Here is a 72,089-nt window from a genome sequence, read left to right on the forward strand (position 1 = left end):
TCTCTAAATGTTCAAACGAAAGAAAGAATTGCATGTCTCTCAGTTTAGATCAAAAGTTAGAAATTATTAGGCTTAGTGGGGAAGATATGTTGAAACCCAAGATAAGCTAAAAGCTAGGCCTCTGGGGCCAAACAGCCAAATTGTGAGTGCAAAGAATTTTTTGAAGGAAATTAAAAGTTCTGCTCCAGTGAACACATGGATGATAGGGAAATGAAACAGCCTTGTTGCTGATACGGTAAAACCTTAGCAGTCTGGATAGAAGATCAAACCAGCCACAACATTCCCTTAAGCCAAAGCCTAATCCACTCTCTTCAATTCTATGAAGGCTGAGAGAGGTGAGGAAGCTATAGAAGAAAACTTGGAAGCTACCAGAGGTTGGTTCATGAGGTTTAAGAAAATAAGCCACCTTCATAACATAAAAGTGCAAGATGAAGGAACAAGGGCTGATGTAGAAGCTACAGCAAGATACTTAAAAGGTCTTGTTAAAATAATTAATGAAGGTGGCTACATAAACAACATATCTTCGGTATAGATGAAATAGCCTTTTAAGGGAAGAAGATGCCATCTAGGACTTTCACGGCTAGAAAAGATAAATCAATGCCTGGCTTCAAAGCTTCAAAGGGCAAGCTGACTCTTGCTAGAGTCTAGCATAGCTGTTGACTTTAAGTTGAAGCCAACACTCATTTACCATTTTGAAAATCCTGAGGCCTTTAGAAATTATGCTAAATCTACTTGGCCTATACTCTGTCAATAGAGCAGCAAAGCCTGGATGACAGCACATCTGTTTACAATGTGGTTTACAGAATATTTAAAGCCCACTGTTGAGACTTACTACTCAGACCTCAACTCAAGGATTCAAAATATGACTGCTCATGGACAGTGCACCTGGTCACCCTAGAGCTATGATGGAGAGGGATGAGATTCATGTTTTCATGACTGCTAACACAACATCCATTGTGTAGCCCATGAGTCAAGGAGTAATTTTGAATTTCAAATTTTATTATTCAAAAAATACATTTCATAAGGCTATAGCTGCCTCTGCTGGATCTGGGCAAGCCAACTGAAAACCTTCTGGAATAATTAACCATTCAAAATGCCATTAAGAACATTTGTGATTCATGGAAAGAGGTCAAAATATCATGAACAGGGATTTGGAAGAATTTGATTCCAACTCTCATGGATGACTTTGAGGGGTTCAAGATCTCAGCGGAGGAAGTAACTGCAGATGTGGTGGAAATGGCAAGAGAACTAGAATTAGAGGTAGAACCTGATGGTGTGACTGAATTGCTGCAATCTCATGATAGAACTTAAGCAGGGGAGGAATTACTTCTTTTGGATGAGCAAAGAAAGTTGTTTCTTGAGGTGGAATTCACTCCTGGTTAAGATGTTGTGAAGATTTTTGAAATGAAAACAAAGGATTTAGAGTATTACATAAACTGAGTTGATAAAGCCACAACTAAGTTTGAAAGAATGGACTCCAAGTTTTTAAAAAATTCCACTGTGAGTATAATGCTATTGAACAGCATAGCATGCTCTCGGGGAATCGTTCATGAAATAAAGCGTCAATAGATGCAGCAAACTTCACTGTTGTCTTATTTTAAGGAAGTGCCACAGCCACCCAACCTCCAGTAACCCTGATCAGTAAGCAGCCAACAAGATCCAGCAAGACTCTATACCAGCAAAAAGATTAGGACTCACTGAAACCTCAGATGATGGTTAGCATTTTTTAGCAATAAAGCATTTGTTAAGTTAAAGTATGTACATTTTTTAGTCATAATGCTATTACACTTAATAGACTATAGAATAGTATAAACGTAACTTTTGTATGTGCACCAGGAAACCGAAAAAATTCATTTGATTAACTTTTGCAATATTTGTTTTATTGTGATGGTCTGGAACTAAACCCACAATATCTCCAAGGAACATCTGATGTTTTCATTAATCTCAAACAAGGAGTACTGCATTTTTGAAATGGTTATTAATTTTGAGAGAGAGACAGAGCACGAGCAGGGGATGGGCAGAAAGACAGGGAGACACAGAACCCAAAGCCGGTTCCAGGCTCCAAGCTGTCAGCACAGAGCCCGTTGCGGGGTTCAAACCCATGAGCCATGACATCATGACCTGATCAGAACTCAGATGCTTAACTGACTGAGCCACCCAGGCAGCCCAGTACTGCATTTTTATTTTGCACTGGGCCCCACAGATACAGAAGACGGTTTCCTGGCGTACTATAAATTGACAATCAAAATTAAAATTACATATATACATATAACACATACCTTAAGGTGTTAAGTTCTTATTACACTTCTTACTTTAGAAATTTGAATTTTCACTTGAACTTGGAAGACAGAAGTATTCTGCCCCCATCCCACCTTCCCACACCCACCTTTCAGGCTTAATTTGTGATTACAAAAATAAGCTAGGTTCTCAGGTTTTGCTTGATTAAAAAAAAAAAAATCTTGTCAGAAACAATCATTTGGTGAAAAAACACAACTTAGAAAACAAAGTGGAGAATATGCTTAGGTACATAACAGAATAAGTGTTCTTTTGGCTTTAATTTACCAAGGCCTTACTGATTTCAAACTTGAAGGACATTTTTAATTTGGTTGGTGGGGCCTAGTGAATGCCATTCTCATTTGGGTCAATTTAATTTTATGTCCTCCCAATGTTCCCTAAGACAAAAGTGAACCAAGGAATAGTATAGAGAACATGCGAAAAATTCCTAAAACCAATAACGAATGGCAAATAATTTGGCAGGAAAACAGACAAATACTATGGACAGACAATTCAGAGAATAGCTAATAAACATGAAAGAATACTCAACTCCACTAGTAATCAGAGTCATGCAAATCAAAACCAAAATGAAAGGACATTTTAATTCCATCAAAAACAAAAATTTAAAGTGTCTGAGAATGCAATTTCTCCAGCAAATTCTCCTACTGTTCGGTAGGACTACAAGCTGGCAAAATTACTTTGGAGAGCAATTTCACACTCCAGTAAATTTGAAGAAGCAGTAACCTATAATAGGACAATTCTATCTCCAGTTAGATGCCCTAGAGAAACTCTCACACACATGTAAAAGCAAGCATGTGCAAACTTCATCACAACATTATTTATAATAGAAAAAGAAATCTTAATGCTCATTAAGAAAATAGATAATTATATTATATTCATATGGTGAGATATGTAGCAATTAAAATAAATGAATTAGAGCAACAGTATTAAATGAGGATAATTTTTTTTATTTTCTTAAATATTTATTTTTAAGAGAGAAAGAGAGAGAGAGAGAGAGAGAGAGAATGGGGGAGGGGCAGAGAAAGAGGGAGACACAGAATCCCCAGCAGGCTCCAGGCTCCGAGCTGTCAGCACAGAGCCCGACTTTGGGGCTCAAACCCATGAACAGTGAGATCATGACCTGAGCTGAAGTCAGACACTTATCCGACTGAGCCACCCAGGCGCTGCTCAATGAGGATAATTAAAAACGAATCAAAAATGTTAAAAGAAAAAGGCAAATTGTAAAAATTTATGAAAACTGTGATAAAATTTATGAAATGCTTAAAAACATAAAACGTGATGTTATTTATACATTATGAGTGCCTGGTATATATAATAAATATATAAACATATGAATGGAAATGATTTCAACTGGAGAGCAATGATTACATCTGGAGAGGGAGGCTGGACCAATGAAGGATACAAAGAAGGATTCAACTGTTATCTGTAGCATTTAAAAACAAAAAAACAGATCTCAGCAAGATATGGTAAAATGGCAAAATATTTCTTTGTTAGATCAAGAGAGCAAGAGTAAATAAACACTCATTACTTTATTATTTTCAGTATGTTTGACATCTTTTGTTTAAAATAAGGGGGAAAGAAAGAATCAAGAGGGTAGAGCTTGGGAAATGAACGACTTTTGCATACACAACATCCATAAGCACCTCCTGACAATTGGTAATTTGAATGGAGCAAAATGAGGCAGCTGTTTGGAAGCAGAATCTGTTATACAGTGCAAATTATCTGGGGCTCCTACTTGAGTTTTGCCTCATTAGCAATCATCTCTATCACCGATTATAAAGACTAAATCTCCACACAAAATTATCTGGCTCTGCAATGAAAACAAAAGCATAGATGCCAGAGGTAAGGCCATTCCTTAGAAACCAAAGCTTTGTGTGTGTTTGTGGCTCAGAAAAGGGAGGGGGAGGCTGAATTAAGTGGAGCATGGTGTTCGCAGACACCTCATAAGCTTGCCAGACACTCTTCCCTCATTGCTCATCTCTGAAACTCAATTGCCCAGGCATGCCTTTAAAGGAAGAAAAAATCATCTGTCATTCTTTATGACAGTTTTGCTTCAGCTATGCAATGAGATGCTGTGGTGGGTTGGGGGCAAGTGGGAAAACAAGAAGAGTGGGGGTGCTCAAAATCCCTTGGATGTGCTTCCACTCTCCCTAAAGCTCCATGTGCATGCCTTCTCAGGTGAACGGCTTGCTGTATTGCGAGTGCTTGGAATGAATCTGCTCAGTGACATGCACTGGGGGCTGCTGGGTCTGGGTGCGTGTTTCATGGCAGATAATGATATGCATTTCCACATAAAGGGAGACAGAAAGAAATCTTTGAGATTAATCCCCACTGTCAGCAGTTTTAGAGAGTAAATCTATCCCACTACATCTGCTTCTGTTCTAATTTAAGACAATCTTGGAGATAATTTTTATTGATTAGGAGAAGAGTATTTTTAAATCTAGGAATGTGATTTCAGAATAGTTAAAAAGAGCCCCATGTTGCTACAGCATTACACACATACCCACATAAGCACACACTGATAATTTTTCACTTAGAGATATATTTCCTTCCATATTTAAATTTCTCCTTCACTTAGTTATAGGCATCATAGACAAAACATTGTGCTGATAGAGGCTGTGATGCAGTATTTTACTGTAATAGATTATAGCCTGCTATTTAAACATGTGGTGATGATGTGTTAATGGTAAAAATAGGGCCATTTGAGGGTGGGGTATGGATCTTCTGGTATTCAACTATCATTTCATTGAACGATTATTTTCACAGTAAGTGCTTCATGAGTCCATTAGGTATTACTGGTAGACTACCGTAATCTATAATGGCAGATTGCTTTCTTTTGAAAGAAAAACAGATACCCAGTGATCATGAAGTAGGTGAGAGATGTAATTATGGCCCTAACCCTAATTTTGATTTATAATTTTATGGCCCAAGTTAATTTGATCCGATCTCACATAAGCTAACCAGTGTTAGCGCCTTAAAAAGAAAACATGACTTTCCGAATATAATCCATATATCTGCTGAGGCACTCTTCCCTTTGAGATCTACATGCAACTGATATGAACATCATCCTGGGGAGGAGGAGCCTCATTTCCCCCAAATTCTTTTCTGGGTTTCTGAAAGATTAGGAGTCAGGCAGATAGTACATAGTTATCAATGGGGGCTCAGCTCCCGTGTCCTTAGATTTCCATAGAAGAATTCTGAGAGGGCAACGTCTAGTCCTCCTCTACCTCTTGTTCCCTCCCTCCTGCCCAATAAAGAAGGAGCTCCCATAATTAGATCTGAAAGCCTTGGGAAGGCTTCGCTTCTTCTGTTTCTACTTCTCGAAAGACCTATCATTAGAACACTCACCCTCCTTATTCTTCCATCTGTAAGCTTAGAGGGACGGCTTTGCACCACCAGGAGGCCGGCCTACAGCTGTAGGCTGATAAATTTCCTCTAAGGAGGAATGTGTTAGGAAAACTGAGAGTAGCCCCGGATCGAGTGGATTTCTCTCTAATTCAGCTTCATCAGCCACGAAGCAGATGGGTTGCTCTTCATCTCATTGACTTCAGTATTTGCTTTCTTTTGGCTCAGAAGTTAGGAAGGACGAAGATATGGGTTGTAATGATTCCTCCGCATTAGTGCAAAAACCAGGAAGTTTTGAGAAATACGAGAGTGCCATTTGGAGACAGTAATAACAAACTAAGAGATTACATTTTTCAGGTGGAAACAAGAGAGAATGTTAGGGGTGCTTTAGTGAGAGCGGGTCTTTGACATCTTTGACCCCTCTGGTTCACAGAAGCTTGCATTGTGACTGGGAATACAGTCCTGGGACTGAACAATAACAGGACTGCCTAAGGAGGCAGGACTCAGCTTCCTCCCCCAGCAGTCGACCTAGACAGGTAGATGTGGGGATTAGTGTATGGGGAAAAGCTGTATTTGGCTGTGAAGCTTGAACTTTATCTATTATCCCTCTGCAGATTCTTCACCTGTGTCATACTGCCTTTTCAGTACCTTGGTCAACCAAATATATTCCTGCCTCAGGATCTTTGCACTTGCTGCTCCTTTTACATGAATTATGTTTTCAAAGATATTTGGGTGCCTGTTTTCCTCACTTCATTCAGGTATCTTTTCAAATACCATGTTCCCAGAAGTATCTTTTTTTATATGTATACATCATCTTGTGCTCCTTTCTCCTCTTCTTGCTTTATTTTTCCTTATAAAGTGTATCAGTCTCAGATATTGTATTATATACACATTTAAACTTACTTTAAATTGTATACATTACCTGTCTTTTTCAGTAGAATATTAGGCATCTGAGGACAGAAATTGTCTCATTGGCCATGGTCAGTCCAGAGCCTAGCATAGTATATTTTCAGTAAAGAAAACATATAATGTGTGCCTGAATACATAGAATAAATATTTTTTAATTGCAATAATTATTTTTTTCTTTCTCTTATTCTGAAAATAAACCAAAGCATGTTGTTCCAAACCGATTAAAATCTTCTCTGAACAAGCAGACTCCTACAGCTTCAATCTTTTTAAAGTTACAGTATTGCCCCCTTATCCACAGGAGATACGTTCCAAGACCACCAGTGGATGTCTGAAACCATGGATAGTACTGAACCTTATAAATAACATGTTTTTTCCTATACATATATAACTATGATAAAGCTTAATTTCTAAATTAAGCACAGTAACAGATTAACAACAATAATAAAAACAAAACAATTATAATAACCTACTATAATACAAGTTATGTACAAGTTATGTGAATATGGTCTCTCTCTTTCTCTCAAAATAATCTTATTGTACTGTACTCACCCTTTTTGTGATTGTGTGAAATGATAAAATGCCTACGTGAGGACATGAAGTGAGGTGAATGACAGAGGCACTGTGATGTAGCATTGGGCCACCACTGATCTTCTAACAAAATGTCAGAAGGAAGATCATCTGCTTCTGGATCACGGTTGGTCATGGGTAACTGAAATCAGAAAATAAAATTGAAGGTAAGAGGGACTACTGTACTTTTTGTCCTTGGTTTCATGATATATATTCATGGTACTCTCAGCCCAAGAAAAAGGAATATTTTCTTTTTAGTAAGTTTCTATTCTCTCTAATTTGTTCTTTCACTGTTGTGAGTGAGGCCACAACCAGAATCTCCGAAATCCCAAACTGTGGTCATAGACTATATTGCTAATAAATGAGAGTAAACGTGAGACCATAGGTTGGGTGAGAGCGGAGGGGTAGGGACAGGTAGCCTGAGGATGGGTCACTTAAAAAAAGGGACCAAGAATCCTTGTCCTTTATCTTTAGGAAATTCCAAGGAGGACTGAGAAATCTGTGTCAGCTAATCTTCTGTCATCTTCTAATGACTATCACTTAGAAAATCAGGACAATTCCTAATAATATTCAGTATTCTAATAATATTCAGTATTCTTACTGCAGACTGCCGTGTGTGTGTATGTGTGTGTGTGGGGGGTGTGTGTATGTGTGTGTGAAGACTGCCTTTTAATCTGTAGAGATCTGGACAGCTGAAGAACTGAGATGTATCCCACAGAGAGGGAAGAAAGTGTATCATGCTTACCAGTCCCCAAACACTGTGTATAATGAAGCATTGCCTGTTTTGAGTTGAGATTTTACTGTGATCTAAACCTTCCTTTGGCCAAATACATCTCTATGTAGTTCAAGGTTAACCACAGCAGTCTCATACTAAGACCAGGTGTTTTACTGAAGATCATTCCAGTTAAAAAAAAAAAAAAAAAAATATATATATATATATATATATATATATATATATATACAGCAGTACAAGCTCAATATAAGCTGTTGCAATCTGCCAAAGGAGAGAAATAGCCAAGACCACATTAACTAGAAGACTGAATCTTACTTACTGGGAAGTAAAAGCCTCTATGCTGGTCACAGCAGAGACTTCACACCCCACACACTCTTTTGTGCCTCAAATGCCAAGATTTCTCCATTTTTCTAGGACACTGGCCATGCACAATACATTGAAGTTTTATAGGGACACATAAATAACACACCTCTCTTCTTCTTTTGAGCTCTGAATGAACTCTGAAATTAGACACTGGCATAAGAGAAATAGAGATCTAGTATCAACTTTGGTATGACTGATTGAATTAGAGAATGAATGTTAAAATTAGAGCCAAAAATCATCCTTCAAATATTTCTTTTAATTAAACCTACCTCTCTCCCCAAAGTCTCTGCTTTAAGTAGCACCCATGGTCTCCTCAGGAGAGTAAAGTCGGTAAAGAAACTTTTTAGAGACATGTGTCATAAGAATGACAAAAAAAACATGTACTGATCACCGCAGAACTATTTCTAGCTCTAGGCACAAAGCAGTTGTGAAACTCAGAAGAAGAGAATCATGCAGAGAAGGTCACCTTGGGAGGAGATGAGCAACCCTACAGGCAGGCAGCCAGAGCAAAAACAACTTGAACCCAACTTTTTGCTTCTATTCAGTCTTCTGCCAGGACTCTCCATTGGCCATATCCACCCAGAAGCCAGAGAAAAAAGGACCCCTTGATGCATTCCTCCCAGGTCAAGCTCTGGGGTGGACACCAGGCTGAAAGGAAGTGGAGAGTGGAACTACAGGGGTGAACAGAAGGTATCTTGTCCACTTGGAAATACGTTACATGAATGAGCAGAGAATGGCTGCTTTCTGAGCACAAGTTTCTCTGAAAGAGAAAGGTTAAACCACTTATAGCCAGTTTCCTCCCCAATCTATTCCTACTTCCCTAGGAAAGACAGTCCACAAATTTTCCTACTCTGTTACTCCTGCATAGTGGAAATTTCCTCCCCATTATAAATATGCAAAAAATGGCAAACAGGCATTTTCCTTAACACTAACAGGTGGACCCAAGAGAAAACACAAAGTAGAAGGGTTTGAAAATGACAGGGAAGACAGTAGGAAGCAGGATTAAGGCCATCAGACAAGGTAAATTCTCTGGTTCAGCTAATCCAGCTATAAATGTATAAATTGGTACCAGTATTTCAATTTCCTTTTGGCTGACACCTGTATCTATTTCTTCACTAAATGAGAATTTGGAGGAGAGAGGATCAGAGTTATTCTTCACCCATCTCACTACCAGCAAAGGTTTCTTTGCCTCTCCTGGTGCTGAGTTTCATCTTCCAATGATTTTTTGTTGTTGTTAACTGATTTTTTTTTTGCCTATCTGTAGGATTATCCTTTTCCAATATCATTGCACCCAATCATCTGCTTTTCTTGATTTCTATGGTTAGGAGCAGTGGCAAGGACACTTACATGAAGTCATTGTTTATGTTTGTATGGAAGCTTTTACTGAAGTTTATGGAGGAGGAAGGAGTTATAGCTCAAAAATATAAATTAGAATTGAATATTACATTTAATGTATAAAATACATTAGTTGAATATTAAAATCACTATGCTTAAAAAAACCCTTCAGCCATTATTAGCCATAAATACCTACAATTTCATCAATTTGATATTAATATTGTTATGTGCCTATGTACTGCCATTTAATAAAAATTCCTTTTTATTTTTTCTTAAACCAAATTCTTTGCATTTTGCTTTATACAGCAACTCAGCAATTGCTTTATTCAGTCCTTTTCTTTTGTATTTTGCCTTTGGACTTGTTTTTCAACATCCAGCTGGATCATCAAAATATTTCCTTCAGGAAGACTTTGCTTTCATAAAGAGAATTCTGGTTCCAGTTATTAACTATGCCTAAAAAAAGCTGTATCAGCTATAAAGTCTTTAAAATCCTACCAGGTGTGATGCCACTAAGTGTGGTGCTCACGGCATCTCTGTGAATCAACCCTGCACTACAGATTGTTCAGTAATTGGACTAAAACCATGAAGCTTATAAATGATAAACTTGAAATCTGAAAAATAAGCCTACATGTTATAGCTTAATGAACTAATATGATATAGTTGTTTACTGTAGAAATCAAGCAGCACTATTATAAGCTGTGTGGCTTATAATAAATGCAAAAAAAAGTAGTTCAGTCACAGAAATTTTAAAAATTAAAAAAGTAATAGTATTACAGACCCAGGGGTGCCTGAGTGGCTCAGTCAGTTAAGTGTCCGACTTCAGCTCAGGTCATGATCTCATGGTTCGTGGGTTCAAGTCCCACACCAGGCTCTGTGCTGACAGGTCAAAGCCTGGAGTCTGCTTCAGATTCTGTGTCTCCCTCTCTCTCTCTCTGCCCCTCCCAGTTCACGCTCTGTCTCTGTCTCTGTCTCTGTCTCTCTCTCTCTCAGAGTTTCAATAAAACATTAAAAAAAATTAAATAATATTGCAGACCCAAATGTCAGATTTACTACCTGAGAGCAGTGACTGGTATTGAAGCTTTTAAATGGGAAATTATTGGAAATTCAGTTTTGTTTTGTTTACTTTTCTAGTTAGTTTTAAATAAATCTTGGTATCAATCATGCAATAAACATTTATATAAAATAGTGTGTACATTGATCATTTCCAAATGAGTAGTATAGATTCTAAATTTCAAGCATAGGTAGTATAAAAATTAAATAATACATTTTGTTTTAGTTTTATTTAGAAAATCAACCTTTTGGGAATGTATCCTATATGTATCTGATGAAAGATATTTAAAAAAAAAACTACAAATAATTTTAAAACTTTAAGATCAATTAACAGAATTCTGAGAAGGGCCTTTAATATTCAAGGGGATTCACCAAACATTTTCCAAGATGTCAAACTCTTTAATGACTCTTGTATACTATTACACATTTTTTTCACAACATTTTTTTGGAATAAAAGAATTCATTTATGTTGAATTATTAAATCCAAGCTTGGTTTATTTCAATATTCACTAAGCTATTTTAAAAATATGATATTTGGTGCTCATACACTAGATGGTTGTGAACCTGCTGCGTTTTTATGGCATTAAGTTTTGACAGTATTTTAACACTAAAAATGCTACCAAGAAAAATCCCCATGGTCATTTTTATATCTTTATCTAAGATCAGGATTAATGCAAATTTTAACAAATGCTTATTCTATAGATAGTCAGCAAAGTCTTATGGATATGGCAGAGACAATAGGGACTGAATGTTACACAAGCTAAATGTTAAAAGATTATATTTTATATTTATTTGTATACCAAGAATAAGCCATAAAATTTAGATGGTACTTCCACCAAGAAAAATTACCTAAATGTTTGTGCTATTGTCATTTGGCTCGTTTTATTTTATAGGACAAATTTCCCATAACTATAAATGCAGAGGCTTATACAGTTATCTAGCAATCTAATAAAAGAAATCTGCTTTGGCTTCAGTTGTCCACACAATTGCTTTCTAGGGGCATATTATTACAGGGAAATTATATGGCTCTTGTCTTCGTTTTGGCACTGGTGAGAAGGATCACAATGATTGTGACTTGGTGAACCTTTGAGAAATAGAATCATGGCTATTTTTCTTTAATGAGTAATTCATGTTAAAATTCTTATTCCCTTTTTGACATAATAATACATATTCTTGCATTTTAAAGGTATATTATAGGTTTGTTTCATTTCTCAGATTTAAAAAAAAAGAGTTCAGGTTTACTTGTGGTAGGGATAATCTCGTAAGACATATGCAGAACTGACTTTTTTTTAGAAAACAGACCTCCTCAATAAACTGGGGGATAAATGTGCCCCAGGGAATGACAAGTAGTTTGATTTTAGTGACTGAAACATATCTTTGTTCTTTATCTGTTATTCTCCTCCTGGACACTTTAATATAAGTTGGAATTTTTAGATAGTTACATTTTTGTATTAGAATTCCCTAGTCTTTATATAGACTTCGCTATTTATCTATACATGGAAAGGCAAAATATTTTGTTTACAGGATGCATATGGATATTAAAAGGACAAACATAATTCTCTACTGGTAAAATTTTGAAATCTTGAATGCAATGGGATATTTCTATAAAAGGCATTGACAAATCTTAGTCCCCTGTAATAGTGACCATTCATTCTATTCTGTTGTTAGAAGCTATCTTTTATTACTGTTTTTGTTGATATGGCTTTTCCTTTCTCAATCCCTTAACAAAATAAGTAAGATTAATAGCTTCCAAGATATGGTTTACATTAGGAATACAAATCTATAGGCCACTTGCTTCCTAGCAAATAGGGAAAAATAATAACATTTGATATTATTTGTGTGTGTATACATATGTGTGTGTATCTATATATATATATAAACATTAATTTTGTATTTTCCATCAAACATGTGATGTTTATGAATTCAACTATTGATTTAAGCAGAGGCAAAAGCCAGAGGTATCCAATTTTCTCAATAGTCAATAAAGTAAACACAAATTGCTCTGCCTTGACAAGACAGATGGATTACATTGTTTACATAATATATTCAATCTCATAGCAGGTATACTCAAATTCAAAAGAAGAGTACTGCAAATTAACTTACAAAATTACTGTTCTACTAATGTACTTTCACTATATTGTTCAATTCATAATAAGACATAAAATATGCACTTAATAAATCTTATTTTGTAGTTTCTGTATCAAATTCATCATAGCTTTTAAAAATTTCAGATGGTTTATGAATTTTGAAATATTTTTAATTTTATGCTTTAAAGAGTCACCAAAAGATAATGATCAATATTAAAATAAAAGGCATGGTAATTTTCCATATTAAAGTAAAATAAAAAGTGTATCAACTATATCTCAATAAAAATTTAAAAAAAGACATATTTTCAAATGAAATCCAATATTAATATATAAAGAAATGATCTGTCCTTTGGTTGGTGGCTGCCATCTACCAACTTTAAGATTTGATTAAAATCTGGAAAGCCTTGGTGGCTCAGGGGTAGCTCAGTCAGCTTAGTGTCTGACTTGATTTCATCTGTGGTCATGATCTCCTGGTTTGTGAGTTTGAGTCCCACATCAGGCTCTGCGCTGACAACGTGGAGCCTGCTTGGGATTCTCTCTCTGTCCCTCCCCAACTCGTGCTCTCTCTCTGTCTCTCTCAAAATAAATAAACTTAAAAAAAAAAAGATTTAGGGAGCCTGGGTGGCTCAGTCAGTTAAGCATCCGACTTCAGCTCAGGTCATGATCTCATGGTTCGTGAGTTCGAGCCCCACATTGGGCTCTGTGCTGACAGCTCAGAGCCTGGTGCCTACTTCAGATTCTGGGTCTCCCTTGCTCTCTGCTACTCCCCCACTCACACTCTGTCTCTCTGTCTCAAAAATAAACATTAAAAAAAATTTTTAAGTGATTTAATTAAAAACTATTTCCTTCTGACCTACCAAATAAGAAATATTGACAAAACTTATGAAATTAACAATACTCAAATTGGTAAATATATTGGATGAATGAGAACTATCATACATTGATGATATCATTATAAATGGATATAAGGCCTTTGAAAAATGACTTACCACATTGCACATGAACATGACTTATTGTCCAGAAATTTCCCTTTGAGTATATACTCTACAGAAATCCCCATATATATGTTACTGGAAATAAATAGAGAAATATTCACAATACTATTATGTATAAAATAATATACCTTCAAACAGAACCATCCCAAATACCAATCACCTGAAAAAGGATAATTGTGGTTTCTTTAACCAATGAAAAATATGGCAATGAAAAGTAACTGTATTAATGAATCTCAGGAATATATTACTGAGTAAAATATAGAAGACCAGATAACACAATTTTTATGAATATAAAATTCAATCAAAAATAGACAATATACTACTCAGATGTTTATACATATGTGGTTAAATTTTATAAAGAAATAAAATAATTAATACAAAATTCAGAATAGTGGATAGAAGTTTTGTAATTTTTCTATTGGTATACAATTTACACATGCATATTTAGCAAATACTACATAATTGATAAAGAAAAGAAATATGAACAACTTCAACATTATTTCCTAATTTTCCACAAGTACATTTTGAAAAGTATATCCAAAGTATTCTAATTATGAATAGGGAAATTTAGAAGCATATCCTAAAGTATTAGCAGGGTACTAATTTAAAACTCTATATAAGAGTAGAATTATATTATATTGCTATAATGCCAGTGTAAATTAAAACAATAATACAAGTTTTAGACTACATCTTCAACATGGGCACATTAAAAAGTTTTTATGACAAAAAGCTTATTTAAAATGTAAAATTATATCATTTTAATACTATGCTATTTTTTCTCTTTTTTTTAATTGTAATACAGTGATACTTTCCTAACTGATGAAACAATTATTTTGTCATGAAACTGTGGTCATTGCTATATCATAACACATAACCATCTAACGATACATTTTCTGAAGAGATCAAATGTATAGAAAAACACTTTCTTATTCAGCCTTATTTCAGTCCTTTTTAAGAATATACAGGAGATCTGGGCACCTGGATGCCTCAGTCGGTTGAACATCAAACTCTTGATTTTGGCTCAGGTCATGATCTCATGGTGTGTGGGTTCTAGCCCTAGAATTTCTCTCCCTCTCCCTCTCTCCCTTCCCTGCTCAGGCACATGCTTTCTGTCTCTAAATAAATAAATGATATATAAGAGACCAAAATTTCTGTTCTCCCTATTCATATTAGCAACATTTTAGTTAAAGCTGTGATGACACAGTTACAAAAGAAAAAGAAAATTGAGTTCAAGAATAAGAATTCCCAAAGAGACTATTTTCTTTTAATTGAGAAAGACAAGATTTTAAACAAAGGCAATGATGTAAGTTAAATATTAAATACAGAAAAAAACAAGCTTCAATTAACTTAAATTGCCATTCTCTGTGTTCCCCTATCTCTTTTGATTGTTGTACTTAGGATGCTGTTCTAAGTGTGGTGAAGTTAAGTATCTATCTCTCTCACTGAACTGTGACTCTCTTGGGGGGTGGGGGAAGAGAAGCAACAACAACAACAACAAAAAAGCTGGGTCATTATTTTTGTATCCTTTCGTGGTACTGGATAGTAGATCCTCAAGAAAGCCTACTATAAATGAATGGATAAATGGACAGACACGGTAATTAATTAATGGATTTCTTCTGGGCCCACATTTTGAAAATTATATAAAGAGTAATCAGTTATATTGGTTTTATAATAATTTTATTTGGGGGATTTCTATTGCTGCAAACTAAATATTTCTAATAGATAACAATGCTTTATTCTTTACATTGATTTTCTTTGCCTTTTTTCAATGGCAAAAATCTTTTCTTTAAAGTAAAATCTATAAAATATACACTAAACTAATCAAAACAAGCATATGTATTAAGCTTTTTGGTGGCAACTGAAAGTAATGCAGTGAAATACACACACACACACACACACACACACACGTGTACAGAGGGAGAGGCATTCAAGGGGCGACATGCCTCTACTCTGATGAATATTGAATACTTTCCTACTTTAAAAAAGTCATCATACCATAAAATTGTCCTTATAAATTAAAAATTAGATAGTCCTCTCATGCTCATGGTTCTTAAATAACTATGTGCTACTATTAAAAATAATATTATGCCAGTTCCAGGATCTCTTAGTTTTCCTCACTTTTGACAGTTTCATTGATTCAGATGCTTTGATCTATTTTTCTGAAAATTGCATAAGAGGATTCTGAAGGTATCTAAAGGGCCAGACAACTGGGATTGGGGGGAGGGGGGAGAAAGGAAGAAGGAGAAAGTCAATAACAGCAACACAAAAGCATCAAAAAGGTACTAAATTTCTTGTTTTAATTCAAATGACCAAATTTTATTTTATTTTATTTTAATTAATTAATTTATTTATTTACTTTTTAATTCAAATTACCAATGATCTGTTTTAGCAAGAGAAAGGAGTAACTCCTCAACTCAATCCAACTCTGAAACAGAAAATCATTTCTGTGTTTGGATGTTTTACCCCAAAATAATCCCTGGAGAGGTTTTCAACTTTCCTGATGCCTGATAATAATAAAATGAACCATTGATCTCTTCTGACCAATTCCAAATATGGAATTAAATGTTAAAAAATCAGATACTAGAAATAGAAATTGCCTGGTCTCCACTGTTTGGAAAGGTCAAGTATTGATTTTCCTTTTAATGTATTTTTTTAGTGTTTGGGGGAGGGGTGTGTCTTTTGTGTGCAGGCCTGTGAGTATGCATGTCTGAATGTGTTTGTGTCTGTGTTTCTTGGGAGGGTAGGGGGAGGTGGCACCAATTATTTGCAATGGAAGTATTCATGGCCTTTGAAAACGGCCATTGAGGACAAGAAGAATATAAAGAATGAGAGGGAGTCAGGCTGCGTTTCATAATGTTAATTTCCCTATTTGCTAGGAAGCTAGTGAGCCTATAGATCCTGCCTGTCTCTTACTCTTTTACTTGGTGCTGAATATAATGAAGAAAGAAGCTACAGAGAACATTTCAGAAAAATCTGGAAACTTAGATTTAATGCAGCAAAGCAGCTAAAAATAAAAATCTTTAAAGCCTGATCAAACCAACCAAATATCTGGGGTCAACTAGAAAACTAAAATGCCTTTCTCATGTTATTTCTAATGGAATCTGAGGTCAAAAAGCATAACAATGAGCTCCTTCTTCCATTCAGGATACTTCTCAGATTTTGTAGCTATTGTTTCAATTTTTCAGTATAGTCCTGAAACATAGCACTGCTTTGTAAACCTCTAAAAGAGAAAAGAAACTGTGCTCAAGTACTGAATACCATTCCACTCAAACCATGACACAAAAGATTTAAAGAAACCTAGCATTTTAAAAATAATGCATATACCAAACAACAGAGCATGTACATATATATATTCTTACACTTTTGCACATACACATAAGGTATCTCCTGAGAGTGCAGAGAGTCCTAATACCTGATCGAATTTATTCATTCAGTGTTTTCAGAGTAGTATCTATAATTTACAAAACATTGCTCTAGGCACCGGGTATGCAGCAGACATTGAAAAACATTCTGGGGCCCTTGGGTGACTCAGTTGGTTAAGCATCTGACTTTGACTTGGGTCAAGATCTCACAGTTTGTAAGCTGGAGTCTCCCATCGGGTTAGCTCAACCCCTGCATCTGGTGAGCTCAAGCCCTGCTTCAGGTGAGCCCCGCTTCCCTCTCTCTCCCTCTGCCCTTCCCTCATGTTGCAACCTTTGTCTCGCTCAAAAAAAAATCCTGATCTTCTAAAACTTATATTCTTGAGGAGAGTCAGCTATAAAAACAAAAACAAGTAGGTAAAATATATGAAATACGTTGTATACTAAAAAGTGGAAGGAAAGTGCTAAGAAAAAATAAATTGTGGAAGGGAAAGAGAAGGTGTGTGGGGGGAGGGGAAATTTTAGATGAGGTGGCCCATGAAGATCTCACTGACACAGTGATATAAGTGAGAATGAGAGCATATATCAACAGGAGTTGAGGAAACAAACTTCTGTCAGTATGTCAAACAGAAAAACATAAATCATATAGAGAAAAATGTACTTAGAGAATTGGGGAAGTCTGCCATTGATTTAAGAAGTTAAAAGGATTCACCATCTTAGCTGTGATGGAAAGAACAGAAAAGAGTGGTTATTACCATCGTCATGTCACCATAGTGTCTAGATATGCATGAAGGTGGGACAGTTTAAAGGATACTGAGGCCACCATTAATTACAACTCCCTCAAAGTATGCATACAGAGCAAAGATGGCCTGTGCCTTGCTTCTATGTTTTAAATTACTCACAAGTGCATTTAACAGATGGAAATTACTCACATCAGAACCATACTGATAAACTGAAACAATAGATACAAAATCTGGGAAATATCCTGAATTGGAAGGAGTTCATTGCTGTGCTTTGACCTCACCTTCCATTAGAAATAGCATGAGAGGGGCGCCTGGGTGGTGCAGTCGGTTAAGCGTCCGACTTCAGCTCAGGTCACGATCTCGCGGTCCGGGAGTTCGAGCCCCACGTCAGGCTCTGGCCTGATGGCTCAGAGCCTGGAGCCTGCTTCCGATTCTGTGTCTCCTTCTCTCTCTGCCCCTCCCCCCTTCATGCTCTGTGTCTCTCTGTCTCAAAAATAAATAAACGTTAAAAAAAAATTAAAAAAAAAAAAGAAAAGAATAGCATGAGGAAAGCATTTTAGTTTTCTGGTTGACCCCAGATCTTTAGTTGGTTTGTTTAGGCTTTAAAGAGTTTTATTTTTAGCTGCTTTGCTGCATTAAATCTAAATTTATCAAGACATAACTCCATTATGAATCAAGGAAGATCTGTATATAGACTACAAAAGAGGATCAATACAGTCTAGGTCCTGACAGGGATAACATATTATTTCAGTAAGAACACTAGAAGGCATGAGCTAAAGGGAAAATCCTAAGAATGGGATCCTCAAAATGAAGATAATGGAGTGATTGCAGTTATTAATAATGACAATAGCTGTGACCATGAGACAGTGAGTTTATAAAGGAGAGTCAAAGACATGATTATTGTAAGGAAAAAATTAAAGAATTGGAAGGATGGAAATGTGTATGTTTCATGAAAGTGGATGATGAAATCGCCAGGGATTTGACAGGGGTAATATAGGAGACCTGACAGTGAGGCAAAAGCTGAACTCTTCTAAAAAAAATGAAAAGTGACCTGAGTTTGGTGGATGGCTACAACACACAGGAATATGTGGTAGTTTGGTCTGATCATGTGAAATTCAAAACAGGGGAACTTATAGGAAAGTAAATTGGCTTGGAAGTGCCTGAGTGGAACAGAAGATGATCTCTCACCTCCATTCCAAGTAAAATGACAAGCCTAGAAAGAGAAAACACCATCACTTAGGCGGGTGTAGGGAATTCTGGGTCTTCAGGAGACAGCCAGATTTCTGGCATAGCAACAAAGGGAAGTGCCCATTTCAAAGAAAGGTTGAAAGTATTGCTGAAGACTGATGGTGAATCTATTGAAGTTATGGAGAGGTGACTGATAGGTGCAAAAAACTAAAAATAAAAAATAAACGATGCTACAGAGCTCTGTAAGGATTAGAGTCTGAGGAAAACGAATTACTCGGTAGTCATGGGGTTACTGATGAAAGCAAGAATAAACAGATGGTAAAGTTATTTATTCCCTAATGTAGCCTTGTTCTGGCTGTTGGGAGAAGGTAGGAATGTGAGTCTTTCTTGGAGTAGATACAGTTCTTGGGGTTATATCTTGATCCAACCAAAAGAGGTGTAATGGATTACAGGGAGGAGGTGATTTTGGTTTAAATCATTTTTATTTAGCTACCAAAATAAGGCAATATTTTCATTGTTTAAAGATTTATTCTTCTAAGTGAAAGTATCTTCAGCTTTATTTTATTTTTCACGTAGATTTACACAAGTATTGTGGGTGAAAAAAATTAGGAGCACAGTTGGTTACAATGCCAAAACTAAGTTAAAAACAACATTAATAGGGGCGCCTGGGTGGCGCAGTCGGTTAAGCGTCCGACTTCAGCCAGGTCACGATCTCGCGGTCCAGGAGTTCAAGCCCCGCGTCAGGCTCTGGGCTGATGGCTCAGAGCCTGGAGCCTGTTTCCGATTCTGTGTCTCCCTCTCTCTCTGCCCCTCCCCCGTTCATGCTCTGTCTCTCTCTGTCCCAAAAATAAATAAACGTTGAAAAAAAAAAACAAAAAAAAAACAACATTAATAATCCATAAAGAAATGGGACAATATGTCCTTGCGGGGAAGTTGATATCAAGAAAGATCTGTGCTGTGTATTCACCATGGGTTTGTGTGTTGGGTCAATTTAGCTAATTTGCTAAACTGGGACTACACTTTCCACAATGCTCTTTCTTAAAAAAAAAGTTTACTTATTTATTTTGAGAGAGAGGGAGTGCATGCAGGGAGAGGGGCAGAGAGAGAAGGAGAGAGAGAATCCCAATCCATGTTGTCAACGCAGAACCTGACATAGAGCTCAATCTCATGAGCCATGAGATTATGACCTGAGCTGAAACCAAGACTTGGACCCTTAACTGACTGAGCTCTCCAGGCACCCCACCACAATTCTCTTTCTTTTTATTTTCAAATTAGCCTTGGTCACAGTAGCCATTTTGTGGATGCTTCAGGCAGTCATCTTTTTTTGACTAAACATCAGTGCAAGAGTACCTGTGCTGTTGTACTTCATACACATCATTACTTATCTGCTGGCTCGCTTTGTTGTGTGCGACAGTAGCCAGAACTGAGGTTCCTCCAGCTCCTGCCATAACTACCTTTTGCTTCCCCAACTCTGGACCAGATGGGTTTAGCTCCATGACAAAGCGCACTGGAATTACCTTCCATGTCACCCCCATCATCAAAACTGGAGGTGTGGAGAAGGTGAGAAGCTGACACAGGTTCCGACAATGGGATCCAGTCTGTCCTTGTTCTTCTACTTCATATCCATCATCTCTTCCCAGCTATCTACCATGCTGACTTTGGTCTCCAGAAAAATCAACCTTACACAGATTATTGAACCAGCTGCCACTAATGTATAACATCAAGTCAGTATAATAAATTCTCACTATGCATCACTCCTAGTAGTTCTGATACAACCTCTTACTTGCTATGTGAGAATCTAATAGTTAAGTATCCCTGCTAAGTCCCAGTTTCTTTTACTGTAAAATCCCAATAGTATTTCTACTTCAAAAGATTCTTGTGGGGCACCTCACTGGCTCAATTTCCTGAGCATCTGACTCTTGACTTCAGCTCAGGTTATAATCCCAGGGTCATGGGATAGAACCCTGCATCTCACTCTGCACTGAGCATGGAATCTGATTGGGATTCTCTCTCCCTCTCCCTCTGCCCCTCCCCTACTCACACATACTCTCTCTCTCTCTCTAAGATAAATAAAATGAAAACAAATTTAAAAAAAAAGATTCTTATGAAAAAAATAAGAAGGTTATGTAAAGTACTTAACACAGTTGCTGGAACTTAATAGTTACTCAGTAAAGGGTGGCTGTGATTCTGTAGAGTAAATAAATTTACAACATGGCCTAGTTTATATAAATTCTATTTGTAATCAACACGATGGTCTCCTCCTTGAGATAAGGCAGCTTTTATATGCGTTTTTTAAAGTTTATTTTTATTTATTTTGAGAGAGACAGAAAGAGTGAACAAGGAAGGAACAGAGAGAGGGAGAGAGAAAGAGAATCCCAAGAAGGCTTTGCAGTGTCAGCACAGAGGCTGATGCAGGGCTCAAGCTCACGAACTGTGATATCATGACCTGAGCCGAAATCAACAGTCAGATGTTTAACTGACTGAGCCACTCAGGAGCCCCAGGCAGCATTTGTATTCTTAATTCTTTTTATTTTCTTTAGTAACTCTGAGGAAAGTAATAAACACTATGAAGTCTGCTCCTGAGAAGAATATATATCAGGATATATCATTTTCAGTCATCAGTTGCCTATGGAATAAGATATTATTATGTAGTAAAAACTATATCACAAAAATGTCAATGGCACATTTTTAGATAGAACAAAATAAGAATTATGCTTAATGGAGAGAAAAGTTCTGAGCTATCTGAAAGGATACAAGTATCCTATTTAGATGTTTGAGGGGTAAGAGAAAAAAAATTAAAACCAGGGACAAGAACATTAATAAATCTCTGACCAATTCATCTTTATGAATGTCCTAAAATATGCTATTTTATGGGAATTTTTTTTCAATTTAAGGGAATTTTGATTAAAGTAGTCCTTTAAAAATTCATTTAATACAAAATTATTTTCACTATGATGTTTTTATTCCAGATATATATATATATATATATATATATATATATATATATTTTTTATTTTTACTTTTAGGTGTTATTCTAAAGTGATCATATTTAAGGTAACATATTACTTTAACAAAATAATCCTGTGCTTACCTGCCAACCATGTTGAATATAGGAAAACTTATCCCTTATTATTAGTTTGTAGAGGACTTTCTCTTTCTTTCCTTTACATTAATTCATGTGCTTTACTGAAGTAAAAAAAATGATTTCTTTTAATCATATTTTCAGATGAATATGAAGTTGGTTGACCTCTTGTAACATTCATTCACGTCTGTTAAAAGTCTGATTAAAAGTTAATATGAAGATTAAGATTGTTGAGCACTGGGGAATCTCTTACTTTCAAGGAGCATCTTTAATAATTCTGAAAGCAGGATGCTTCAGCCATCCAGACGTGCAAATCCCTAATCTCTTCTGTTTCAAGAGATAACCATTTATTTCCATTTCCAAGAGAGTCCATCTGCTCATATGGCTTGAGTTCAGAAGAAGTGGAATCCAATAACTGAAAAAGAAGTGAACTTTCTTTTGTCCCTCAGCAAACTGAGCGTCCCTCCCAGGACAGCAGCAGCTTTAGTGGTCATGACACAATCACAGGGACTCAGAGAGATAAATGAAAAACTGACAAGAATATAAATGGGAGCCTTTAACTAAGCACTACTCAGAAAGAAGAATAAAGGTACACGCTCACAAGCGCTCACCACCGGCACATAGAGGAAAGAAAGATCTGAGTAAAAAAGAGTCATATATTTCAGAAAACTACAAACACAAAGAGGAAGACGGTTACATTCTCTCAATATAAAATAATATTAAATTATTATCGCTCTACTTAATATGTAGGCAGTTCATTGGCTTGTTTTTAATTGTTCATAAAAATCTGTATTATTTTCTCGTTCCAAAATAGCAAATATTGCTGCTTGGCTTATGAGGTATGTGTAAAACATCAGCCTAAGAGTGGAGAAACAACTAGAGAGATGAAAAACGTACTAATATGGAAAGGGTAGGAGAAAGGAAGAAGCAAGAACAACTAGCATGATAAGCAAACCTAACAGCTAATTCTGGTCTCTGTTCTGAAAGTGTAGCATTAGTAGGCTGGCAGCAGTTAACTAATTAAAGCAATAAAATCATCTTATATTTGAAGAACACTTCAAACTTGTTCTAAGTCTTCTTAAGTGATTATCTTTTTTTTTTAATTTTTTTTCAACGTTTATTTATTTTTGGGACAGAGAGAGACAGAGCATGAACGGGCGAGGGGCAGAGAGAGAGGGAGACACAGAATCCGAAACAGGCTCCAGGCTCTGAGCCATCAGCCCAGAGCCCGACGCGGGGCTCGAACTCACGGACCGCGAGATCGTGACCTGGCTGAAGTCGGACGCTTAACCGACTGCGCCACCCAGGCGCCCCATAAGTGATTATCTTAAATGAAGGAAATGAAAATTTAAATCACTTGTCCAAAGCCAAAAAATTAATGAATGAAAATCTGTCTTGGAAAACCATATTCCTAACTGCTATTCCACTGTTCTCTCCAGTAACAGTGCTGTTTCCAGAAGAAAGACTTCAATCAGGAATCATACACCTCAACATCTGGATATCTAACTCATAAAATAATGGCATTCTGTAGTCTGAAAAGACTTCACATATCATTTACTAATGTGTCCTGAAGTTTTCCAAATGAAGACCTTTTTATAAAATATAAAAGTATTTTTCCAATTCCCACAAGGCTGCAATTGGACTTTTCGGCCCTAGTGATTGTGGAAGCATATGAAGCACATGCACTCAAGGTCTCCTTGCATTATTCCAAGCTTCATAATTTGGAAACTGGTGACTTAGTCCAATCCTCTCATTTTAGAGAGAGGAATCCAAAACCCAGGGAAATTAAGTGAATCACCCAAGGACATAAAGCAAGTTATTCAAAGGACCAAGAGTGCAACTACTCTATGCTGCCTTCCTTCCTCTCTCATTTGGGAACAATTTCTTTTTTGTTTCCCTCTTGGCATATTGTGGCTGTAGTTATCATGAGATTTGAATTCTATTTTGAGTGGTTGGTTGACTTGGCAACACTATTTTCCATACAGCCTGTACTTCATTCCAGCAGAGAATCCGATGATTTCTCTGTTTTCTGCTACTGATTGATAGAGTGCCAACACACTGAGGAGATTCAAGGAAAAAGAAATTCATTAAAAACAAAGATGAATACATAAAATTACTAGGAAAAATAAATTTGGGGTGCTTATCTTTGCCATCAGCAGAATGATGAATTAAACTGAGTGTTTTAATTAATTCTATTATTTTCTTTGCATATTGGGGAAACTTTTCTATGAGGCCTTTGCAAAAGTGTAAAAACATAGAACAAATACTACACATATCATATATCATTGAGGCTGTCTAGTATCCTAGGAGTTTTCTCAAAAGTTGCTTTGTGATGATCTCACTTTGAATGGAAAAAAAAAGATAAAGTAGCAGCTTATATTTTAGCATTTTCTTATGTAGTAGTCATTAACTTTTGCAAAAGAAAACGTAGTACTAAATATGTATTTCATTCAGGTAGTGATGTTGTTTTGGTTCAATATGATCAATTACTAAAAGGCAAATTCTTATTTGGTCAATGTGACTTGCCATGAAACATGTTTTGATTTTTATTATCTTTATTTGTAAACCTGCATAACTAAGTGTGACAAAATAAATGTGTCAAAAATGATGGACTCTCGCCTATCTTACTAGACCTTAGGAGAAATTAAGCCAATGAGAAGTAAGTTCTGGTGGAATTATTTCGGTCTTATGGAAACATACCAATCAGGAACCACCTCTGATAGAATAAGCTGGGGATGTTGGGAAACAGTCAGAGTGCAGGCTAAAGGAAGCATTTAAACGGTCAGATTCCCAGTGAAGATGTCACATTTCTGCTATACGTAACTTGCCTGTACACATAATTCTTTGGGCTTTAACTATACTCCAACATTTTTTTCCTGCAAGTAAAACTCAACAATAAAAAAAAAAAAAAGGAGGCGCCTGGGTGGCTCAGTCAGTTGAGCTTCCGACTTTAGCTCAGGTCATGATCTCACACTCCATGAGTTCAATCCCCGCATTGGCCTCTGCACTGACAGCTCAGAGCCTGGAGCCTGCTTCAGATTCTGTGCTCCCTCTATCTCTGCCCCTCCCCTGCTCATGCTCTGTCTCTCTTGGTCTCAAAGATAAATAAAAACATTAAAAAGATTTTTTTTTAAATGAGCAGCCAAAACAGTAGTTAAAGTTCAAGGAGGTTATTAATTTCCCATTTTTCCCTGGCCACATTCCTTAGAGGTACACCGTGAAACTGTGAAATTCTCAATATAATAGCTTTAGATTGCTGGCCAGTGAGACAGGTAAAATAAATGCATGCAGGATTCAATCAGGCAGCAGAGTAATTAGATACAACCAATAGAGATTACAGTGTTTCCTCAAATCAAATCAAATAATTTTGTATGAAAGTTATGATATTTTTAAATGAGTAAAGATATAATCACTCAGATCGCAAAAAGTGTAGTCTTGAAAATTCCCTTTGCTGTCAGTTGAACAAAGAATTAATCTACAGGTGTTCACAGACCCCTCCAAGATGCAGTGCCTGGATCCATTGTTCACTGCCCAATTTCATAACTTGCACTCAACGCTATAAATTCGTACATGTCACTTTTTTATTGGTAAAGTTTCATTATCGTCAGGGGGCAAATCTTCTTGCCATATTCACAGCTCACAGAGGAACTCCTATCTGAGACAGTGCTAACATCATGACAGATGAAAAAGAGGCATACACTGCAATGGCTCTTAATGCTTCTGCTCAGAAGTATCACACACACTTCTAAAAATATAATTCTTCTGCTCTCATTCCATTGACCAATACAAATCTCCTAGCAAGTTCAACAGTAGACATAGGTATATCATTTTCCTTTAAAAATAAACCCCTTTTTGCTCTTGTGATGTGTTTCACCCTACATGGTGTGTAGTTTGATATCAAAATTCATGTTATGACTACTTTTTGAAAGATAGTTTTCTGCTATATTTTTTGCCTCCCTTTACTACTAGCCTCTCTGACCTCTCCTATTTTCTAAATATATCTCTTATGTAAATATATTTGACATATAGTTCTTGTTAAAAAATGTATTGCTGGATCTTGAATTTTAGCCAATATGGGTACAAAGTCTTTTTTCTTAATTGATATATTTAACAATGTACATTGTTGTAACCACTATTGGGCTTTTCTTTCATCTAACTTCTCTTTTTTTTTAATGTTTTTTTTTTTAAGAAAGAAAGACAGAGTGTGAGCGGGGGAAGGGCAGAGGCAGAAAAGGAGACACAGAATCCGAAGCAGGCTCCAGGCTCTGAACTGTCAGCACAGAGCCCAATGTGGGGCTTGAATTCACAAGCTGTGAGATCATAACCTGAGCCGAAGTCAGATGCTTAACTGACTGAGCCACCCAGGTGCCCCTAACTTCTCTTTTTATATTCATTGCATTATATTATGTTTATTTTGTTCACCTCTATACCTCCATGAGTTCTAGGCCTTAGATAAATACACTTTCTTCTTTTTTGGTGGTTCCTATACATTTTTCTGATATGTATTTGTATTATAAGTAGTGTCTACTGCATATTGATCTATGTATCTATACCTGAAGCAAAACAAGTATCTTTTTCTGCTTTCACCACCTTTGGCCTTCCATCTCTCCAACACCACTCTCTCCTGTTCATGTCAGCCAGAGTTTCTTTATGGATTTTTATGGGCGTCCATCTTTTAGACATTGTTTTCTTAAGCAACAATAAATTTTAGTAAGTTCTACACCTACCTTTATTTCTCATATCATAATGCATTTCTCCTAGTTTTACTTCTATTCTGGATATAATATATTCGTGGGGCGTCTGAGTAGCTCTGTGGGTTAAGCTGCCTACTCACAATTTTGGCTCAGGTGGTGATCTCACAGTCATGAGATCAAACCTCACATTGGACCCTGCATTTGACATGGAGCCTGCTTGAAATCTCTCTCTTCCTCTCCCTCTGCTCCTCTCTTGCTTGTTAGAGTGCACTCCCTCTCTCCCTCTTTCTCTGTAAAAAATAAAAATAAAAAATAGGTGTAATATATTCTCTAATACTCTTTCAGAGAGGTCTTTTTGTAGTAAATATTCTAAGTCCATTTATACCTAAAAATATTCTTATTAGCTCATATTTAAATAAGTTAAAAAGAAAATTCTAGGTTTACTTTCATTTTCCTTCAACAATTTGAAAACAATTTATTATATTTTTATATCTCATTTGCCTTGAGAAAATTGATATCACTCTTCTCATCCTTCATCCCTTGAAGTGACTTACTTTTCTTGCTAGAAGCATTTAAAATGTCATTTTCATCTTTGATGTTTTTATATTTCACTATTATGCATCTAAATGTACATTATTTTTCTTTTCAGCAGATCACATACATTTTCAAACTAAGATCTTATGCCCTCTTTTTTTCAAGAGGGGTTGAATTTTCAATTATTATTTTTTAAGTTTATTCATTTATTTTGAGAGAGAGAGAGACAGAGACAAAGACAGAGAGAAAGTGCATATACGCATGAGGAGAGGGGCAGAGAGAGAGAGAGGGTGAGAGAGAAAGAATCCCAAGCAGGTTCCACACTATCAGCTCAGAGCCCCATGCAGGGGTCAAACCTACAAACCATGAGATCATGACCCCAGCCAAAGTCAAGTCAGATGCTTAAGCAACTGAGCCACCCAGGCGGCCATCAATTATTATGTTTTTTCATATTTTCTTCCCTCATGTACTATTTCTGCTTCTTAGCTCTCTTCATACCTGATGCTTAAATTTCTGCTTCTGTGCTCCATTATTATTTTATTATATTTTGTTTTTCTGTCTCTTCATTCTAGGAAACTTCATGGTTTTTTAGCTCAGTGATTTATTCTTTTGTGAAATTCAATCTGCTATCAGGCCTATCCATTGAGTTTTTAATTTCAAAGTTAGTCTTTTTGTAACCATTATCTCCAATAAATCTTGGTTATAACCCAATTTCTGCTTCATGTTTCCAATATTTTTCCCATCTTGCATATTTACTAGGCCAATTTTAAATTTGTGTCTACTTCATTAGATTCACTTCCTCTGGCATGTGTTGTTTGCCTTCTTTGCTTTGTTTCATGGTTTTTTCCCTCAAACTTCACTATGAGCTCATCTTTTAAGTACTTGGTACTATCAGTTGTCTACTAATAATGATCACTAGAGGAGAAGATAAAACCTTAAACATTAGCATATGCAACCCGGAGTAAATGTATGGAGCAGAATGGAGGACATATTTCAGGGGAGAGAGTTTCTTGATTGACATCTGAGATTGACCATCCACTCTGTTTCTTTTCCAGGAATGCTTTATCTGCAAAGAAATGTTTTAGACCCTGTGCTCTAGGCTCTGCTTTTTCTTTTTGAGACCAACACTCATTGATACAATTGCCTTATCCAGAGGGAAAAGGGAAAAGCAAACATTCAGAGGATGGCTAGCTTCCCAGCACTTGTTGTAGCTCCCATCCCAGCCAGGCTCCAGATGACCTCGATGTCACACTGAAGCAGGAGTGTGGAGCGTAAAGAAAAGAGCATACCTGGAAGGTCCTTTCCCAGCATCTTCTGTCTGTGGTTCTTTTGGATTCCTAAAAACAATCTTGCTAGTTGCTGAAATGGCTAGTTGCTCTGTGGACTCTCCATTGTTGTGTTTTAGTGAGGAAGTCAACAGCCTAAGTTATTTTGTCATTTTTCTGGAAGTTGTAAATACATGTGCATGTGCATTGTATTCTTCATCAGAAGATACATTTGACTCTCAGTGATATGCATGTGACTTACGTGAGGCTAATCTCAGTTTCTACAATTTTCGCCACTTATTTTGTATCAACCTAGAGGGTAAATTTGATAAGTTTTGGATTTATTCATATCTATTTCTCTCTTTATCTATATGTCAACCTACCTACTTATCTATCTGGATAATTTAGGGTTCAGTCTAATATTTGTGCAGTATGATTGTTTATGCCAGTAAGATATTTGATAATTATTTATCTCACAGGTATAAGTATTGTAAAGAACAACATTTCCCAAAATGCTTTTATTAAAGAAACAGATGTAGTTAATTCATTTGTTTAAACAAATGTACACAATATATTTACTAAAATACTAAGAATTCTTCATATATTAATGTGCATCGTGAATTTTGGGAAAAAGTCATGGCATTATATATATATATATATATATATATACATACACATATATGTATGTGTATATAAAAATACTATGCATATATACGTATACATATATACATATATACGTATATATATGCATAGTATTTTTAAAGTTACAAATATGACTCATAAAATATAGTATGAGCATGTGCAAAATTTTATTTAATTCAAAAAAATGTAAAGCCAGCAGGAGGATGATTTGAAGACCAGAAATTTGTATAGTCCATCAGAAAAGGCATGCTGAATAAATTTGTTAAATTACAGATAAAACTGATTTATGTCCTATAAGACAGTAAAACTGTAACCTTTGAGGTAATCATTTCCACTCATCAGTATTAATTTATATCTCTACCTCACAAAAGAGTCAACATGTACCTCACAAAGCCTAACCCTTGTCAATATTAAATTTTATTAAAAAACAAAACAAAAAACAAACAAACAAGGGAGGGACCTCCTCTTAAATAAATGATCCAGGGGTGGATCTGTTAGACAATGTTCAAGAATGATCTTGAAAGAACCTTTGGCCATCTTTGTTTGTAAACTTGGGGTCATTTTTATAAAAATTATTTTTCAAATATATTAAGTTGTCTGTTCAATGGATATCTATCAGGATTAGTATTTCTGTATCTATATTTTGGAAAACATTAGAATAGACCATACATAAGTACATATATCAAGAAATCATAGAGTTGAAGAATAGGTAAAATCTGAACTAGCATTGAGTAACACATACACTAAGTACCCCTTTCTTTTTACATGTTGTTGCATGTCATTTTTTGTTTATTCTTTTTCTTCTTTTGCCTTTTCTTAAGTTTCTGGATTTCTTTCCTAAAACCTGTGTGTTGCTACCTTTGGAACTTTCCTTTCATAATAAAAACTTCCTTCATTTTTTTCACTTTCTTCAATGTTGGTATACCATGAGGAGACTGTTCCCCCAAAGCCTTCTCCAAGGATGTAGCTAACAAGGAAGTAGTAAGCATGTAACACTCCATTCTCTGGGAATCAGAAAGTGGGAGGGAACCCTGACTACCATTTCTAAGTCGTTCATACACTATATTCTTTAACACTTTGTTCCTTTGAAGCTTTTGCCTTTGTACTCTTTCTCTTTGGCATTATCTCTTAATATCTGAGCCAGAAATGATCATTCTGGAAATATTAAAACATCTTTCAGTCTTCCTCAGGTACTATCACAACAATAGGATATTTCAGTCTGTACCACTCAGTTTCTGATTCCATAACCATCAGTTACCATGTTCTGTGAATTTGTGGTGACCTAGATACCCTTCAACCCTTTCTTTCCTTCTCATTAATTCCTTATTATTTTCAGTTCCTTTCTGTAGAACTTGGATTATATGAGCCATCCCTTCAATACATTTATTTCTAAATATGTTCAATTTCTTTAGAGGTTTTGTTTTATCTGAGGGAAGTATATCATTGATGAACAAAAACCCTACAACAACAATCAAAGATAGCCTTGATGGAGGAGTTAAGATGGTGGTGAAGTAGGAGGACCAGGATTTCCCTCATCCCTCAAAGACAGCTGTATTGAGGTCATATCACTCGCAACACCCACGGAATCAATATGCAAAGTGAAGAAGGATCTTCACAGGTGGAGGGAGACAGCTTGGCAGGATCAAGGTGCATGTATGTGTATTGGGGGAGAAAAACAGCATTGGCATGGAAGGGAGGAAACCCCTTCTGTGGAGAGACAAAAGGGAAAGACAGAGAGGCTATGGAATTGGGGTATTGAGTAAGTACAAGAGGTAAACCTCTTGGTACCATGGACTGGGGAATGAGAAATATGGAGAGTGTCAGTTTCTATTTGGCAAACAGCCTTAGGAGCTAAAGATCTGAGTTTTCAGGGTGTGCAACTTTCTCCTGACCTGAGCTGGCCCTGTGCACGCCCCTGCAGTGTGGGAGGGGGAAGGAGCTGACTCCAGGGCACTGTAGCGATCTCAGGGCCCCACTGGGAGAGAACAGTCCCTTCCCTTGAGTGTTGTTGGAAGAGCGTTTATTGCCTCCAGAAGGACAAAAGGCCCTGCAAGTGCCAGCCAAAAGGCTTTTCATTGGCAGGGCTGGGTGGCGCAATACCAGAACATGGTCCATGAGATGCAGGGCTCTTTAAGACATTGGGTTTGAATCCCAGCTGAGCACCTATGAAGAGCAGCAAACTGTGGAGTAGGGCAGGCTGACCGTCCAAGCTGCTCTGTGAGGGTTGCTTGAACAGTGTGGTTTGAGACACTCTGTCTGGGGAGGAGAGATTGGGGAGTTGTCATTTTTCCCCATCACCAACAGGGTGGGGATTCAGGAAACAGGACAGTGGGAACCCAGTGGCAGCTGGAACCTCTTACACTAAACCCCACGCCTCCACGCCAGGCAGCTGCTTATCTACTGGAGCAAGACTGACACTTGAATGAACCAGACAGCCTCTCTTCCCAGGACAGCCACCAGTGCCAGTCACCAACACACAACTTTCCTGCGGTTTTGTATGTTAGTCTGTTTGTCTTTTTTTTTCCTTTCCTTTCCTTTCCTTTCCTTTCCTTTCCTTTCCTTTCCTTTCTTTTCCTTTCCTTTTATCTTTTTTCTTCTCTTCTCTTCTCTTTTTTTTTTCTTTCTAGCTCTTCTTTTTTTCCTTTGGAATCAGGCTCATAGTTTCTGATATGGTTTTTGATCAATTCTTATTTTATATATATAGTGTATATATATAGTGTGTGTGTGTGTGTGTGTGTATATATATATATATATATATATTCTGTTTTGTTTGTTTAATTAGGCATTTACTCTATTCTTTTTATTTACTTTATTCTTTTTCTATATATTCTTCTTCTTTATTTTCCTTTTCCTCTCTCTTGATTGAAGCTTATAGTTTTTTATTCACTGCTTGGTCTTTTTTTCACCCCTTTCATTTTTCTGTTTGTATGAGATCAGGCATCTTCCTCCCCTTTCCTTTTTTCCAGGGTTACTTCAACTAAAAAGCCAAAGCACACTTGGCTGAAGGTCCAAACACTGCACTACCACAAGCAAGAAAGGGCTTTTCAGAGAACTGACCAGTGGGATAGAGCAGCCAAAATGTAACAACAGAGTACATGAAACACACTCTAAAAAATAGTTCCTGAAGGGCCAGGCCCTGGATGGTGTACGACATAGAAGTTCTCACAGGTGCAGGACACATAAGCTATTAAAACACGTAAAAGACAGAAAACTAGCCAAAATGATGACATAAAAGAATTGTCCTCAAAAGAAAATCTATAAAAAATTACAGCTAGGGAATTGCTCAAAACATATATAAACAATGTATCTAAGCAAGTTTAAAAGTACAGTAATAAGACTAATAGCTGGGCTTGAAAAAATGCATAGACGACAGCAGAGAATCTATTGCTACAGAGAACAAAGACCTAGCAAATAGTCATGATGAACTGAGAAATGCTATAAATGAGATGCAAAATAAACTAGAGACAGTGACAATGAGGATGGAAGAAGCAAAGAAAAGAACAGGTGAAAAGACGATAAAATTATGGAAAACTATGCAGTTGAAAAAAAGAGGAAAGGAAATTGCTAGACAATAAGGGGATAATTAGAGAGCTAAGTGATTTAATTAATGAAACAATATCCATATCATGGGAGATCCAGAAGTAGGAAAGTGAGAGAAGGGGGTAGAAGGCTTATTTGAACAAATTAGAGCTGAGAACGTTCCTTATCTGGGAAAGGAAACAGGTATCCAAGTCCAAGAGGCACAGAAAACTCCTTTCAAAATCCACAAAAACGGGTCAACACCATGAAATATAGTGAAACTGGCAAAAGAAAGAAAGAAAGAAAGAAAGAAAGAAGGAAAGAAAGAAAAAGAAAAAGAAAGAAAGAATTCTGAAAGCAGCTAGGGACAAACAGTCCTTAACCTACAAAGGTAGACACATAAGGGGAGTAGCAGACCTGTCCACTGAAACTTGGCAGGCCAGAAGGGAGTAGCAGGAAATATTCAATGTGCTTCATAGGAAAAATATGCAGCCAAGAATCCTTTATCCAGAAAGGCTGTCATGCAGAATAGAAGGAGAGGTAAAGGCTTTCCCAGACAAACAAAAACTAAAGGAGTTCATGCCCACTAAACCAGCCCTGCAGGAGATCCTAAGGGGGACTCTGTGAGTGGAAAACAGCAAAGACTACAAAGGACCACAGACATCACCACACACACGAAACCTACAGATAATACAATGGCACTAAATCTCTTCCTTTCAATAATCACTCAATGTAAATGGACTAAATGCCTTAATCAAAAAACATAGGGCATCACAATGTATTAAAAAAGAGGATCCATCTACATGCTACAGCTACATGAGAGACTCATTTTAGATCTAAGGACACAAGCAGATAGAAAGTGAGGGGATGGAGAACCATCTATCATGCTACTGGATATCAAAAGAAAGCCAGAGATAAAGTGAATTTTATATTGACATACTAGGTTTTAAAACAAAGACTGTAACAAGAGGTGAAGGGCATTATATCCTAATTAAGGCATCTATCTATCAAGAAGAGCTAACAACTGTGAATGTTTATGCTCCCAATGAGTAGGAACCTAAATATATAAATCAATTAATCACAAACATAAGCAAGCTTACTGATAATAATACTGTGATTGTAGGGGACTTTAATATTACACTTACAACAATAGACAGATCATTTAGGCAGAAAATCAATGAGGAAACAATGGTTCTGAATACTACATTAATCCAGATGTACTTAACAGATATATTCAGAAATTTTTACCCAAAAGCAGAAGAATACACATTCTTCTCAAGTGTACATGGAACATTCTCCAAAGTAGATCACATACTGGGTCACAAAACAGCCCTCAACAAGTATAAAAACTCTGAGATCATATTATGCATATTTTCACATCACAACATGATGAAACTTGAAATCAACAACAAGAAAAAATCTGGAAAGCCCCCAAATGCATGCAGGTTAAATAACATCCTACTAAAGAACAAATGGGTTAACCAGGAAATTAAAGAAGAATTTTAAAAATATATGGAAACAAATGAAAATGAAAACACAACAGTCCAAAACCCTTTGGGATGCAGCAGAGGCAGTCCTGAGAGGACAATACATTGTAATTCAGGCTTATATCAAGAAGCAAAAAAGGTCCCAAATACACAACCTAACCTCACACGTAAAGGAGCTAGAAAGGGAGCAGCAAAGAAAGCCCAAACCCAATAGAAGGAGAGAAACAATAAAGATTAGAGCAGAAATAAACAACACAGAATTAAAAAAAAAACAACAACAACAACAGTAGAACAGATCAATGAATCTAAGAACTGGTTTTTGGAAAAACAAAATTGATAACCCCCTAGCTATACTTCGCAAAAATATAAAAGAGAGGACCCAAGAGATAAAATCACAAATGAAAGAGGAGAGATCACAACTAACATCACAGAAATACAAATAATTTTTTAAAAACACTATGAAAATTATATGCCAAAAAATTGGACAATTTGGAAGAAATGGATAAATTCCTAGACACTGACACACTACCCAAACTCACATAGGAAGAAATGGAAAATTTGAACAGACCCATAACCAGGGAAGAAATTGAATCAGTAATCAAAAATCTTCCAAGAGTCCTAGGCCAGATGGCTTTCCAGGGGAATTCTACTAGACATTTAAAGCAGAGTTAATACCTGTTCTTCTCAAACTGTTCCAAAAAATAGAAACGGAAGGAAAGCTTCCAGACTCATTCTATGAAGCCAGCATTACCTTGGTTCCCAAACCAGACAAAGACGCCACTAAAAAGAAGAATTACAGGCCAATATCCCTGATGAAACTGGACACAAAAATTCTCAACAAAATACCAACAAATTGAATTCAACAGTGCATTAGAATTATTCACCATTATCAAGTGGGATTCATTCCTTTACTGCAGGGCTGATTCAATATTTTCAAATCAAACAATGTGATACATCACACTAATAGAAGAAAGGATAAGAACCATATGATCCTATCAATAGATGCAGAAAAAGCATTTGACAAAATACAGCATCGTTTCTTAATAAAAACCCTCAAGAAAGTTAGGATAGAAGGAACATACCTTAACGTCACAATAGCCCATATATTGAAGGCCCACCACTAGTATTTTCCTCAATGGTGAAAAACTGAGAGCTTTCCCTTGAGATCAGGAAGACAACAGGCATGTCCACTCTCACCACTGTTGTTTAATATAGTATTGGAAGTCTTAGGTTCAGAAATCAGAAAACAAAACAAAATAAAAGGCACCCAAATTGGCAAAGAAGTCAAACTCCCACTCTTCACAGATGACCTGATACTCTACATGGAAAATCCAAAAGACTCCACAAAAAAAATGCTAGAGCTGATACATGAATTCAGGAAAGTCACAGAATATAAAATCAACGTACAGAAATCAGTCACATACACCAATAGTGAAGCAACAGAAAGAGATATCAGGGAATTGATCCCATTTACAATTGCATCAAAAAACATAAAATACCTAAGAATAAACCTAACCAAAGAGGTAAAATATCTTTACACTGAAAAATATAGAAAGCTTATGAAAGAAATTGAAGAAGACACAAAGAAATGGAAAAACATCCATGCTCATGGATTGGAAGAACAAATATTGTTAAAATTTTGATACCACCCAAAGCAATCTATACATTCAATGCAATCCGAATCAAAATAGCACCAACATTCTTCACAGAACCAGGACAAACGATCCCAAAATCTGTATGGAGCCACAAAAGACCCTGAATAGACAAAATAATGTTGAAAAAGAAAACCAAAGCTGGAGGCCCCACAATCTAGGACTTTAGCACGTATTACAAAGCTGTAATCATCAAGATAGTACGGTATTGGCACAAAAACAGACACACAGACCAATGGAATAGAATAGAGAACCCAGAAATGGAGCCAAAAATATATGGCCAACTAATCTTTGAGAAAGCATGAAAGAGTATCCAGTGGAAAAAAGAGGCACATCTTTTTTTTTTTTTTGAGATGGATCTGTTATTTAATTAGGTTCTTTGTAAGAAATTTAGAACACCAATTTGTGAGGGTAAACTCCATTCGTGAGAGCAAACACAGAGCGGAGGTAGCCCTGAAGCTGAGGAACGGCTTTGATTTTTGGCAGAATTTGCGAGTCCACAGCTTTCTGATCAACCTTGCACTGCTCTGTATTTCTCTCATATTTCTCATATTTCTCTTTCTCCGTGTCGAAGATCTCACCTTCCTGGTGTCTGGGCTTACGCAGCTTCTTCTTCTTAAAGTAAGCATCACTGAGGTGTTTGGGGATTTTCACATTGCTGATATCAATTTTGGTGGAGGTGGCAATGACAAATTTCTGGTGTGTTCTACGCAGAGGAACTCGATTAAGGGACAGAGGTCCAGTCACAAGTAGCAAGCCACTGCTCAGTTCCTTCAGGAAAACCACTCTCTTGCCTCTGTGGCGCCCAGTGAGGATGATCAAAATGGCCCTAGGAGTGATGCTAGCTCGCAGTTTCCTCACATGCTGACTAAAAGGTTTTTTGACGTGGCTCAACAGCTTCCGAGTCACATCTTCAGTAGGATAATACCTAAGCATTTTGCGAAGTTTAACCACTCGCAAAAAGATAGTCTCTTTAGCAAATGGTGCTGGGAGAACTGAACAGCAGCATGCAGAAGAATGAAACTGGGCCACTTATCTAAATATGAGACAGGAAACCATCAAAATCCTACAGGAAAAAACAGGCACCAACCTCTTCAAACTCAGCCACAGCAACTTCTTACTTGACATGTCTCTGAAGGCAAGTGAGATAAAAGCAAAAATGAACTATTGGAACGTCATCAAGATAAAAAGCTTCTGCACAGCCAAGGAAACAGTCAACAAGACTAAAAAGCAACCAACAGATTGGGAGAAGATAGTTGCAAATTACATATTGGATAAACGGTTAGTATCCAAAATATATAAAGAATTTACCAAACTCAACACCTTTAAAAACAAATAATCCAGTGAAGAAATGGGCTAAAGACGTGAGTAGACACAAGAATAGACACATGAAACAGACACATAAAGAGATGTTCAACATTGCTCATCATCAGGGAAATACAAATTAAAACTACACTGAGATACCACCTCACACTGGTCAGAGTGGCTAAAATTAACAATTTAAGAAACAACAGATATTGGTGAGGATATGGGGAAAGGGGAACCCTTCTGAACTATTGGTGGGAATGCAAACTGGTGCGGCCACTTTGGAAAACAGTGTGGAGGTTCCTGAAAAAATTAAAAATAGAATTACTTTGTGACCCAGGAATTTATCTGAAGGATACAGGAGTGCTTATTCAAAGGGACACATGCACCCCAATGTTTATGGCAGCACTTCCAACAATAGCCAAATTATGGAAAGAGCCTAAATGTCCACCAACTAATGAATAGATAAAGAAGATGTGGTATATGCATACTATGGAATACTACTCAACGATGAAAAAGAATGAAATCTTGCCATTTTCAACAACATGGATTGAACTAGAGGGTATTATGCTAAGTGAAATAAGTCAGTCAGAGAAAGACAGATATCACATGATTTCCCCCGATGTGGAATTTGAGAAACTTCACAGATGATCACAGGGGAAGGGTAGGAATAATAAGATAAAAACAGAGAAGGAGGCAAACTGTAAGAAATGTTTAAATACAGAGAACAAACTGAGGGTTAATAGGGGTTGGGAAAATGGTTGTTGAACATTAAGAAGGACACTTGTTGGCATGAGCATTGGTTGTTGTATGTTAGAGATGAATCACTGGAATCTACTCCTGAAGTCAAGACTACACTGTGTTAGCTAACTTGATAATAAATAAAAACAAACAAGCAAAAAAAAAATACAAAAAAAATAATTATTTTATATCTGTATAATAAAAATAAATGAACTACTGATGCATGCAGCATAAACATTAAAAAAAAAAAGATAGCCTTGAATTCATAGACGTTTCTTAAGACTGCTTCAGAACCTTTTTCTCTTTTCCCCCTTACAAAAGATAGGTGCAAGAACAACATGACAGTTCAGAGTCTGAGCAGTCAGAAGGCAAATGTAAAAGTCAAATCTCTTAATAATTCAGAAGAAATCTTAGAGGGTTCAACTAATTTGCGTGATGAGTTGAGAAAATTACCTAAGATTTGATAATCTAGGGATCATTCACAGTGGTTGAATTAGCCATATTAGGCCAGGAAAAACTACTGGAGATTATTGCAAAGATTTCAGTCTTGATAAAAAACCAAGGATATAGGGGCACTTGGGTTACTCAGTAAGTCAAATAAGTACTCTTAATATTGGCTCAGGTCATGATCTCCCGATTTTTGAAATCAAGCCCCGTGTCAGGCTCTGCGCTGACAGGCTCTCTCCTCTCTCTGTGGCCCTCCCCCTACTCGCCCGCACGCTCTCTCTCTCAAAATAAACAAACAAACACTTTTTTTTAACGTTAACAAATCAAGGATATAAACTGGAACCAAAATGTCGGAGAGGCAGGGGAAAAATAACCTTTCTCTGCACGCTAGGAATCAAGAATGATGAGAGAGTGATGTAATAAACTACAGGGAGTGTATCATTCCTCTTGAAAACAGAAGTTACATCTGATGCCTAGACGGGAAGAACTGCACTCTTTCAGATACCACCAGAATGCCACTCAGAAAATTCCTCTCAGCCAGAAATGGAAAGAATAGAGAGCACTTTCTAGGAGGTAGGAATTTATCTGCCAGTGTGTGAGAGTCAAAGGCGAGGAAAGTTCACCTTCTAACCAACTCTCGGTGCAGGAAGAGCCTTTCAGGAGTGCTGCAGTCTGAGACGTGACTGTTCATCCCTGAGAAAAACTGAAGAGGCTAAAGTGGGATCTGATATGTGTCGCCTTCTAACCATAAAATTATGCTTGAAGCCACATTCCTTGCTGAGATGGGTAAGTAAATTAGTTCTTTCTCTAGAAATTCTCATTCCTTATAATGAAGTAAGCCTGGACACCCAACTGTCATTCTATTTGAGATGCAAGAGAGACTTGGTTGGTCCAAGGAGGAAGAGTTCCATCTTTTGGGTCACAGTTTATTGGTAGTAAGTACCTAAACGACACAGATAGGGAATAGCAGGAGAGAACACTGATCCTGCCGACTTAGCCGTGGGGCTGAGAATGTAGCTAATCTAATTGGTTTCTGTGGCTCCGATCAGGAAAATAGAAATGATTTCAACCTTATAAATTTAAAAAATAGAATTCCTTTTGATAAATCAATTTTATCAGTTATTTTTTCATAGTGATACTGCATTATAAAATTCATGCCAATCTGACTAAAATTCCTAGTTCATCATCAATGCTAGAAATATTTCGTTCTAAGTGGACATGTAAAAAAATTAGATTTTTGTATGCCAATTTGTTAGAAGTAATTATGTTATAACTAATGATTCTTAGGGTTAAAGTTAGGGTTTACAAATTAATTGCAATAATTCTGGATATGACTCCAAAATCAAAAGCAACAAAAGCAAAAATAAACAAGTGAGATTATATCAAAGTAAAAAGCTTTTGCATAGCAAAGAAAACCATTAACAAAATGAAATGGTAACCTACTGAGTGAGAGGAAATATTTGTAAATCATATATCCGATAAGAGGCTGGTATCCAAGATATATAAAGAACTCATAGGACTCAATCGCAAAAAAACAGTTTTATTAAAAAATGGGCAGAGAATTGAAATAGACATTTTTCCAAAGAAGACATACAGATGGCCAAGACGCACATGAAAAGATGCTCAGCATCATTAATCATCAGAGAAATGCAAATCAAAACCACAATGAGATACTACTTCATACCTGTTAGAATAGCTATTATCAAAAAGACAGGCACTTGGCACAGAGTTGTTGCAAACCTGCAGCTGCAGTTGCCACAGTTCTGTCTTCAGTTTCAGGATGTTTCCCAGGGCCAAAAACGCTCTACGTCTTCTAAGTTGTCTCTCGGAGTTCAAAGCATTCAGCAAACTATAGCAAAGCAGAGCCACCAGAAATGGACACCTGATTTCCATGACAAATATTGTGATGCTATATTAGCTGGTGGAGCCACTTTCTGTGTTGCTGTATGGGCAATACAGCAACATATATTGGAATAGAATGGAACGTGTCTCCTGTTAGCAGAGTCACCCCAAAGGAATGGAGAGATCAGCCCAGCTGGTATAATACTGAATTGTTTTAAAACCATCTCATAAGGGATAAAAGCACTGTTCACCCATTAAAATATAGCATACTGGGATGCCTGGGGGGCTCAGTTGGTTAAGCAACTGACTCTTCATTTCAGTTCAGATTGTGATCTCATGGTTTGTGGGATCGAGCCCTACATTGGGCTCTGTACTGACAGCACAGAGCCTTCTTGGTATATTCTCTCTCTCTCTCTCTCTCTCTCTCTCTCTCTCTCTCTGTCACTCTCTGCCCCTCCCCCACTCTCTCTTACTCTCTCTCATTATAAATAAATAAATAAATAAATAAATAAATAAATAAAATAGAGCATGATTGAAGAAATAAAGTACATTTGAATCCTTAAAAAAATAAAAAGACAAGAAATCACGAGTGTTGGTGAGGATGTGCAGCATGGAGACCCTAGTGCACTGTTTGTGGGAATGTGAACTGGTACAGCCATTATGGAAAACTCTATGGATATTTTTCAAAAAAATTAAAATTAGAACTACCATGTGTACCAGTAATCCCACTCTGGGTATTTAGCTGAAGAAAATGAAAACATTAACTACAAAAAATATATACACCCTCATGTTCATCGCAGCATTTTTTACAATAGTCAACATACAGAAACAACTTAAGTGTCCATCAATGGATGAATGGGTAAAGAAATTGTGGTCTGGAATGCATATTTATGACAACATGAATGGATCTTGAAGTCATTATGCTAAGTGAAATGAGACAAAGAAAGACAAATACCATAAGATCTCTCATATGTGGAATCTAAAACAAACAAAACAAAACAAAACAAAACCAACCAACCGACCAACAACAATGACAAAAACAGGCTCACAGTTACAGAGCACAAATTGGCGGTTGCCAGAGTAGAGGTGGGAGAGATGGGCAAAATGACAAAAGGTAAAAAGATCAATCAATCAATAAAGCCAGGCCTCAAAATCACATAATTTTCTACCTGAATAAGATAGTTTTAATTGCTCCCACTACTTTCAGCCAACTCACTCATTTAATACACTTACATACTAAGATCCAGAGAAATTAAACAAATTACCCAAGATCTTATAAAGGGAGACATACCAATTACGTTCCTCTTAATTTTTACTCTCTCTAATAGTGCTGAAGTTAAAAAATTCGATGCCCATGACTGTCTTTAGAAAAACATATTCCAAATCCTTGGATGTTGTCATAGTGCAAAGACTGGTATAAATTCCCCGAGAAGTAAAACTTTCAACTTCCACCCACGAGTAAGTGTTCCATGAATACATACAAGAAACCAGTAATCCTGACTCATCTGAGGGTAAAATAGTAGAGAAAGAGAACATGGCAGCCAGGAGGAAAAGTGATAAGGTGAACTGACAGATGACAAGATACATAATAATTATAACCTAAGCAATCAAATGAAAAGTATGGTACAGTTTTAAAATTGTCATTTGGGAAATTTATTGTCTCTAAATTGTAAAACATAATTTTACAAAACAGTAATTCAATTATATTTGCTCAATGCCTTTTTTTCTCCTATCCAAATGACATTTAATCTTCTGGAAGGGTGCACTTAAAAATCACTAATAACGTCTATAGTGTATATTTCTAAATATTTAATCTAAATATTTGACCAAAAAATCATGGTTTACATTAACATGAATACTTATTTTTCAAACCTCTCAAGTCTACAAAGGATTTGAAATAGCTTTAAAAATACCAGTCTTTCAAAATTTACTAAATGAAATCAATAATCAACATAGATTTGTTTGTGAAATTTGAGAAGGGCACCTATCATGATATTTGAGCAGAAGGCTGCAATCAATACTACAATCCAAACATCACTCAACAATACAGCATTGCACTTCTGTGAGTGGGTATGCTAATATTAACAACTAGGGGTTCAGCAATTCTATTTAAAATGTATAGTGCACTTTGTTACTGTGGTGAATAATTCATCAAACAATTGCTGGTGTGTGTATATGTATATTTGATGTAGAAGGTCATCGTCTACTTTTAGAGGTCTTTTCCCTAACTCCACAGAGCTTTTGAATTCAATTTCTAGAAATACCATAAAATGTCATTGTCCCTTGATGCGATGATCCAGTTTTAATCATTACTACACCTTCGGGTTCTTCAATTAGTCTTGAAGCAAAATACTATGGCTTAAATTTAATTTTTAGTCATTTATATTTCATGCTCAGGCTGTTCATTTAGAGGAATTAAAATTGTCACAAGTAATGCTTGAGCACTGCTGATAATGTCTGCCACCTGAGTGTCTGCTCGGTGGGCCTCTGCTAGTAATGCTCCTCAATGCCAACATTTAATTTAACTTTTTAACGTAAAAGAGCAAGACCATTTGGTGGCTCTGTAGAACAACTTAGTAAGCAGCCATTCAGATGTTAAAAGGTATTTGTGAGGACTGGGCGCTGTTTAGGGAACAACACAAATGTCTTAGGATAAAGGACAGAAATCAGATGTTTCTATTTTCTTGAATAACCTCAAAATTTCTTTCTTTTTTTTAATATTGATTTATTTTTGAGAGACAGCATGAGCGAGGGAGGGGCAGAGAGAGAGGAGGACAGAGGATCCAAAGGAGGCTCTGAGCTGACATCAGCAAGCCTGATGCAGGGCTTGAACTCACGAACTGTGAGATCATGACCTGAGCTGATGTTGGACGCTCAACCGATTAAGCCACCCGGATGCCCCTAACCTCAAACTTTCTCAGGTGAGGGAAAAATACGTGAAATCCCTTATCATTGATAGTAATGCTAAGGCTGGAATCACAAGTGTGGGGAAAATTTCATTTGACATTGCTAGAAAAGTCAGCAGCTTGGATCCTTTGTATGAAACTAGCTTGTTCATATTATTTTCAGAGGAGTAATAATTTAATGAGTAAAGCTATTTCTTCAGAACACCTGAGGTTATGCTGCACTTGGCTACCCAACTCTTTTTTTTAATTTTTTTAATGTTTTTTATTTATTTTTGAGAAAGAGAGAGAGACAGAGTGTGAGCAGGAGAGGGGCAGAGAGTGAGGGAGACACAGAATCTGAAGCAGGCTCCAGGCTCTGAGCTGTCAGCACAGACCCGGATGCCGGGCTTGAACTCTTGAATCACGATTCATGATCTGAGCTAAAGTGGGAACTTAACTGACTAAGCCACCCAGGTGGTCCAGCTACACAACTCTTGAATCTGCTTAAAACATTCCAAACTTCTGAAATGAAATAACCATCAAATGTTATATCTTCCTCCACAAAAAGTAGTATTACTGGAGGAAATATTTTCATCATATAATAAAATTACCATTATGCAAGATAACATTTTACCTTGTATCTTGCCCATCTTAGGAGGACAATAATATTCTAACTCATAAGAACAGAAATATTATCCTACCTTCAAATTCCATCTAATAAAAATTTTACTCATAGTTAATGAAATACCAGATGTTTTTAATTCTGTATGTTAATTTATTTGAGGATACAATTTCATTAAAGCAAAATTGTGTTATTCCTTTGACTTGATGACACTGATAAAGATTTGTTGGAATATTTTAGTAAAACTTGCTCTTAAAAAAAAGAATCCTCTGGAAACTGCTCAAGGAATCAAGTAAGTATAAAATTTACTTTATATATATGCAAACCAATATATCCTGCACCTTTGTAAAAGCTAATATAAGAACTGTCATAAAAATTCCAGTTTTAAACTTTGGCTAAAAAATTCATTTATTCATTCAATCACCAACTAAGTAAATATCTACTATGTGTCAAGTTGTGCTATTTGGTCCATACCTATGAGAGTATAAACATTAAATTAAATTTCTTTCCATTGGTCAAGGTGGAGAACCCCAAATAGATTACTGAAAGTAAGGTATTGAGTAGATTTGAAAATCTCACTTTTAAGGATTTTTCTATGAATAGCAAACCCACAAATTAATTAGTCAAAATTATATTTAGGATTATCTTATTTATTTCTGTAGTATAATGTGACTTCATTACTATGGAAGAATCTAATCTTTTCTGAAATCTCTATATTATTTTTAACACAGCAGCTGAATAAATCCCATTTAGTGATTTTCAATTTGATATAGACTCTGAACGTGTACTCCTCCCCTTTGTAGGACCCTATCTCAAGAATTGAACTGGTCAATCTCATTATAGAATAAATCTGATGACTCATAAAGTAGTTTTATTTTAAAAAAAGAGAAAAGAAAACATCATAATACAAATGATTGTGGTCACTAAAAATTATCTTTGGATTTATTATATGTTTCCTTTTATATTCTTACATTGACTTCAAAAATAGTTTTACTACATCTTGAAAAATTTCTTCTGCTCTTTGACATTCCCAGAAAGGACCCATGGAATGCTCGTATCAATAATAACAATAATGTTTCTATTTTAGTTAACTTTAAATAGACAAAATTTCATGTAAACATTAATGCTATTATAATTGCTTAATTTTTAATTGATTCTATCAGTTTTGTCCAAAGACCAGTTAAGTACTTTTTCTATACCTGGCAATTCATAACTCTTCAAGGTAATTCCCTTTATGTATTATATTTGCAAATCAGTCAGCCATTAAATTAATTGCAATTGATTATTAAAAGGTAAATAGTTAAGATAGACAAATAAGAAATCTAAAAATCTCTGACCTATAAATACCTTACATAAACTCGCTCTTATAAATTCCTTATGAATTTATTTTATTGACATAAAAGAGGGAACTTTTTTGACAGTTGTAAATTATGCTTACAATTTTCTTGTACTATTCTCCTTACCCAGCTAATTGAGTTTTCTTCCAAAGAATTTAGTATTCTCTCATCTCCCACAACACCTGCTTACTCAGGGGCACCATCTTCTGAATTGTACAGGTGGTGGTACAGAAGGGACAGGGCAGGCCTCCAGCTGGAAGTACAGAACATTTGTGTGGGGCAGGGACAGCAAACCCAACAGCTGATACTTGAAGTGAACACCAAGGTTACATCAACTCAACCGGTTCTGTTAATGAAATTGTACTGGAGAAGAAATCCTCTCCAATGGCAATAAAATTCAAAAATATATAGTTTCCAGTCTCTAAATAAGTTATAGAAAAATAAATTAAAAAAAAAAGTCTAGACCAAACATTGATTGAATAACCACTTTTTATGTTAAAAAAAAAAAAAGAAAAGAAGACAAAGTTATTTTAACCTGTTTATCAGAGAGCCAAAATAAATGGGAGAAATAGAAATTGTATTCCAATACATTTAGCATCAAGTTTCAGCTGTAGCTCTTTTGGTAAATCTAAAGCCCATCAAAGGTAGATTTATCAAAGAAACATTACCAGGACTTTGTTTTTGCACTGCTGATGTAACACTGTAAACAATAACACATACAAATTTCAAGAGAAGAAGAGACATGTAGAATTCAACATTTATGTTAATTAGCTAACACATAAGCCACGTATTGGTTGTCAGTTGGCAGCTTTAAAATTAAAGGCTAAACTGGAATGCTTTCACATTTTCTTTTTCTTTTCCGTCGGACTAGATAGGCACTAGAAGCAATTTAAGAGGGAATGGTGTAATAAAACAGCAGGTATGTCTGTTGATTTCTCACGTAAACATCCATAATTGGTAAAGGGTATTTACAACATGAAACCACTTCCCATTCAATTTCAATAACCTTCTTCAATTGGATGGCCAAGTCTCATTCCACAGGGCTATAACACCTGATCCAAACACATTTGTCCTTCCCATAGTTTATAGAGACCTACCGGATTATGTGACCGTGTTTTACAGCAGCAATTGCTTTCTTTTTGGTTGTAAACAATAGAATGCACAAGAGTAGTCACAAAATACTGTTTTCAAACATTCTGAAACTAATCAACTGGGTGGTTACTGCATCATTGGCCTTTCACCTTGATAGTAGCAACTAGCTATGGTGGAAATGTTATGGCTTTGCATTCCACACTTATACAGCTTGCTAATGCAGCAGCCACTTTCCAAATGGAAAATTCTGTGTTCTGAGTGAGGTTTTTCGTTTAGTTTTATATTCTCATCAGTAATAGTTAAATGGCTATAAGCAATTTTAACAGTTCACAATCAAACCATTTACGCTGAATTTAGAACACTATGAAAAGTTAGTATCTCTTATAACTTCAGACGGAGGAGCACAAGTAAAATCAGAAAATGTAATTTCTGCAAAACCATAAGTCAAATCATTCCTACAAATGTCACTCAGATGAAAAGGAAAGGATTTTCTGTTGCGTTCAAACAATGAATCTTATTTTCCCCAGTGCAAGAGTCATTTCTAATGAATGGAAGAGAAATAGTTGTTCTTCTTTCAGATGAGAGGCCTACTGAGTCAATTAGTGAGACAAATTATATTTAATCACTAATTTTAGGCGTCCAATAAAAGAGAATGCATTGCTTCACCAGCCCAGAGAGATTTCGTCACTCGAGAAAGAGATTGAACAGTTTCAGTTTTCTACAGCAGTGTGCCTCAATTTCAGCAGTAACACAAAACATCTGCCATCTTCTAGCTTCATTCGGTAACCTGCCTCAGAGCCAAGAGTACATGCCCTTCTGCATCTACTACTTTGTTACTCACAGTGCATACATGTCTGTGACTCCCAGTTGAGCTAGATTTTCTGTGAGGGAAGATCATAGGGTATGACTCTTTGATCCTTACAAACCCTGGACCAATGCTTTCAACATAGAAGGTACTTAGTAAAGGAATTTTGTCAAACAAATCAAACTTGACAAAGTGTGGTGAATCAGAGTACCTAAAAATAAATAATTCACATAAAAATTGGAAATGCTATAGCATCATTTTGTATTTATGCGGTTTTGCATGGTTTTTAAAGTATTGAACCTGGAAAGAGGAACCACAGCTACAGTCTTACAAAATAGCATTCGCTATAAAAATTATTGACTTTGCAGTTCATTCTTAACTTCCCACAGATTGTTAAAGAAATAATAAAGAGGCTTTTAATAGCAGAAAAGCTCAGAAACAGAATAAGTAACACATTTCATTCTTTTTCCATACTCTGAAAGATCCATGTCTTAAAAAATCCATGTGGTTACTATATCACATTCTTCATATGTGATAGTCATTTTTCATGATTGAGAAATGATACTAATTTATATTATTTCTTTACTTTCTTGACGCTATTTATTTTACATTGTTTCTCTTAGGAAAAAAAAATCATTCTTGAGGCCCAAAAAGCATTATCCAAAGGCTACCTTAGTTCAGTGACTGCCAAGATGGGAGTCACATTTCATTAGTTGAGCAAATTTGTCCAACATCTGTTTTGGAATTTTCATTTAAGCAGCATTAAATTTCAAATTAAGTATGTATGCCATTGGCAAAGATTCTCTTGGAAATTTTATCTAGAAGGTAGTAAATATGGCCTTTTTATTTAGAAAATATTGAGACATAAATAAATTTACTATGCACATTTTTGTGGGCAAAAATTAAGCAAGAAATTCCTGAAATAATTTGAAATCTATACGTTTCATTCATCAAGCATCAGATCGACATCTGTTACATAAGTAGGGCTAACTGTATACCTGGACTACATAGACATTTTCTAAGAAGTATATAGGCATGGAGACTTTTAAAGAAATCAATTTCCAGATCTTCAGTTTCTTTATGTACCCCATCCTAAACTGTATCCAGCTGGAAATACACCTGTGATGAATGTATCACTTCACAGTTGTTTTTCTCATACTTTCCACAAGAAAGGGGTATCTCAAACCCACCTTGAATCTTATCAGGGTATATCAAGGTATACAAGGTATACCTCAAGGTAAACAAAACTTCAGAGCACTAAACAAAAGGACAATTGAAAATATTAAAGTGTGTGAAACTACATTTGTGAAAGACAGAAAATGAAGCCTCTGACCATCAGACGATTCGTAGACTGACAACTCTCGAATGTGGTCTTTGGACAAAGGTGCCACTTGGAGCTTCTTCAAAATGCAAAATCTCAGGCTCTATTGGGTGAATTTTAAGATCCCCGGGTGATTCCTATGCATATCATTAATGCTTAAGACACATTGGTTTGCAATCTTTGTTTTCAACAAGAAGGAGAACTAATTTAGCCATCAGCCTGTCATTAAAAGCTACTTTTGATGTTAGATCATTGAATGACTTTTGTCACAGAACGCGTAGGTTTTTAAATCATCAAAAATTATATCTTTTGCAACTATTTACATATATAAATAAAACTTATAATTGTCATCTTAAAAATATGAGGGGGCATTTCATTTTTCAAAATCATTTAGAAACTATATGAGCAAAAATTGTGAATACCACTACTCTGAACTAGCCTCCTCACTGCCAAAAAAGGGCCACTCAAAGACAGTATTGACTGTCACTTTCAGGAGTGACATCATGGGGCTCCTGGCTGTGTCTCAGTTGGAAGAACATGCAACTCTTGATCTCAGGGTTGTGATTCTAAGCTCCACATTGGGTGCAGAGAGTAGTGAAATGAAATGAAGTAAAATAAAATAAAATAAAATAAAATAAAATAAAATAAAATAAAATAAAATAAAACTTAAGAAAGAGTAACATCATGAGGATGGTGTTTGAGAGAGATTCTGGCAACAGAGGAAGGTGAAGAGATGTTTCATATCAACTGGTAAGTAGTTAAACCAGTGATTCTCAATCCATATATATATATATCAAAAATATTTAAAGACTTTTTTAAATAAATAGGTCTGGGGTTGGAACCCCAGCATCTGGATTTCTAAGTAGCTTTCAGGATCCTAATGGGCGATGGAAAGTGTCACTATTTCCCTGAATCTCTTTCTACGTTCATCCCATGTGTTAGAGAAGTGACCAGGCACAATAGGATCTTCCTTCCAGAACCTAGACTCTTTTTTCATGAAATCCTATTACAGTAGATATCTTTATCTCGATAAATTCTGCCCATCTGTCTTCCAGCTGCTATAGTAAGAGAGGGATCAAGGAATATTTCAAGAAATTATGGCTTGATTAATTAGAAGGATAGGCTTTCCTGTAAAGCAGACCTCAGAGTTGTGGGGAGAATAGATACACAATTTTACAATTGTCGAGATGTTTATTGGACATGTAGGTAGAGATGTTGTGTTGGTTGTGTCAGTTAGATATATCAGTCTGGATATCAGGTATTTATTAAGATATAAATTTGAGAGACATCTGCATAAATATGGTGTTTAATTTAAGATTTGGGTGAGGTTGCCAAGGAAGTGAGTGTAGATACAGAGTAGAAAGGCTCTGAAGACCCAGATTGCGTTGGGAACGTGCTGCCAAATTAAGTAAGCCTTTGTTCTTATCTTAGGAAACTTCTGAGAAATATTTTAAACTAGTAGTCCATTGCCTTCCTTCCTCTTAAAACACTTTTTCGTTGAAATTTTTGAAAATTAGTTTGTCTGATTTTCCTTCTTCAGTCATTTCTTTGTTGGTTCCAAATCTTTTTTTTTTTAATTGTATTATTGACCCACATTATGTTTGTTTCAGGTGTACAACATAGTGATTCCACAACTCTATAGGCTGTGCCCTGCTCACCACAAGTGTGGCTACCATCTGTCACCATACAGCACTGTTGCAATAGCATTGACTATATTCTCTATACTGTGCCTTTCATCCCTGTGATTAATTCATTCCCTAACTGGAGGCCTGTACCTCCCACTCCCCTTCATCCATTTTGCCATCCCCTCACCCCCTTCCAAATCTTGTGCTTAAATGTTAGTGGGCTATCTCTATCTCTTTCTCTTTCAGCACACAAACACACACGCGCGTGCACACAGGCTTAGCAAGTGACTGCATAGTCTGATTCATTTTCAACAAATATTTATTGAACACTCACTATGTAACAGCAACTCTTCTAAGATCTGAAATACTGAAGTAAGCAAAACAAATAAAATTCCACTCTAAAGAATCTTATTCTAGCATAGACGAAAGCTAAGAACATCTATAGGTAAAGTATGTAATATCTTAGATAGTAATAAGACCAAATGAGATATATAAGGCCACAGATGACTGTATAAAATTTAAGGCTTATAATAATCAGAACAATGGATTGAAGCATAGTGTGTGTTCTATATATCTATATCTATATCTATATCTATATATCTCCATATACATATTATACATATCTACCCATATCTATATCTATATCTATATCTATGTCTATGTCTATATCTATAGCAAAACAAGCAAACAAACATCCCTCATGGATTAATTTCAGAGATTCTTAAAGTAATAACTTATTAGAAAAACTCATCAGCAAAAGTAAAGAATCATTTATCTTACCTTTTCTGTATGAATTGTATTTTAGGAAAACCTAATAGAAGATGAGAAAAAATGTATTATTATTATTATTATTTTTTTAGAGACAGTATGAGCCAGGGAGGGGCAGAAAGAGGACAGAGGATCTGAATCAGACTCTACTCTGACAGCGGTGAGCCCAATGCAGAACTCGAACTCACAAACCGTGAGATCGTGACCTGAGCCAAAATCAGACACTCAACCAACAGAGCCATTTTTTTAGGAGCCCCAGAAAAAAAAATGTGCACTCTATGGAAGAATCTTAACTTACAAATGCCAAAGGAATTAACTAATTAGAATATCATTATTTTGCAGCAAAGAAGGAAAGAATTCATGTGGGAAATTATCACAGTGCCAAAGGAATTAGTTGAAAGACTGGAAATTTTACAATGGATTGTTCAAGCTGACAACACCTGAATGAAATGATCAATTTAATATCATTATACATCTCCTGATGTCACAGAATAAGTACACAAAGTCACCTATGAAGGATTCTTGCCAAAAGAATTGAACCTGAATCCAATAAAGCCTCTAGACATAAAAAGTAATTTACAGGACACAGAGAGGTAGAGAAGCATAAAGAATACTGTAAGCATAAAGTCAGCTAAATCAATTAGGTGGATCCCTACTTGGATTCTGGATAAATAAACCAACTGCAAAAAAAGATATTTTGGAGTTAAACTGGGAACTTTTAATATTTCCTGAGTGTTACATTATTCTAAGAAACTATTATGTTTCTTAGATGTGATAAGTTAGTACAGTTATGTTTTTTAAAGTATCCGTAACCCAACTCAGCAGTACTTAACTCACCTTTACTACTTGTTTCTTCCAAATTTTAATACTTTAAAATTGAGATATTTTAAAGCAAATATCAGATATCACAATGTAAACATTACAAAAGAATTCTGTGTGTACCCGTAAGAGAGAAGACTCTTTTTTGCTGTAATTATTGAATTTTTGGATTGTTAACTAAAGAGTAGTTAAGAGTTCCTTCATTCCGTTACCAGTTTATAGACAGAACTGAGTCCAGCTCCACCAGAACACAAGTTTGGGATTGGCCTGACTGATAGCATTGAATTCAGTGTTGAAGGTAGTCTCTAAAATGGCCTTGGATAATGCCCACCTCCCAATATTTATGTTCTTGTGTGATGCCCTCCCCTTGAGTATAGACTAGATTTAATAACTCATTTTAACTTCACAGAATATGGCAGAAGTGATCAGATGTCACATCTGAGATCAGATTATCAAAGATCGTGGCTTCCATCTTGGGTGCTTAGGTTCTCTTTTATTCTGTCAGATCACTGGATTCTGGGAAAAGCCAGCTGCCATGACATGAAGCAGCCCTATAGAGAGATCCACATGAGTGAAGTTGGAAGTAGATCTTCTGAAGTCTGCCCAAAGGCATATGAGTGAGTTTGGAGGCAGATCCTCACCCAGTTGAGCCTGCAGATGACAGTAGTGCTATCCAATGGTTTAACCTCTACATTGGATGAGATAGACTTTAGAACCACCTAGTTATATCACTCTGGGATTCCTGAGTAGGAATCTTCTAGGTTCTACGTATCATTAACCCCACCACCGTTAACATTCTCTTTTGAGAATCTGTAACTCGTATCCAGATGTTTGACTCAGGTGTCACCTATATTTATCTTGCCTCATTCCTCTCCTCTATCTTTTCATTTTTATTTTATTTTCCCATCCCACCTACTTACTTTCACTCAGTACTCAGCTTTAAGATTATAAAATTAATTAAAAAATTGTTAATGAAAGCTGTTTTAGCTAATAGAAAAAAATGCATCCCCTTATTACTATAATAGGGAAGAGTCTTGTCCTTATTGTGATCAAACTAAGTACCTGACTTTCGAATAATAGAGGGTAAATATTTCACACCTCTGTGCTAGATCAGGCAAGGCATTGTCTTTAAAGATGAAAGAGGATATCACTTCCTAGGGGTATTTGTGAAAAAGAGGGAGTAAATGAAGAGATTTTTGGCTGTGGGTGTTTTATAGCTCCAGTCTTTAGCTAGCAAATAGGGATTACTCACTCATAAAGTTCAATTAAGATGTTTATTAGGGAGAAATGCAAAACTCTTGCTATTTGGTTGACTATTATAGAAACTAATCTACAGAATGTGTCTATTTTAAAATAATTTTGGGGGCGTCTGGGTGGCTCAGTTGGTTAAGCGTCTGACTTTGGCTCAGGTCGTGATCTCACGGTTCGTGGGTTCAAACCCACATTGGGCTCTGTGCTGACAGCTCAGAGCCTGGAGCCTGTTTCAGATTCTGTGTCTCCCTCTCTCTCTGCCCCTCCCCCACTCGCACTCTGCCTCTGTCTCAAAAATAAATAAACATTAAAAAAAATTTTTTTAAATAATTTTCACAGTATTGGCATAGCTGTGTTGTTTTACAATTTCTTGCTGTAATTGATTTAAAATAAAACTGTATCATGATTATACAACATCAAGTTGAATGGTATATCCATCTTTAGGAAAAGCGAGACTAGACAGTCAATGCAGACAATACAGAGCCATTTGAGAGAGGGGACTGAGCCAATGCAATGTATCCATTGCATCGTCACCATCACATGGAAATAATCCATGGCAGGAGCTCTTCTATGCAACCTATACTCTTAGCTCCTTTAATTCTCATAGAAAGCCTGTTAGATAAGAACTCCTATTACCCCATCTTAACGTGAGGAAAATGAGATACAGAAGGACTACCTAATTTGCCCATGGCATTAGAGCTCTCAAGTGTCCAGAGTTCATGTTTTTTATTGCTGCATTATACTTTAATACTCCATTTAAAGCAATATTTGGCTTGCCTAGAATCACTATTGATAGGATCTGAACCAAGAGCAATGGACCTATCACAGAAGAAACCTTTTCATGCATAGCAATACAGAAATACACACGCGCACATGTACATGCACACACACAAACATATATATTACTAATACATTCATAGCATATATGTACATATGCTAATAAGTAATATTTTGGTGTGTTTGATTTTTAAAGATTTGTTGCCAAGAAAATAGGCACTGAGTCATAAATCTCCATATAATATTAGTAGAGTCAGAAATGATAAACACTAATTAATGAGAGAAAGAGTTTCATATATTTTCTTAATTAGCATCTTGATTTTTATTTAAGAATGAGTAAACTTTATTTGCTATCTAAGCAATAATTATTATCTCTAGATTTGTTGAAGGAGGTCATTGAGAGGACATGACTGTCAGTTGACCTGCAAGCTAAACCTGGGCACTTAGGGGTTCCTTACCACTCCCCTGCAAACCCCCACACTCCCCACCCCCATGCTTGGAATGTAAACTCCACCCACCACTCTGTAGGGGAAGCTGCTTCAAGAATGCAGCCTTGAGAGAGTAGCATGTTGTTAAGACCATCTGGACTGGTCTGCACCCCATTAAGTTCTCTCTATAAACTTCTAAGATTCTGGCCAACAAATGCAGTGATCTATTCACCTCATGGCCGCCCAAAACCACCTTTGTAAGTCCTCTTGCTTACTAAAACTACCACCTACCAATCTGGAGTGCTTACTTCTTTCTTTGGTCTCACATTGCCCTCCACATTTGGGGGCCAGTTTCATAGGAACTCTAATAGTTGCAAACCAACATGATTATATTTGTAAATCAGGTAAATATTTCTTAATGATATTAATTATTAATTTGTGAGTTTCCAATTCAAAGTATCATTATTACATTTTCATTTGTTTTAATGTATATTTATATTTATAATGGCTTATTCATACTTAATCGTGACTTATAGTAAAGTCTGGATTTTGTTGTTAAAAGAGAAAAAAAACACAAATAGCATGCCTTTTATTCTTTCTCCTCTACCACCTTCAACATTTATAAATATTAATATTATTGTTTGTTTTTATTTGAATATTTATTTACAGTGCTTAATAAAGATGATTGCAATAAATGTTAGAGAAACTAGTTTCCTGTTGTAAAGAAATCTATTACTCTCATTCTTAAGAGAGCATGAAGATAACTTATGCCGAGGGAAAAAATAATGCATTGCTTTGAGACAAGATTGTTCTTATTTTTCTTTCATTATATAGTTCTAAAGATCATTAATAAAGAGAGTGATAGTAACATTATCATTTTGCATGCAGGAAGGCTACCATTTTTGCTAACTGATGAATGAAAAACAGAAAACATTAACAAAATGATTACCAAAGTCAAAGTGAAATTAGAGAATGAAAGTGACCCTTGAGGAGTCTTTCAATGATTTACTGAGTTAATACTAATGATCAAGGAGGGCTCTCTAGTACTGCTTATTTTTTTATTTACAAATTAAGGAGAAATCTTTTTTCACTTGGTCAAGTGTGATCCTGAAATACTTTTTTCCGAGTTAACTTAGATGATTTCTATCTTGCTTTGATGGAGGAAACCTAGTTACTTCCGATTCTGGAAACAAAGCCCTACATTACTGAGCTTCAGAGATGTAAACATAAGCAGCAAAGAGGTTCTTCCTATCATGTAAATAAATGATATTTTTAAAAATCTTAAGTGATAATTTGAGCATAATGCACATTTTACATTTGCTTATACCCAGTTTCATCTGTGAGAAACACTAGGTGAATATAAAAAACCCATTCAGCCAGGCCTGCCACCAAGGCACAAAATGACACACGCACACATCACCAACATGTCTGGCTTCCTCAGTTCATGGTGTATGTTAGGCGCCACGTCCATCCATATCTGACGTTGCCACTTTCTACCCAATTTCAGATAATACTCTTCCATCATTTCATGATGATTTACAACCCACTACACTTCTGATGGCCACTTTTTAATAAATAAAACTTCAGGATTTTTCAAGATAAGCTGTTATATTTAATGTAGTATTTGGATATTTCTTAACAATTTGACATAGGTAAATTTGCACTACCAATTTTGTTCAGTTCCTATTTTTTTTGGTTATCACTGATAAAGTTTTTGGGTATTGTTACCCTAACTCTATTTTTCTCACTAGTTGTGTGCTTTTTAAAATTTTTAATATTGATTTATTTTTTTGAGAGAGAGAGAGAGACAGAACATGAGTGGGGGAGGGGCAGAGAGAAAGGGAGACACAGAATCTGAAGCAGGCTCCAAGCTCTGAGCTGTCAGCACAGAGCCCAACATGGGGCTCGAACTCGTCAACTGCAAGATCATGACCGGGGCCGAAGTCAGAAGCTCAACCGACTGAGCCAGCTCTGTGCTTTTTATTACAGAATTTTGCATAGTCTGGTGATTTTTAAAAATGTATATGTCATGTTATAGTAGAACTAACTGTATTTTGTTGGTGAAAAAATAATTAGAAACTTTTTCGAAGGCTTGTTTCTAGTAATGCCATGTGTTCAACAAAAATCAAAGTTGACCTATATTACTGAGGTAGCAAATGGTCTCACAAAACCATTATCATACTTTAGTATTTTGAAGAAACTAGTTGTTACCAAAAGAATTGACAATTTGAGCTGATTTTATAGCAAAAGGGAGATCAAGAAGTTTATCTCATGCTAAAATATACTTATTTTGCTAACACTGGCACAATTTTTTTATGTCAGTTTTTGCAAAAATCTTATTTGTTTGAATTATTTGCATGACAATGACTTTCAGTAATGTGTGATATTTGGACATGTAGAGCCATATCTATAATATGACATGACTGGATAAAGAGAGTAAAATATGAACACGTACACTTATCTCGTATTGGGGAGCTCAGTGATCAAAACGATACAATGTTAAGGGCATTGGATGACAAATATGAGGCCGGTAGGACCACAAAGATGAGATCAGTTAAAAGGATGGAACAGTGATACAAATGACAAAGACGGAGGCCTAAGATAAGCTGATGGCCATGGGAATCAGAAGAGGGAGAAATGAAATATATGATGGCAGGGTAGTTGTCTTAGAACTTGCAGACTCTGATGTAGCAGGAAGGGGACAGGAGTAAAATCCAGATGCTCCCAGGTGTTTGGTTTCAAATCCAGTAGCGTGCTGCCACCTCCACATTTCAGAATAAAGAAGCAGCACATATCAGAGAGTGGAACTATGTGTAGGATTAACTCTGGACATGTTGGTTTGGGGGCTTTGATGTATCCAATTGGTGGCATCTTGTGCGCAGATGAATATATATAGGTATGGAGAGCAGTAGAGATGTAGAGAAGTCTAGACTGAAGACCAATTATAGTTTGAATTTGAAGTGTTAAACTGGATGAGTTATAGATGTAGAGTGAGAATAAAAGGTCATTGAAGATGAGGCCCTGGCATTTGAGAGTAAAGAAAAGGGACTCTGATGGAAGCTGAACAGGAACAACAAAGGGTAAAGGGGAACCAAAAGGTACTTGAACATGGAGGGTGGTGATCCGCACATGGCCCACAGCATCGTTTGAATTCCATACATTTTCTTATACAGACTAAAGGAATAAATAGGAAAGAATAAATGGTCAAGAGAAAGTATAAATGATAGAGCAAGGTCCTAGTGGAGGCAGAGGAAATAAAGACTGCACACACTAAGAAATTAACTTTATTTTTTTTTAATTTTTTTTTAACATTTATTTATTTTTGAGACAGAGAGAGACAGAGCATGAATGGGGGAGGGGCAGAGAGAGAGGGAGACACAGAATGGGAAGCAGGCTCCAGGCTCTGAGCTGTCAGCCCAGAGCCCGACGCGGGGCTCAAACTCACGGACCACGAGATCGTGACCTGAGTTGAAGTCGGATGCTTAACCGACTGAGCCACCCAGGCACCCCCGAGAAATTAACTTTAAAACATGAGGGACAGACGTTCCTCTGTGAGGAAAGCCACCATCTGTGGGTCCAGTGGCTGAGCCAGAAGAGCTTCGGATAAGGGAAACCACCTAAAAGGTACTAATTTCTCAGTGAGGTAAAATATGCTGTTTTCTGGTAATAGTGGCAGTGCTCAGATAGGACTCAGAACTTGGGAAGAGTGGGGAAATGCATGTAATGCTGTGGAGACAGTGCCTGAGAGTGAGTTCTCAACAACAGTTTTGCTCTGGAGTTGAAGTGAGACTGGGACGAACAATTCTGACATGGTCTTGGGGACCACTTTGGCCTTCAGGTTTTTCTCCAATAAATAACAACTTGTGTATACACTTTATTTTAGAATAATCAAAATAATTTATGATAGGGATTCAGCTCCTAGAATTCAATTCACATTCAGTCAAATCTATCATTAAAGACAGGGACAACATGTATTTGTAGAATATTTGCTTTCTTCTTCCTACCCCAGACTTGTTACATTTTGGTAATGGATTAAAGCTGTGGTTTTCTACTTTATTCATTGGGGAATTTTTGTCTTATGTCTAATCCTTTAACAGTTTGAAGGATATAACTTTGATCACAGTACTAAGCTAAAGAGAAAGTGATGGAAAGTACTGGGGAAACCATTAAAGAGTCAGAAGACCTGGCTTGAACCCAAGATCTGCCATTTCCTTATTTTTCATAATCTGCAAATAAATTACTTCATCTATATGAGTTTCAACGTCTTCTAAAATATTGAGAATAGTCCTGAAGTAGTTTGTGGAATAGATTAAATATTGTGACAAATATGAAAGTTTCTGGAACCTAAATGACATTTAACAAAGGTTAATTGATAAGGTGTTTGGCAATCTCCTCCTCAATTTTTCACATGAAATTTATTTTTGTGAATCAAATCCTTTTGGAATAAAACAGTGTATAGATAAGTAAAGAAATGATTAAATACATAAATTTTATTTTATTTTTCAAATCTAATTTCATACCAATCATGTTTGACAATCCAAGTTCTTGAGTTTTTAAGTAAATATTTTAATTTTAAACCTACAGGAATAGGGGTGCCTGGGTGGCTCTGTCAGTTGAGAGTCCGACTTTGGCTCAGGTCATGATATCGTGGCTCATGGGTTCAAGCCACGGGCTTGTGCTGAGCTCAGGCTCTGTGCTGAGCAGCTCAGAGCCTGCTTCAGATCCTCTGTCTCCCTCTCTTTCTGCTCCTCCCCCATTCACACTCTGTCTCTCTCTCTGTGTCAAAAATAAACATTAGAAAAGAATTTGAACCTACAGGAATATATAGATCTGTATAACATCTTATATTTTACTCTCTTCAGAGTTGTCTGATATACAAAACTTGATTTTACATTATGTAATTGATGTAAAATTAGATAAAATGGGACAAAAATCTTAGGGCTAAATACAACGCTTTCAGGTGTACTGGTAAACAATTAAAGAATTTTTTGTCTCTAACATCTATGTAACTTATTTTTGCTTTCATTAAGTATATCAAATATTATGTGGGGATTGTATGTTGGTATGAGCTCTTGAACCCACTGAGCTAATAAGACTGAAATTCCAACAAGTTAGAGACTTACTCTATTTAAATATGTCCACAAACATTTCTCTAATTTTGCCTCCTTCCCTCCAGGGGTATGGTGCTGCTTACCTTCCAATAAAAATGTATTCTTTTATTAAGCTACATTACAGTTTTGTGATACCAAATAAGCTTAGTGAAGGAAGGAAAATAAATTTAATGCCTCATATGTATACACACACACACACACACACACACACACACACACACAAATACAGTCTATGGCCTTATGTTTCTCTATGTTACCTTTCATATATACGTATATACATATATACATATATATATAGTCACATACACACACATACATACCAACAAACAGATAAATTCATGATTTGAAATCCTCACAGCCTTTAAACCCATACTATAAGGCTTCCTCAATATGAACGCTTCACTAAATGTCTAGATGGATGCTAAAAATAAATCACGTGCTCTTTAACCATGGACTATTAAATTAATAGTCCAGTTTCTCATATTCTTTTCTTTTCAAAAATTTCAGAGTCTTGAAAGAGGCAGATGGAATGCCAATACAGCAAAATCTATTTTTAACGTGTAGAACAAAGCCAGAGAACATGAGTGTTGATACACCAGATTTGTCAATACAGCGAACAACTTTCTCGATATTCTCAGATATCACACCTCTTTTCCTCTTGGGAATGAAAGCATAGCAAGACTCTGTGGGGGATCACCCTGCGGACTGAGCAGGCTGTAAGAGGGGCAGTATTTTCATCCCACTCTTTGGCCCCAGTTTTCCATGCTTCCCTTTGGCCCCGCTCTGGTCCATTTCTTTACTACCCAGTTCCACAACTTTCTCAAAACTCTAATTTTCCTTCATTTCTGTTTTCCACTAAGAATGTGATTGTCAATGTTAGTCTTATTCAAAGTGTTGTTCCAGTCTCTGTGATTTTATGGAATAAAAATTCATAGGGTGAGTCATAGGGAGTGTAAAAAAAGAGGGAAGTCGGAAATGTGGTAAAGTAAAAGAGAACTAAAAATGGATGAAAGATTTTAGATTTTAAGTTTCCTGAGAATTAAAAGAGGTTATTTCAGAACTTCTTGCCTAATCATTATCAAAGAAGGGCCTGTTTAGAACGTGGTATTATTTAAGCAAGCTAGGATTCATATGATATATATCATGCTCTGAATGCATATAAAGAAATTTCAAATGCCTTCCACATATTTCCTGACACCCTTAGGTGGAGCATTTCTGCATAAATATTAATAAGAACGTACTATATGACAGCACTCTTCTAATGCTGAGAATAGAGAAACAAATAAATACAAATCTGTACCTTCAAGGAACTTAAAAAACAGTTTGCTTTATGTTACAAAGAAATATTTAAAACTCCAGTATGCAAAATCCTCCATATTTTTGAACTCACTACAGAAGGATAGTCCACTGATCTTGCGGACATTTAGTAAATATCATAGACTAAAAGTCTCTCTAACAAAGCCAAGGTCAGGCTGAGGGAGGTGGACAAGGAACATTTTCAGATCTCTGTCGGGAGAGTTTCTGAGAAAAGAAATACCAATCTGAAGAATGTCCTTTCCCAAAGAAAAGACCCACCAGGCAAAGACTCTTTGACCCATAAGTCTGTGTGACTTTTTATTTTCCCTAGAAAATCCATCTTAATTAAGTAAGGGTCAAAAGGGTATATTCTTGTTTTTGAAATGCAAAATGGTTCTCTGCTCCATTCACTTTTCTAACTTTCTCTTGCCACACATTTACAATTAGATATAGGTAATACATTTCTTTCTCTTGGTTTCTTAGACTATAAATATATGGCCAAGGTCAAGACTGAATGTATTTATTCTATAAACATCTAATGTGCTGTGGATATTCCGTTAAATAGATTTACATACTCCATAACTTTTGTCTTTTGTACTAATTAATAGGTTACAAAGAACAGCATCAACTCTTTACAGAATAAGTTTCTACACAATCTATGACAAATTTAAAAATCTTTATAATTAATAGAATATAATGTATGTATGAAGCATAAAAACAAAAAGTACAGTTATGAGGTCCAGCCCTCAAGAAGCAGAGGGGATTAAACTTGGCATGAATAGAGGAGGTGGGGACAGTTAAGGTATGTTGAAGCAGATTAGTAAAGTCCTTTAATAAAAATGTGAATTTCACAGTAATGTATTTATCCAAAGGCAGTACTAGGCAAATATTTCTATATAACATGCTTCTATGAATCAATTTCAGTAATACACCTGAAAAGCATTATTTTTAAGTCATATGCTATATTTTAGAGTCTTTTACACTGAAGTGATTAGTAACATATAACATAAAATTAGCAATTCCATAATATAGAAAATATTTTGGTTACATATCTAGCATCTCTATCTTATTTGAACATAGAAATAACTCCTCTCTCCCAAATTAATCTGGAAAAAACAATAGTCATCGTCAAAATAGCACACCTATATGAAGTTTGACTGGCTCTGTCTTCATCTGCTTTTTAAGTTCTGGCTTCACAAATTCTTTCCAACTGATTCTAGAAGTCCTGTGAAGGTATCTTGCTGTGAGCTACAAATCAATCATCTTGACCATTACTTGGCATCCACAATTCCTTTTTCCCTCTCTGATTTCTGTGGTTATGTCTTCTATTGCTCTCAGTGTGAAAAACTATAACTATGCCACAAAGCTTCTATCACTGCTTATAACTCCTGCTCACGACCCAGAGAAGCTGATGGGGGCAATGTGAAGGTACCAATATGTGCCAAAGGTGCTCTCTCCCACTGTGGTTCATTGCCAGCTACTCTGGTAGAAGACACCTGGCACTCTTCGTGTCCCATGAAGAAGTAGGTTTAATTGCTTTTTAAATATTTATCAAACATTGTTGCCACTTGCTTACTCTAGCATTCAAAGCTAGTCCATGGGGACTAGACCAGAAAACAATCTAAATAAAAGATACTGCACTGTTTTCAGAACCATCCTTCTCTTCTATCATTGGCCCATTATCCTACATTATCCTCTTTCCCTTCCCACAAAGTATCTCAGACTTTCATGCAAATGGACCATGGTTGACCCGCTCCAACACTCCTTCAGATCTTCCTGGGCACACCTAAATCCTAAGAGAAACATAGCTCAGGTTCAAATGAGGAAATGTGTTACGTGTGATTACAGAGATTCTTACTGAATCCTTTAAAACAAATTATTATTATTAGTTTTATAAATTATTTTTATACATTTACTAAAATTAAATTTATGTGAATTTTCAGAATATGTACATTGAAAGGTATTTAATGTTTATTGTTTTAAGTTTATTTATTTTGAGAGAGAGAGAGCAAGAGAGGGAGTGTGCACGAGCAGGGGTGGGGCAGAGAGAGGGAAAAAGAGAATCCCCAGCCTGATAGCGCAGAGCCCCGCACAGGGATTGAGCCCACAAACCATGAGATCCTGACCTGAGCCGAGATCAAGAGTCAGATGCTTAACCAACTGAACTACCCAGGCACCCCTAAAGCTATTTAATGTTTAAATGTAAGTAATACCCATCTGCTTGGGTGTCAAATGGGTCAATAAATGTCTAGATTCTGAAGCTGGGCATATGATGGAACTGTGGGTAATTAAAGAGGTTTTGCATTCTACTCATGCAGGTTCAGTCACACAGATTCCTCCGCCCCAGCAGAAGATGTGTCTCATGTTTAAATGGTGCTCTCACCATCAGAAAATCTGATACTAACTAATCCTTTGGAAAGAGTTGAATAAAATTGTCCAACATATGAAGATTATGCTGTGTACTTAAAACATTATTGCATAAAGCAAAATAAATTATGGGCTGGAGTTTTCCCCTGTAAAATAGTGACTGCATTTCCTTAGCATCCCTATACCTTGAATGATAGAAAACAGAGCCATTGACAGCAATCTGAAACTGTGGTAGCAAGAGTTTTGGAAGGATAAAACAAAGATAAAGATGTCCAGAAAGTTAAATGAGTGTTTAAAACTCAGAATACTCTGCTGTATTACTATAACAAATGCATTGTGTTAATAACAAAACACTTCTCTAGTCAAGTACTTTGCTGGTAATTAGGACTTATTAAGAGAAAAAGTCTGCCTTTGTCTTGAACTATTTATTCCTGGGAGTAAGGATCCTTTTCCTTTCCTACAATTTCTCGTGTCACAGTTATCTACCTGGTCTCACTCTCCTCTCCTATCTTAGAGATATGTAATGCTTTGGAAATAATAGATTGATTGAGAATTCAGAAATTGTGAAAACTCCTGAGTTAGGATGGCAGAAGTCAGACAGTGCCTGATACGCCTCCTTAGAACTTCGCATGAAAATACCGTAAAGACGTTAAAAGATGAAGGAAGTTCAAAATACTTCTGAACATAAGAATAAGGCCTCTTCTCAGATAACCTTAACTTACTTAAGATGTTTAAGCCCAACTTAAGTAATTTAAATAAAAGGGCAGAAAAAAAGCAAGCAGGCAAACAAACACTCCCCCTCCCCCTGCAACATACACACACACACACACACACACACACACACACACACAAACTAAATTTGGGAATTTGGGGCTAAGCGATGCTGGGGACTGGGGGAAACACTGAGTTCTGTGAATCCAACCTCTCTTTCCAAAGTGGAGTCCAGCCCCAACCCGGCTCCCTCCCTTTCCTAATTCTAACTTACTTTATAAGCCCAGTGAATACAAAGAAAACTAAAATATAATCTCTTTATGGGGCAGCTGGGTGGCTAAATCTGTTAAGTGTCTGACTTCGGCTAGGGTCATGATCTCTTGGCTTGTGAGTTCGAGCCCCCTGAGTCAGCCTCTGTGCTGACAGCTCCGAGCCTGGAGCCTGCTTCTCATTCTGTCTCCCTATCTCTCTGCTCCTCCCCTGTTCACGTTCTGTCTCTCCCTCTCTCTCAAAAATAAATAAACATCAAAAAAATTTTAAATATAATCTTGTAAAATAATTTAGACTTTTATGCTACATTCCCATTTAAGAACATACAATTTCCCTATTGCTTGTAAAAAAAAAAAAAAACCCATCAAACTCTTCTTTAGGTTTCCCACAACCATTCAATTTTCTCTCTTTACTCCTCAACATTGCCATAAAAATTTTCCAGAAATATATGATATAAAATGTAAGCACCATCCATATATCTATCAGTAACTACAAATCAGTGCTTGCAGAGGGAAGCTAAATAAATTGATACGTTTTGTTCAACTAAAGATCCTTTCTGGGGGCACCTGAGTGGCTCAGTTGGTTGAATGTCCAAACCTTGATTTTGGCTCAGGTCATGACCCCAGGGTCATGGGATTGAACCCCATGTAGGGCTCCACACTCATCATGGAGCTTGCTTAAGATTCTCTCTCTCTCTCTCTCTCTCTCTCTCTCTCTCTCTCTCTCTCTCTCTCTCCCTGCTCCTCTGCTGCTCCCCTGCTCATGTGCACTCTTTCTCTCTCTGTCTCTAAACTTAAAAAAAAATATGTTTACAAAGATTCTATTTTTATCCTCTGTTTTAACAGTTGACAAACCCTGAGTCTAATGGAAAGTTTCTTTCCCTCCGTGTGCACGTGTGTGTGTGTGTGTGTGTGTGTGTGTGTGTGTACCTACGTGCATCACACATAGCCAAACTTTAAACCAGTATATACTAACTGGGATGCCTTCACCACTAGCCTCTTGTTTTTCAGAGCTACCTGTGTGAAGAGAGAGTGGTGAGATGAATAACCAACAGCTTAATTTCAAGTTCTATGACCTTTCACAGTTAGGCAAAATTCCCCTTTTTTCACAATTGCCATTTGTACCGAAATTGAGAGTCACCAAAATGGGTGCTATGATTGTATCCCTCACAAATATCAAATGTTGCCATCTTTCAAGAGATTGCCATAAGGTGATTATGAACTTTGAAATAAAGATACAAGTAAATGAAAAATTAAAATATAACTGATCTCTGTGAGGAAAAAAAAACTAAAAGAAAAGTTCAAGGAAAAAATATTTTGATTCTCATCAATTTGCCATTCAGAAAACATCATCTCTCCTTTAAAAGTTAAAGTTTCCTTTTCTCCTTAAAATCACTGAGCATTTTCTTTTTTCTTATTGGAACTTTCAATTCTTGCTTACCCTGCACTTAATTTACCATTCTAGTTTTTATAAGGCTTATAAAATATAATTTTCATACTGGGATTCCAACTATACTTGTAACTGAACTGTAAAAGCTAAGCTTTCAGGTCAGCAAATAAATCAAATTTCTGTGAAATAGAGGGCCTCTAGTCATGACTGAATCTTTGGTTTTCTCCTTGTTTTTGAAAGAGAGATAAAGAAATATGTTTAGTTATTTTTCCTTTACAAAAAAAAATCCTAGGATTAGAGAAAATGAAAGGCATTTTAAAGACTGAATTAAATATTAGCAATTCATAGCTATGATCTAGCTATGGGACACACCGCAGCCATGAAAAGAAGCCCGGGCCTAGCATGCCCAGACATTAACTAAACCTTAGGAAAGCCTAAGGCATGAGATTTTAAAGAAATGTGTAAACTCTGTTATTCACTTTTATTCTCTTTTGTATAATTTCATGACATCTGGGTTGATAAAGATGTTGTTTTAGATTAAAGATGATGGTGATATCATTTAGAGGGCCTGAGCAGCCACTGGGCAGTGTTCCACAGGGTTTCATGGTTTCTCTCCAGCTTTAAAGTCCAGAAACATTCTTAATATTTCCAGCCAGTAGTGATCAGTCTTTCATGAACTAGCTTTTACTATTCAGTTGCACACACATACACACAAAAGTAGAATTAGAATCATGCATTGGAAAATCTCTTTCAGGGAGGCTGTGATATGGGAAGCCAACTTATAGAGGAGATGTAATTCTGTGAACATGGAATCAGAGGAGATGGAATTAGCAGCATGTCTCCATGGCTACTTATCCAGTTCCTTGCTTGAAGCTTTCTTTTCCATGATAGCTTTATAATTGCTGTATGGAATTGATGGTAATTTGAAAATTCATCAACATGACCCCCGAGATAGAGCTCGATTTTGCTCTCCCTGCTTCTTACCTGGGAGACTGTTTCTTAGCCTACTGAATTCATTTCCCATCATCTATTAAGTGCTTAATAGCTTATCTCTCAGACTTTGTAAGTATATAAATAGTGACCTTATCCATCAAAATAAGGGAATTTGAGTATCTGCTATAGAAGATACACCTTTTTCTTCTCCTTGGGGGAAAACATAGCTCTCTTTTCTGTCCCACTAATTCTTCCATTTTTTGCACCATATCTTATCATGTCTGGTCTGCTCCAAAGCTACTTCTCCATCATTTACTTTTCTTTGGCTTCTTCTTTATCCTTTCTGTCTCTACTGGTTATTTTCTTGTATATAAGTTAATTTAACTCTCTTAAACTTAAAAAAAAAATTCTTCCTGGGCCCTTTATTCCCCTCCAGCCAGAATCGTCTCTTTGTATCAAATCTAAAAGAAAAGTGTATGTCTCCACTCAATCACCTCATAATCAGGTTTAATTTTAACACCACTCCATGGAAACCATTCTCTCTAAGGTCACCAATGCTTTTTTAATTACAAAATCCAATGGGGATTTGTTCATTCTGTGGCTTTGTTCACTGGTGACCACTTCTTCCATTTCAAAGTCTTGGCTTCCTTGGGCTTCTCTGAAATGTACTGATTCTCCAATTAACTCAGACCACTGCTAAGGGTGTTTCCTACTTGGTTTCATTTCCTCTGCTGCTCTTTAATTGTCACTATTCCTTACAGTTTTATCTTTGTCCTTCTCTCATGTTACTCATTTTCTCTGAGCAATCTGATTTATTGCTATGATTTCTACTACCAGTCTTTCACTCATGATCTGGCCAAACTGTTATCTCCAGGTCACCCCCTAAGCTCCAAATCTATGTATTTGGCAGCCTATTTATCATCCAACCAAGTAAGCAATTTATACTAACCATTACATGTTATATGCATGCACAGTTTCAGAGAAATGTGATGCCATTTATCCAATCACCCAAACAAAAAGACTATGTCGCTTTTGCAACTTTCCTCTCCTTTGCCTCCAGCACCCAGTTAAGCCCATACATCTCACTGATAAAGATATGGACATACCTTTCATCAGCTCCTTTCCTTTTCCTTTTTTTTCCCCGAGTTTATTTATTTTGAGAGAGAAAGATAGCGGGAGCAGGGGAGGGACACAGAGAGAGGGAGACAGAGAATCACAAACAAATAGGCTGTTTTCAGCACAGAGCCTGCCTCAGGGCTTAAACTCACAACTGTGAGATCACAACCTGATCTGAAATCAACAGTCAATTCAACCAACTTGAGTCACCCAGGCACCCCTCATCAGCTCCTTTTTTCCACACCTGCTGATACTTCTTTAATTCAGTCTTTACCACTTCTCATCGGGACTGTTTCATCACCTTAAGTGGTATTCTGCCATACGTCCTATATGAGAAAACAATTCTACATAAGTGTTAAGGGGGGAAAAAGTGATATGTATTAACATGCAATTAGACAAAATCAGTAAGTGTCATCTCAACATCAAAAACCTTTCAAAGTACCCAGAAATCTAATTTGCCCTGTTCTGGTTGTTGGAGCTTTTTATTGACATCAAGGAATATAAATTAATTCTAAATTAAACCATCCACTGCTCTTTTATTTAGAGTGGTTCCTGTGTACCCAACTGAGTAATAATTTAAGGTTTTTCTAGCATTGCCAGCAGTCAGTACAAAGTATTAAACAATAGCCTTTGATAGCTTTTCTGAGTCTTCTTAAGCTGCCATTAAAGGTTCAAAGCCTTACTCCTGTCAAACACTTTCTTTTCTTTTATGTATTGCTAAACCGTGTGTATTTTCTATTGTGTTTTCACTGTAAATTGCAAAGTTAGCAATTCATTTCCGTCATCTGACATTTTAGAGTCCATTTGTCGATAAGATCCAATTTATTATATCATGTGCTCTGCTCCAGGTCATTAGTTTGTAAAATATAGTGTTTTTTCTCTGAGAAGTCTTATGTTTTAAACATGTTTATATTATATACCTTCATATCATTGATACAAAATATGTGATAAAGGCTCAGGGATAGTCAATTTCTTGGAAAATATTCTCACAAACATGAAAGGAAGAACCAGATATTTATAATCTAAGAAGTTACTCTTTTCTGAGCTTGAAGCTCTTCTAAAGGGTTGACTTCTCAAAACATTTTACAAGAGTTTGTAAAGATAAAATTGTAAAGGTAAATCTTTAACCTATCTCATCCTAGAAGCACTGTCCTTTGGGCTGATGACACCAGATTCCCAGGATTTGTCCATAGCACAAATAAAATACTTCTCAGTCTGAGAGCAAGGAGCATGGAGGTGAGATCAACCATCCCTCTGTTGGGGGGAGGTGTTCTGCCTTTACAAGTGTTCACAAAGCCAATCTTCACATTTGTAACCATTATTTTTCAGTTGGACCCTTGCCTGTATTTGTATGTAGATTTCTTTGCTAATTTAAAGTATTTCCTAGAGCGAAAAGCCAAGCAATCCACTAAAGGAACTGAGATTAGCAGGTTGAGTTTATTTCATTTTCTGCGCAAGAGCATTTATCATTCAACAAAAGTGCGAACAAATGAAAATGAGGTCCTATTTCTAAGAGCTCATAAACAAATATAAATTGCCAGCAAAATGGGAAAATAGCTATTATACTTTCTAAAATTGTACATGTGTATGCCTGTATAAACACAGGCATATATAATGTACTACAATTTCTGTATAAAACAGAAGAATTAGTTTCTTTAAAAAATTTTTTTAATGTTTATTTATTTTTGAGAGAGAGAGAGAGAGAGTGCAATTGGGGGAGGGGCAGAAAGAGAGAGGGAGACACAGAATCTGAAGCAGGCTCTGACAGATCATGACCTGAGCTAAAGTTGGATGCTCAACCAACTGAGCCACCCAGGTGCCCCAAGTATTTCATCTCATAAACTGTAATTCTATCCATTGAAATAGGCCCTAAGGGACGTGTTAAAAGGAGACTGGAAGCAAACACATCCTGGGGCCTACCTTAGGCTTTATAGTTGATATTTTTTTAAGTTTATTTATTTTTGGGAGAGACAAAGAGCATGCACACACATGTGTGCACAAGTTGGGGAGGAGCAGAGAGACAGGGAGACAGAGGATACAAAGCATACTCTACAACAGCAGAGACCCCAATGCAGGGCTCAAATTCAGGAACCACAATATCATGACCTGAGCCGAAGTCAGACGCTTAACCGATGAAGCCACCCAGGTGCCCCAGCCTTCTGGTTGATATTTGATTTGCTTGGTACTGGACCCCCAAAACTATCTATGTCTGGAAAGTCCATCAAATTATACCCAATACATAAAATAAAGCCCTAAAACTCTGGATTTAATTTTGAGTAACTTTTTGTCCTCAATAATACAGTTTTATCCTAGAATCTGTTATCTAATCTACCTGAATGTTTCTGTTGAAATCTGAAAAAAAAAATAGGTATGAATCATCTGTATCCCAGTCAGAGCCATTAGTTTTCTTGTTTTCCTGGCATTAATGCCAACCTGCCAGGGCTTAGCAGCACCAAAATATCTCCTCTTTCTCAACTACACAGTGATTATTAACTTGAGAAACCTAAATACATAAAACAAACCTCTCCCATGAGTACTATTTAACATTTAATCATAAAAACCTAAAAAAGTTTTTAACACTGGAAGACTCTTGTTCCAAATTTTCAAATCTAGTCATCTCCTCTCTTATTAAGCTAAAAACTTCTAGAAGCAACATTTAATTATAGAAGGAAAGGAACTTTTATTTGCTGAGTATCTACTCTGTGCCAGGAACTTTGCACATATTGCCTCAGTTAATCCTCGTAAGAGCTGCAAAATGTAGGTATTTAATTCTGCTTTGTTTAGTAATTAAAAATCCAGAGAATGAAGTCCATGTTATACAATTAAGAAGCAAGGAAGTCAAGATGCCAATCTGGGTCTGTCCTGTGCCAAAGCCTATGTTATTCCTACTTTCCCTGGGTGAAATCTGCACAAAAGAGCCACTGAGAAGGTTTACAGGATTATTTTTCTCAGGAGTCCGGTGACAACCATGTCTGGATTGGGTAGACCTCATTAGGATTATATGGGGGAAGTGATCTCTCTGCTGGAGAACATGGGTCTTAAATCACCTTCCTGAAGTGTGGGTGTCACACGTGGGTCAGTGCAGACTGAGTTCCTAGAATTATGGGGAAAAGGGCACTTATCTCTGGCCTTTCCATGCTTTCTGGTGAGCCCTTTCATTTCTTTCTTGTCCTCATCTTTTTCTTGTCCTCCACAGCAGCTACTACAAGTGTCCAAGACTCTAGTCTTCTTTTCTCTTCTACTTCAAATAGAGAATAATAGACAGAAACTCCAACTGACTTCTTCTAATCCTCCAACCTCATTCATACAGACCTGTCATTCCCTCTTTTCTCCTATTGCAATGTAAATGTTGCCCACCTTGCTTCTACAGCTTTATTGCCCAACTCCTCCTGCCTTCTTGAGACACTCTCTATGATTAACTCACTTTGTAGCCTATGTTCTGGGTCAACATCCCCCACACACCATTTATACATTTGGTTTTCTTTTAATAAAACAAATAACCAAAGGGGAGCCTGGGTGATTTAGTTAGTTAAGCATTTGACTCTTGGTTTCAGCTCAGGCCATCATCTCACAGTTCCGTGAGTCGGAGCCCCGCATTCGGCACCTGATTGATGGTGTGAAACCTGCTTGGGATTCTCTCTTTCTTTCTCTCTGCCTCCCATTCTCTTTTTTTTTTTCTCAAAATAAAAAAAATACAACTTAAAAAGTACAAATAACCAAAGCCACATCTCCCTCTAGCTACTGTCCTGATTTTCTCCTCTTTTTTTATAATCAGACTTTATGAAAGTATCATCTACACTCTCTTTCTCTACTTGTTTCTTCCAGTTGAGTCTTTAAGCTCTTGAAATCGATTTCTGGCCACACTGTTTTACTGAAACTGTTCTGTTCAGGTCACTGACAAGTTCATCATTGTTAAATTCAAACAGTGTGTCTCCATCAGCCATTACCTTCCATAAGCTCAGCTGCCGTTGACCTCTTCCTCCCCCTGCCACATGCTCTTGCTTTAGCTTATATGTCACTACACACTCTGTGTCACCTTCTCAGCTCTCTGGTGGTTCCTCCTCCTTTGCATTTATATTATGACCTTCCTTTACCTCCATATAGCTACAAGGCACTGGGAGAGATAGATATAGAAAGTGGAAATTTATATAATACTTGTATTTGGCATTAGATCTATGGGACCACACACACACACACACACACACACACACACACAACATGAAATTGAGTACTTTCATGAATAAATTTTCCTTGGCAAGAGGGGCTGGTATAGCAGGAATAGAACTACAATCTTTGTTAGAAAAGAGAATAGTTCATAGCTTGGCTATTGCACAGGTAAGAACATTTTAGCTATAAAAAAAAATAAAATCAAACTCCTGCCCTGGGGCTCCGATCTCATAGGAGCCATACTGGGAATAGCATGGCTCTCTCTACAGGTCACTCTTCCTCCAAAATGCATAGACTTTTGCTTTCATCTGCATTACCTCAGAGGCCCCCAAACCCACATTCTTATTTTATTGGTTCTGTACCTATTTGATAGCCCTAAGGGAACATCCCTGGGCTAAGTCATTTCATAATCTGCCAATTATTTTTTTTTATTATCACTTTGGTTACAAAATTGCATGGGTTTGGGGAAGTCTTTCCCCAAGGGCTATTTTCCCATAAGCTCTACTATTTTTGGTGTATGACTTTTCAGAACACAAAGATTTTCGTGAATGCACCCTTACTGACATTCCAACTATGTCTTTATAAATTTAACACGAATTAAACATAGAGTATCCCATACCTTATAATTAAGAATACGCTTTGATTCTATGTATGTGTTTATTAAAAATTTAGAAAGTGTCTTACTTTGTTTTCTCAATACCCAGTTTCTTCAAACAAGGTCAAGCCCATATTCTTTATTACCTGTCTGCCAGGCCTGAAGCATAAACAGAAAGCTATTTTTTTAGTTATATGAGTTATATGGTGAGAGTCTGATAAATCT

General features: G+C 36.4%; 1 protein-coding gene and 1 pseudogene across 1 annotated transcript; one reads left to right on the plus strand and one right to left on the minus strand.

Moving 5' to 3' along the window:
- Positions 1–36,196: 36,196 nt before the first annotated feature.
- Positions 36,197–36,812, minus strand: LOC125163994 (60S ribosomal protein L6-like). The gene has a single exon (XM_047856395.1). The coding sequence runs from the start codon at positions 36,778–36,780 to the stop codon at positions 36,235–36,237; it is 546 nt and encodes a 181-aa protein (XP_047712351.1). The 5' UTR covers positions 36,781–36,812; the 3' UTR covers positions 36,197–36,234.
- Positions 36,813–40,117: 3,305 nt separating this feature from the next.
- Positions 40,118–40,397, plus strand: LOC125164815 (cytochrome c oxidase subunit 7B, mitochondrial-like; annotated as a pseudogene).
- Positions 40,398–72,089: the final 31,692 nt, after the last annotated feature.

The sequence above is a fragment of the Prionailurus viverrinus genome, chromosome B1, assembly GCF_022837055.1.
Source record: "Prionailurus viverrinus isolate Anna chromosome B1, UM_Priviv_1.0, whole genome shotgun sequence".
Taxonomy (NCBI): Eukaryota; Metazoa; Chordata; class Mammalia; order Carnivora; family Felidae; genus Prionailurus; species Prionailurus viverrinus.

Excerpts from the sequence above, each read along its gene's own strand:
- LOC125163994 (XM_047856395.1), bottom strand. The coding sequence starts at position 36,780 with ATGCTTAGGTATTATCCTACTGAAGATGTGACTCGGAAGCTGTTGAGC.